The sequence below is a fragment of the Stenella coeruleoalba genome (assembly GCF_951394435.1).
Source record: "Stenella coeruleoalba genome assembly, chromosome: X".
NCBI lineage: Eukaryota > Metazoa > Chordata > Mammalia > Artiodactyla > Delphinidae > Stenella > Stenella coeruleoalba.
Window position 1 is genome coordinate 35,859,034 of NC_137152.1, and position 72,089 is coordinate 35,931,122.

The following is a 72,089-nucleotide window of genomic DNA, read 5'->3' on the forward strand; positions in this document are numbered from 1 at the left end:
GTTTTTGATATTTCTTGGTAAATATACTCCTATGCTTTTTCAATGTCATTGACACTATTGTAAAAGTGGTGCTTTCCTTCATTATAAATTCTAACTATTTGTTATTTAAGCAAAAAGAAATTTATATGATAAAATCTTAAAGCTTTCTTTAGAAGGAAATTTCAGAGATGTCACAGAAGCTTGCCCATGATTCCATGATACTTCAATTAGCAAATTCCCAATAATGAAGTTTCATTTTAATATTGTATACTATGCTAAAACAATGTTTCTGGCAATACGGTAGTGCTTAAATAAAGCCTTACAAATGCCTGTGCCTTTTGATTTATATATGCTTACAGGCTATAAGAATAGATAGGATGATGCCAAGAATGGCTGGCTCTATGTTAGAAGGGTTTGTGGAAGAGTTTACATTTCCTTGTTTTCTGTTTGTTTGCATGTTTCTGATTTTTAAATCTCAAACGTGCATTACTTTTATGAAATAAATGCTTTTTTCAATTAAAAAATCCATCTTCATAAATCATAGAAATTACACACGCATACACAGCCACATGTCAACAGCATCCCCTCCTCCACAGCGTGGGTGTGCTGATGAATAGTGCACACAAGCAGCTCTGCTGAACAGGAAAGAGAAGAGGGTGTGGGAGTGAGCTGGGCCTGAGATCTAACCCCAGCTCTGCCACGTGCTAGCTTTGTGTCCCTGGACAGGTTACTTAACTTTGGACATTGTCTCACCTACAATATAGGCTTGCTGTTAGGTTAGAGAAAATATAAGTAACAACAACATTTATCACACAGCAAGAATTTGAGAAAGGGTAGTTGCTTCAGTGATTCAACAGAATCAGGACAACCCTAGGTAACATTGAAAAGTCTAAGCAAGTTTTCTCCTCCCTTTCTTCCCTCTTGGTGACTCCCTTACCTCCTTCTCAATAACTCTGAATATTCAGTATATACATTTTTGTTCTTCATGTATTCTCCTTGTTAAAAACCCCTTCCTGCTGTCAAAACAGGAAATTATTTACAACTCTTAATTAGTTAGCTGATTGCAAACAGCATTCTCAAGTAAATATTTTATGCTTCATGTACAATAGAATGAAAAATAACTGTTCTCAGTTAAAGGAATTTCATGCCAGGGTGATTTTGTCCCTCCCACCACCCAGGACCAATCCAATATTTTATATTTTCCACAACACTTTACACAGTATTAATTGATATTGAGTTATCTATGCATCATTTATGATTTATTTTACTTCACTATGAATATAGTCCTTACTGATATTGTTAAATATCAGTTAAATAAAATCTTCGTGTCTCCCATATTACTTCTTCCAAGAGCAGTAAAGTTTCTGAATGCAGTATGTGCTGTCAGAACATATTTTTTTGTTAATATATACTAGGTTAGAATATGCTTATGTTTAAGATCTATAATGCAACAAAAGGAGCGCTTTAGTAGCACATTCTTATTATTTTTATTGAATAAATTTGACATGTTAACGTGTAAGTTTAAGGTGTACAGCTGTTATTTTGTTACATTTATATATTGTAATATGATTGCCAATGTAGCCATATTTATCACATTACATAATGTCCGTAATTCGGGCTCCTTTGGTTGTGTTACCCAAATGTGTTAGTGAGCCTAAACAGAAATACAGTGCAGCATCCCTAAATAGGAAGAAAAGTAATCAATAGATAGAGACAATTTAAGTGATGTTTCAGCACAGTTAGGAACTGGCTGCAGAGGCTGAATGTCAAGGTCTTCTAGGTCAGAAAAAGTGAGATTAAAGACATAAAAAAGACTTCCCCCTTATAAGTGGGAGGACCAGAAAGGGAAAAGGGAACCTACTGTGCTAAATGAAGTCAGTTCCAAAGATTTGCAGTTCTCTGGTTATGCGGGTCACCCGGAAACGGATGGAGAGAGGGTGACGGCAAAGCAGGTCTGTCAGGAGAGCTAAGGCAAGAGGTGCTGAGGGCAAAGATTGAGGTGCAGGCAGCTTTGAGCGCAAGAAGTATGTAGGTATGCGCAGATGGGAGGAAATGCCAGAGCGGCTGATACCAAAAAGTACCCCATCCGTCTTTACATGGAAAGGGAAAGGATTTCGGGAGACAGGCATACCAAGGTTTCTCAGGTCAGAAATGCCAGCTTTAGGAAAAGAAGCAGTGGAGAGTGAGGCAGACACCCATAAACAAACGAAATTACCTTCCTTAAGGACAAATCCAAGGCTTATGGGGGCTCGTGCGGCACAGGTGAGGCATCAACCAGTAAAAATCTCAAAACAGCCTTTGTGCTTCAGTTTCCTCATCTAAACAATGGGGAAAATAAAACTACATGTACCTTATCGAGTAATGGACTTGTTTACAATGAGGTAATCTATGAAAAAGGCTCAGAATAGAGCCTGGCACATAGTAAATGCTATGCATGTTTGCTATTATTATTCTGACACTAATCCCGACTTAATGTGCACCTTCTAAGGGCAGCCCCAGCGGCCTTTGTAGAGGAGAAGAGCATCATCCAGCAGTAGGGCAGTAAAAGAGCACTACTCCAGGACCACATAATACACAGTTACTTCATTACTTTGTGCCACCTTAAGGAAGCTTCCAACTTCCGTAAGTTTAGAACATTTGTGATGCTGATGGTAGATGTCAGGAAGGGAAAAGGTAGAGAAATGATCAAACTCACACATTGTTTTCTAAAAGTTGTGTACGATGGGTAAAATAAAGTCTTCACAATTTTCTTCTTTTACTCAAATTTCCCTTTCATTTCATTTACCCATCGTACGTAACTTTTAGAAAACAATGTGTGAGTTTGACCGCTTTCATGTTCTATTTAACATAGCTCACCCAAGATATCGCCATGCAGGTGCCAGGATGGATTCATGGGGCACTTACTGGCTCCTTCAAAACAATTGAAGAAGCAGGCAAGTGGCCTCTATAGACCAAGGAGTCAATACTCCTTTTCTTTTTGGGGGTGCTGAACTCCCAGCAGAAGCTATTAACAATGAATTGTTTTGCATTTCATTGAGCTGTAAATTGTAAACGCCTCCCCCAATCCCTACTGCTCTCTCACATTTCCTTCCTCTGAGCACTATGTCTAAAAGATCTAACTAGTTAATGAGCTCTGTGTTCCTTTTACTTCCTAAGAAAAAAACGCAAACTTTGTGAACCTTATTAGTAACACTGTTCTTGCTAGAAAAATAAAGCAGCGTAATTTTAATCCATAATCCACAGCTAAGTATGTCTAAGATGCTTAGCATTATAACAATTAGTACTTACTCAAGATAATGAAATCTTTCTCTAGGTCATCCATCCTTCTTTTCTTCCTTCCTTCTGAGAAATGGCTCTGAGGAATGGCCAGGACCCCTCAGCTCTGGGGGTTTATGAGTAATAAGATATATAAAAATTTCAGCCTCCTGCTATCAAAGAAAGAGGTCTTGGAAGACTAAGATACATCATGCACAAAGTCAAACATTTATGACTCAAACGCCGTTGCCAGCACCATCCTAACAATTGTCTTGATTTAGAGAAAATGACATTCCCCAATGGGATTCCTGTTTCTCTTTGCCTACCAATGGCAGGCAACAGGAGAAGAATTGTAGAAGGTTTGGATTGTTTTGATAATTCTCAAGGATAGTAACAAATGAAAAAAACCTGCTAGGGGAATAGATAGGATCAATATACTTTTTTTAAATAAACTTTTTATTTTTGAATAGGTTTAGATTTACAGAATTATCGTAAAAATAGTACAGAGTTCCCATACCCCTCAAACCCAGTTTCCCTTATGATTAGTATCTTACATTAGAACAGTGCATTTGTCACAATTAATGAATCAATATATTATATATTATTTTAACTAAAGTTCATACTTTATTCAGATTACCTTAGTTTTCCACTAGTGTCCTTTTCTTATTCTAAGATCTATCCAGGACACAATATTACATTTAGTTACTGGGTCTCCTTACACCCTCTTGGCTGTGACAATTTCTTAGACTTTCCTTATTTTTGATGCTCTTTGACAGTTTTGAGGAGTACTGGTCAAATATTTTGTAGAATGTCCATCGATTGGGATTTGTCTGATGTTTTTCTCATGATTAGACTGGGGTTATGGGGTTTGGTCAGGAAGATCACAAAGGTGAAGTGCCATTCTCATCACATCATATCAAGGGCCCATACCATCAACGTGACCTATCACTGTTGATGTTAACCTTGATCATCTGACTGAGATAATGTTTGTCAGGTTTCTCCACTGTACAGCTACTCCCTCTATACTATACTCTTTGAAAGCAAGTCACTAGGTACAGACCATACTCAAGGGTTGAAAAGTTAAGCTCCACCTCCTTGAAAGGCAATGTCTATATAAACTATTTGGAATTCTGTACAGGAAGTTTGTCTATTTTCCCCCATGTATTTATTCATTTATTTCTATCAGTATGGACTTATGAATATTTATTTTATTCTTTGGGTTATAATCCAATACTACTTTATTTTGTTTCTCAAATTGCCCCAGCTTTGGTTATCAATAATTCCTTCAGTCAGCTGGTTCCTGTATCCCTTTGACATATGCCAACCATTATTTATTCGTTTGTATTTCCTTACTTTCTGGTGCTATGAGATGCTCCAGACTCATCTTGTATATTTCTTGTCTCCCTCCTAAAATCTGTCATTTCTCCAAGGGGCCTTGGTTCCTTTTATTGGAGAACAATATTAGAAACCAAGATCTGGGTACTAGGTATTGGGTTTTCATTGCTTGTAGGCCCTCTCAGTTGATGGAGCAAAAAGACATATGTGTGTATACAAACCCATGTATATACATATACCTACAAACGTTCCTATATGTAGTTATGTATATCTATATTACGCTAATCATGAGTTCATATGGATATCAACAACTCATTCTAGCCTCTTCTTCTTGCCTATCTGTAATCTCCTGCTCCAACAGTGAGAAACCTGGCACCCACTATCCATCATCCATTTACTTAGCTGTTTATTACAGTATACATGTGTACATGTATGTATAGCTGTTTATTACCCCATATGCCCATGGGGGAAAACTTTATCAGCTAGAGCAGTGCTTATGTATAGTTCCTTTTGCCTTTATTCTTACAACTCCACTCATTTCCAAAATTACTTAGGTTAGCATCTTATTCCCCCATCCCCTTCAGTGAGGTTGTTTTATACATTTGTAATACAGTTAGACTATTTTGTCACATTCTGCATTCCACTCTGGAATCCTCCAACTTTCTAAATGATTTTTTAAAATTTGCATACATTAAGGTTCACTCTTTGTATTTTAAGTTCTATGGGATTTGACAAATACTTAAATGTCTTATATTCACCATTACAATATCACACAAAATAGATTTACTGAATTAAACAATCTCCTGTGTTTCACCTATACAACCCTCCCCTCACACCCCAAACTTCTAGCAACCACTGATCTGTTTACTGTCTTTATAGCTTCTCCTTTTCCAAAACATCATATAATCAGAATCACACAATGTGTAGCCTTTTCAGACAGGCTTCTTTCACTTAGTAATTTGCACTTAAGATTCACGCATGTCGTTTTGTGGCTTGATAATTTATTTCATTTTATCACTGAATAATATTTCATAATATAAATGTGCCATCATTTGTTTATTCATTCACCTATTGAAAGACATCTCAGTTGCTTCCAGGATTGGCAATTATGAATAAAGATGCTATAAGCATTTGAATGCAAGTTTTTGTGTAACATGTTTTCAAATTATTTGGGTAAGCACTTAGATTACTGATCATATGAGAATATTAGATTTAGTTTTGTAAGAAACTGCCAAACTATCTTCCAAAAAAACTGTATCATTTTGCATTCCCATCAGCAATGAGTGAAAATTTCTGTTGCTTTTGCATCCTGGCCACCAATTGGTATTGTCAGATTTTTGGATTTCAGCCTTTCTAATAGGTGTGTAGTTGTATCCAATTGTTGTTTTATTTTACAATTCCCTAATGGCAAATGATGTTGGACATCTTTTCATATGCTTATTTGCCACCTGTATGTCCTCTTTGATGAAGTGTCTGTTTAGGTCTTTTGCCCATTTTTAATTGAGTTGTCTCTTTTCTTGTCGCTGAGTTTTAAGAGTTCTGTACATTTTGACACTTTATGACATAATTCACAGCAAGATCCTTTTTGACCCACCTCCTAGAGAAATGGAAATTAAAACAAAAATAAACAAATGGGACCTAATGAAACTTCAAAGCTTTTGCACAGCAAAGGAAATCATAAACAAGATGAAAAGACAACCCTCAGAATGGGAGAAAATATTTGAAAATGAAGCAACTGACAAAGGATTAATCTCCACAATATACAAGCAGCTCATGCAGCTCAATATCAAAAAACAAACAACCCAATCCAAAAATGGGCAGAAGACCTAAATAGACATTTCTCCAAAGAAGATATACAGATTGCCAACAAACACATGAAAAGATGCTCAACATCACTAATCATTAGAGAAATGCAAATCAAAACTGCAATGAGGTATCACCTCACACCAGTCAGAATGGCCATCATCAAAAAATCTAGAAACAATAAATGCTGGAGAGGGTGTGGAGAAAAGGGAACCCTCTTGCACTGTTGGTGGGAATGTAAATTAATACAGCCACTATGGAGAACAGTACGGAGGTTCCTTAAAAAACTAAACATAGGGCTTCCCTGGTGGCGCAGTGGTTAAGAATCTGCCTGCCAATGCAGGGGACACAGGTTTGAGCCCTGGTCCGGGAAGATCCCACATGCCATGGAGCAACTAGTACGTGCGCCACAACTACTGAGCTTGCACTCTAGAGCCTGCGTGCCACAACTACTGAAGCCCACATGAGTAGAGCCCATGCTCCACAACAAGAGAAGCCACCACAATGAGGAGCCCGTGCACTGCAATGAAGAGTAGCCCCCACTCACTACAACTAGAGAAAGCCTGTGTGCAGCAACGAAGACCCAATGCAGCCAAAGCTAAATACATTAAATAAATAAATAAACTAAAAATAGAGCTACCATATGACCCAGCAATCTCACAACTGGGCATATACCCTGAGAAAACCATAATTTAAAAAGAGTCATGTACCCCAATGTTCATTGCAGCCCTATTTACAATAGCCAGGACATGGAAGCAACCTAAGTGTCCATCGACAGATGAATGGATAAAGAAGATGTGGCACATATATACAATGGAATATTACTCAGCCATAAAAAGAAACGAAATTGAGTTATTTGTAGTGAGGTGGATGGACCTAGAGACTGTCATACAGAGTGAAGTAAGTCAGAAAGAGAAAAACAAATACCATATGCTAACACATATATATGGAATCTAAAAAAAAAAATTGGTTCTGAAGAACCTAGGGACAGGACAGGAATAAAGACGTGGACATAGAGAATGGACTTGAGGACACGGGGAGGGGGAAGGGTAAGCTGGGACGAAGTGAGAGAGTGGCATGGACATATATACACTACCAGATGTAAAATAAATAGCTAGTGGGAAGTAACCGCATAGCACAGGGAGATCAGCTGGGTGCTTTGTGACCACCTAGAGGGGTGGGAGGGAGGGAGACGCAAGAGGGAGGGGATATGGGGATATATGTATACATATAGCTGATTCACTTTGTTATAAAGCAGAAACTAACACACCATTTTAAAGCAATTATACTCCAATAAAGAAGTTAAAAAAAAAGAGTTCTGTACATTTTGGATAATAGTCCTTTATCAGCTATGTACTTTGAAAATATTTTCCCCAGTCTGTGGCTTGTCTTTACATTCTTTTAACATTGTCATTTACAGAGCATAAAATTGCTGATAGCCAGTGCTTTCTCCCACAGTGGATGTGGTTTTGGTGCCCTTTGGGAGCTCATACTCACCAGAGGTAGGGCTGGCCTCCAAGCCAATTGTCAGTGTTCCCACAGTGGATACAGGTCTGGGGGTGGCACCAGCAGGAGCGGACTGGGGGCATGCACACCGGGTGGTGGTTGACATCACAGAATCGCATTTCCCCGTGGACAGCACCTGGGGAGGAATACCCAGTGGCTCCTTTCCCAGTGAGAGTGCTCTAGTCCCACCTACCTCACACTGGAGCTTAGAACCAGATCTGGGGGCTTCTACTCCAACAACTGGGGAGCAGACCCTGCCCCCAACAGGACTGTAACAGCCATAGAGCAAAGACGAGGCCCCGCCCAACATTTAGTGCAGGCTCTTGTCACCACAACACCAAACACACCCCCTATCAAGAGGACAACATACAGCACATTCTGAGGAAAGACGTGGCAGGCATCCATACCAAACACAGCACTCACACCAAAAATATTGGACTCTCACAATCTACACAGGGATGCTTCCACATAAAAACAGCCCTTCAGGACCACAGGTGATAACTGTTTCTCCTAAATTCATAGAGTCAGAGAAATTTAAGTAAAATGAAAAAGCAGAGGAAATACTCCCAATTAAAAGGACAAGAGAAATCTCCTGAAAGAACAGACAATGAAACAGATCTCTCCAGTATATCACACCCCGAGTTCAAGAAGGAGGTAATAAAAATGCTAAAGGAAATAAGAAAGGTTATTGTTAGAAATATAGACCACTGTAACAAGGAACTAGAAATTATAAAGAGGAACCAATCAAAATTAGCCAACTCGATTGCCTAGATAAAAACCCAGCTAAAGGCAATGCATAGCAGACTAAATAATAAAGAAGAATGAATAAGTGATCTGGAAGACAGAATAATGAAAATCACACAATCAGAACAGCAGACAGAAAGACAAGTGAAAAAAGTGAAAGCAACATATGAGATCTATGGAATAATATAAAACACGCCAACCCATGCATAATAGGGATCCCAGAAGGAGAAGAAAGAAAAGTGGATCGAGTCTTTCAGTCCATGAACATGAGCTATTTTTCCATTTATTTAGATCTTCCTTGATTTTTTAATCAGTGTTTTGTAGTTATCTACATACAGGTACTGTACATATTTTATTTATCCCTAAGTATTTGCTTTTTAAGTGCTATTATAAATGGTATTTTTTTAACATTTCAAATTCCATTGATTCATTGTTGGTATATAGGAAAGCAATTGACATTTGCATATTGCAACCTTGTTCTTTATTAGTCCCAGGAGATTTTTGTTGGTTTCTTGGGATTTTCTACAAAGACAATCATGTCATCTGTAAGTAGAGAGTTTTATTTCTTCCTTTCTAGTCTGTATATCTTTTATTTTCTCTTCTCACCTTATAGCATTAACTAGAACTATATTGAGTAGGAGAGGTGAGAGAGGACATCCTTGCCTTGCTCTTGATCTTAGGGGAAAGTGCTCAGTTTCTCACTATTAACTGTGGTCTTATCTGTAGGGTTTTTGTAGATTTTTTTTAATCCATTTGAGGAAGTTCCCTTCTATTCCAAGTTTGCTGAGAGTTTTTCTTTTTTTTAAATCATGAATTGGTATTGAATTTTGTCAAATGCTTTTTCTAAATCAATTGATATGTTTACGTGATTTTTTTCTCTTTAGACTGTTGATGTGGATTACATTGATTGTGTTTTGAATGTTGAGTCAGTCTTGCATACCTGTTATAAATCTCACTTGAGTGTGGTATATAATTCTTTATATGCATTATTGGATTTCATTTATTAATATTTTGTTGAGGATATTTATTTCTATGTTCATGAGAAATATTGGTGTAATTTTCCTTTCTTGTAATATCTTTATCTGGTTTTGTTATTAAGGTAATAATGGTCTCCTAGAATGTGTTAAGAAGTATTTCACTTTCTATTTTTTAGAAGAGATTATGGAGAACTGGTATCATTTCTTCCTTAACTATTTGGTGGAACTCACTGGTAAAACCATCTGGGCCCAGATATTTTTTTTTTTTTTTTTGTGGTACGCAGGCCTCTCAGTGTTGTGGCCTCTCCCATTGTGGAGCACAGGCTCCGGATGCACAGGCTCAGCGGCCATGGCTCACAGACCCAGCCGCTCCACAGCATGTGGGATCTTCCCTGACCGGGGCACGAACCTGTGTCCCCTGCATCGACAGGCAGACTCTCAACCACTGCACCACCAGGGAAGCCCACAGACATTTCTTTCTTGGAAGGCTATTAAATTAAAATTTTCTTGTAGTCACATTTTAAAAAGTAAAAAGAAACAAGTGAATTTAACTTGAACAATAAACTTATTTAACCTAATATATCCCAATTATTGTCATTTCAACATGTAGTTAATATAAAATATATTAATGAGATATTTTATATTCTTTTCTTGAACTAAGTCTTTGAAATACGGTGTATATTTTATACTTACTGCACATCTCAATTTGAAGTAGCCACATATCAAGTGCTCACATATCAATAGCCACATGTAGCTAATGGCTACCATATTAGACAGTACACCTAAGGTCTAAATCAAAGCTGTTGTTACTGTTGAGTTTCAATAATATATATTATATCTTGTCTCTCATTAGGATATTAATGATAGAGTACAGATTTATTATTTTTTAAAGGAAACACTCTGATACTTTCCCTTAAGAGAGAATCATATTGACCACTATCAGAAAATAAGCTTTGCCAATGAAAAGATACTATGTATGATATTATTTCTCATGTTGTAAATGCAAATTAATTTTAGGAAATGTCACAAAATCTTCAAGAGGCAAATAAACCAAGCTGCAATGTGATAACTGGAAACTACCCTTTTCTGTGATAAAGTGCCTCTAACAATTTCAAATTGAGTTACTATACTCAGAGAACTGTAAAACCAAAGCTATCCACTAGCAAAGTGACTTGACCTTGTTTGCACTAAGCCATTTATTGTTAGCATATATTTACAATGTGGACTACTCAACAAATACAACAGAGCAATTAGTTCTATTGAATATACATCCCTGTGTGATGTTGGCTTAATGAGGCTTTTCTCCTTCATTATATAAGCCACTTTCCCTTTCCAGACCTGTCCCTATTGGTCCTCAGAAAACCCAAACATCATGGGACCAACAAGTTGACCAGTGCTTTGGATTTGGCCAGGAATGCAAAAGATGCAAGCAAGAGTAGTAGGAACCTTATTTCTGGCTCAGAGGTCCAGTGGCTAACAGGTGTTTTAGCCTCCATGAAGTTCCCCAAATCTTGGCAGCATCCAGCCAAAATCAGGAATGGGCTCCTTATCTGTATTGTGCTCACCATTGTACCCCTGAGACCTAGAAGGGGTGAGCACATTATAAGTGGTTAATAAATAACAATTGGATGGATGGATGAGTCAATGAACAAATGCATGCATAAATGAATGAATAAAAATAAACTGCCTTCTCAGGGATCTGCAGTCCCCCTGCCTGCCAAAGTGTAGGCTCCAGGCCAAATTCTGAAGTCAGAAAGCTTTGTATTTGATTTCCTCTCATCTCCATTTTTTTTTAACATCTTTATTGGGGTATAATTGCTTTACAATGGTGTGTTAGTTTCTGCTTTATAACAAAGTGAATCAGTTATACATATACATATACATATGTTCCCATATGTCTTCCCTCTTGCGTCTCCCTCCCTCCCACCCTCCCTATCCCACCCCTCCAGGCTGTCACAAAACACCGAGCCAATATCCCTGTGCCATGCGGTTGCTTCCCACTAGCTATCTACCTTACTACGTTTGTTAGTGTGTATATGTCCATGACTCTCTCTCTGTCACAGCTCACCCTTCCCCCTCCCCATAACCTCAAGTCCGTTCTCTAGTAGGTCTGCATCTTTATTCCTGCCTTTTCTTGGTGCCCTTATGTTCTCATAAATTCTAGCCTATGTCTTATTCCCACATTTTCTCCTAATCCTTTGTGATGCGATTATTTTCCCTATTAGGTACCATTTCCACTAAGATCAGGAAAAAGACAAAGTTGCCCACTCTCACCACTATTATTCAACATAGTTTTGGAAGTTTTAGCCACAGCACTCAGAGAAGAAAAAGAAATAAAAGGAATCCAAATTGGAAAAGAAGAAGTAAAGCTGTCACTGTTGGCAGATGGCATAATACTACACAGAGAGAACCCTAAATATGCTACAAGAAAACTACTAGAGCTAATCAATGAATTTGGTAAAGTAGCAGGATACAAAATTAATGCACAGAAATCTCTTGCATTCCTATACACTAATGATGAAATATCTGAAAGTGAAATTCAGAAAACACTCCCATTTACCATTACAACAAAAAGAATAAAATATCTAGGAATAAAGCTACCTAAGGAGACAAAAGACCTGTATACAGAAAATTATAAGACACTGATAAAAGTAATTAAAGATGATACAAATAGATGGAGAGATATGCCATGTTATTGGATTGGAAGAATCAAAACTGTGAAAATGACTCTACTACCCAAAGCAATCTACAGATTCAATGCAATCCCTATCAAACTACCAATGGCATTTTTCACAGAAATAGAACAAAAAATCTCACAATTTGTATGGAAACACAAAAGACCCTGAATAGCCAAAGCAATCTTGAGAAAGAAAAACGGAGCTGGAGGAATCAGGCTCCCTGACTCGGACTATACTACAAAGCTACAGTAATCAAGACAGTATGGTACTGGCACAAAAACAGAAAGATAGATCAATGGAACAGGACAGAAAGCCCAGAGATAAACCCACGCACATATGGTCACCTTACCTTTGATAAAGGAGGCAAGAATATTCAGTGGAGAAAAGACAGCCTCTTCAATAAGTGGTGCTGAGAAAACTGGACAGCTACATGTAAAAGAATGAAATTAGAACACTCCCTAACACCATACACAAAAATAAACTCAAAATGGATTAAAGACCTAAATGTAAGGCCAGACACTATCAAACTCTTAGAGGAAAACATAGGTAGAACACTCTATGACATACATCACAGCAAGATCCTTTTTCACCCACCTCCTAGAGAAATGGAAATAAAAACAAAAATAAACAAACGGGACCTAATGAAACTTAAAAGCTTTTGCACAGCAAAGGAAACCATAAACAAGACGAAAAGACAACCCTCAGAATGGGAGAAAATATTTGCAAATGAAGCAACTGACAAAGGATTAATCTCCCAATTAGATAAATGGAAAAGCAGGCTCAGAAGCAAGCAGAAGCTCTGAATGCTAATCTTGACTCTGACTTTATCCATCAGGATGATCTTGAACATCTCCCTTCAAGCCTGGGACTCAGATTAATGCCTTCTATTCCTACACAGCTTGGATGGCTGCTACTCACCATCTGTGTGAATTTAGTCAGATTACTTTCCTTCTATTAGCCTCAGTTGCCTTATCTGTAATGTCTAAGTAAATATCTGATGGGTTCATTTACCTGATGGGTTCATTTACCTGATGGGCTGTTTAAAAAAAGTAAATAGATGAAATAAGGCTCATAAACCCCTTAGCACAATAACAAGCATATAACAAATACTCAATAAACATTAACTATTATCACTTCTATTATCTCCCATCTGTCAAATGGTTGTCCTATCTATGCTTAAAAATAATAATACTGAAATAATAAATAACTAACATTTATTGAGCAAGGAAATGTGCAAAGCTATTTACATATGTTATCTCACCTAATTCTTGCATAATAATACCCTCATAATTTTGCAGGAGAAGAAATTGAACCTCAAAATGTGTAAGTAACTTGCCTAAGGGCACAATTGCTTAGTGGTAGATTTGATATTTGAAAGTATATCTTTCTAATTTCAAAGCATGTGCTCTTTCCACTATATTAAAAGAACACTCCTAGCTCTAAAAGTCTATGACTTCCAACTATTGTTTGATTTATGAAAATTTAGTGAGTCAAAAAATAAATCTATTAAAGGCCAACTTTTACATGGCTGTAAGCTAGTTATTATGAAGGGTACAAGATGAATAGGACAATATCCTTAGCCCCTCATATTCTGGCAACATGAAGTAATTATTTCATTTTGGCCAGTTTTCCTTGGACTTCTCTTCTGATATAATCCTAAAATTGAGCAGTAATTTCTCTGACTCTCTCATTTTTATAAATTGTTAGTTTCAAAAATGTGTTTTTAAAGAACCACATTTGCTAAATTAACAGTGCTAACAAAGGCTGATTATCTCATCACAGTAGATTGTCAGCATCAATGTTTAGGCTTTTTAATTAGCTTGAAATTGTTATTACTAAGTGACCCTTTATGTAACACAATAACAAATCATTTCAAAAACCTTTTTTGACAACCTACAATAAATTAGGTGGTATCAAAAAAAACACCCCCAAAAGCCCACCCATGTTTAAAGATTTTTTTTGAAGAAAGATTAAAATTTATAGGGGATTCTCCCACTCACCCATCTGTAAAAAGATCTGTTCTATTGAACACCTGCTGTGATATATGGTGCTTGATGTATAAGCAGATATAAAGTATAAGGTATGAGGTATGAGCTTTTTAATTCTAAATCAATTGAAAGATCACCATAATTGGTTTATGGGTTGGAAAAAAACAGTATGAGATATCAAGCTAACTGATCAACAGGAATCCAGTACTTCTGTTTAGATGGAACAAAAATTTTAAAAATCACTTTTTATGCTAACATAAATGTATAAAATACTTCCTCTATACCCCTAAAATGAAGAGACATTAGCATAATAAAAATAACTGGGCAATTTCTATTGAATTTATTCTCATTTCTCATGCTTCTGGTTCTCATAGTTTCAGGAATCAGAAAATGAAAGGCTTAATCCTATTGTTTTCAAAAAACTTATGGTTACCAAATGAGGGAGAGAGGGGAAGGAGTACAAATTAGGACTATGGGATTAACAGACATAAACTACTATACATAAAATAGATAAGCAACAAGGGTTTACTGTATAGCACAGGGAATTTTACCCAATATCTTGTAATAACCTATAATTCAATATAATCAGAAAAGTCTTAAAAATAAATAATCACATTGTTTTCACATTGATCAGGAAAGGAGGATGTAGACAACAGGCTTTTATGGAGAACCTGCACATGTCTACTTTCCTGCTCCAAAATTTATATTTGAAGTCAGGGCAGAAGTTTTACTAACAAAAAAGTGTTTTTCCATCTCAGAGTCTTTCAAAAACTAGGTCTTTCTAACTTTACCAAGACCTCTGCTCTTCATTTAGTCTTTTCATTATTACTTACTGTTTCCCTCTCTACTAGGCAAACAGGTATTTACCTGTCACTCAGGTTATTTGGAGTCAGACATTCTCCTTAACAAAGGAGCACTAAATTGTTTGGAGATCAGTTAGGAGATAGATGACTGAAAGTTTGGGTCATGGATAAAATTCTGTTCAAATCACTTGTTGATAGAAAATAAACTACTTTCATTAAAAGATGAGGACTCATAAACAATAAAGGGGACTCATGGTCATCATCTCAGCTTTCATCAACATTTCCATGTCCAATTACTCTGAGATTCTAAAGTAACTTCAAAGTTATGGGGGTCTGGGAGAGAGGAATCCTACAGACCCAAATCCATGGGTTGTCCTCTGTGGAAAACCATGCCTACCTTTCCACGTCTTCTTTGCTCTCATAGTACAATAATATCTTTGCAGTACAATGAGTTACACTTCATAGACTAGATCAACCCATAGACTATCCTAACCCTCTCCCCGGCCCAAACTCTTTCCTTTTCCTGTCTTAACCAACATTTTTTTTTTGGCTGCACTGCATGGCTTCTGGGATCTCAGTTCCCTGACCAGGTATTGAACCCGGGCCACAGCAGTGAAAGCATCGAATCCTAACCACTAGACCACCAGGGAACTCTCTTAGCCAACGTTTTTTATCCATACTTACTAGATTTCTAGATGACCATCTGGGCAAGCAATATCCTGTGTAACAGAAAAAGAATTGCAGAAGATCTTGAGAAGTTGGGATGATTGAGATGAGTTACAGGGGATGAAATGCAACAAGAATAAATGCAAGGTTCTCTACTCTGGCATGAAGAACTCAACTGGGCAGGCTTGGGGTAGAGGAGTCATGATGTTTATGTGTAGCCAAAGATGTAGGGGTTAACAGAAGTAGAAAGTCTACTGTCTTTTTTAAAATTGAAGTACAGCTGATTTACAATATCGTGTTAGTTTCAGGTATACAGCACAGTGATTCAGATATATATATATATATATATATATATATATATATATATATATATATATATATATATATTCCTGTTCAGATTCTTTTCCCATATAGGTGTTTTATTTATTTAATTATTTATTTTTTGGCTGCATTGTATCTTACTTGCCTTATGTGGGATCTTAGTTGCGGCATGTGGGATCTTTCGTTGTCGTGTGCGAGCTCTTCATTGAAGCATGCAGGCATCTCTCTAGTTGTGGCATGCAGGGTTTTTTTTCTCTCTCTAGTTGAGGCATGTGGGCTCCGTAGTTGTGGCATGCGGGCTTAGTTGCCCTGCAGCATGTGGGATCTTAGTTTCCTGACCAGGGATCGAACCCGTGTCCCCTGCATTGCAAGGTGGATTCTTTACCACTGGACCACAAAGGAAGTCCTTCTGTTATAGGTTATTACAAAATATTGAGTAAAGTTCCATATGATATGCAGTAGGTCCTTGTTGGTTATCTATTTTGTATACAGTAGTGTCTTTTGCTTGGCCTCTGACTGCTGCATTGCATGGAATTTTGAGAAAGGAAAGAAGGAAGGAAGGAAGGGAGGGAGGGAGGAAGGATGGATTTGCAATTTATTCAGAAGGAGATTAAGAGGAGGTAAGGGAAAGAACAAGGAAAATAAAAGGAGAGCAAGACAGAAATGAGCAAAGGGGAGAACTGGGGAAAGGAAAAGGAGAACTATAGTGAAGGATTGGTCTGCCATCTGAAACGGAGGATCAGAGTTACAGCCTCAGAAATCACACTTAGAATTCAGGCTTCTCAGCCTCTCTCTTTATACCACTCCTTCCCTGTCAGGCCGCCTGCCATGTCAGGACCTGGAACAGTGCTCAATTGAGGCAGTTTAGATAGCTGAAATAAAAGGCAAGTAAAGGGGCTTCCCTGGTGGCGCAGTGGTCGAGAGTCCGCCTGCCGATACAGGGGACACGGGTTCGTGCCCCGGTCCGGGAGGATCCCACATGCCACAGAGCAGCTAGGCCCGAACATGTGCTCCGCAATGGGAGAGGCCACAGCAGTGAGAGGCCTGCGTACTGCAAAAAAAAAAAAAAAAAAAAAAAGCAAGTAAAGGATAATTATGACTCTCACTTGTAGTGTTTTCCTAAAGAAACAAAAAGACACAAATTTTCAACTTTCTTATCAAGTAGGCAAGTACAACTACTATATCAACACAATCTGACTTTTTGTTTTAGGGACCTTGTAACAAAGTATTTATACCAATAGGCAAAGAGATCTCAATCTAGGCCATAACCTATATCCCAGTGGTTCTTAAACATGTATTTACCTAATGTGCCAATAAAACTAAAGTCAAAATACAAGTGTTTAGTGGATTCTGTGATGACCCTGGCTGCCAACTTCTGGTTTCTAGGGATGCAAATCCGGGTCACACTAACGCTACCATTTCCTCCAGGCACTTGGTTCTCCTGTGTGTTTGGACCAGTCCCCATGTCCTACTGTGGGGCCTCTGTAGCCTTTGGCTTTATTGAGATATAATTCAGATACCATAAAATTTACCTATGTAAAGTATATAAATCGAGAGACCTTCAAGATGGCAGAGGAGAAAGACGTGGAGATCACCTTCCTCCCCACAAATACATCAGAAATACATCTATGTGTGGAACAACTCCTACAGAACACCTACTGAATGCTGGCAGAAGACCTCAGACTTTCAAAAAGGCAAGAAACTCCTCACGTACCTGGCCATGTGGCTGACAGGGTCTTCATAAGGCCTGTGCCTCTGAGGTGGGAGAGCCAATTTCAGGACACTGGTCCATCAGAGACCTCCCAGCTCCACATAATATCAAATGGTGAAAGTTCTCCCAGACATCTCCATCTCAATGCTAAGACCCAGCTCCATTCAACTACCAGCAAGCTACAGTGCTGGACACTCTATCCCAAACAACTAGCAAGACAGGAACACAACCGCACCCATTAGCAAAGAGGCTGCCTAAAATCATAATAAGGTCACAGATACCCCAAAATACACTACCGGAAGCAGTTCTGCCCACCAGAAAGACAAGATCCGGACTCATCCACCAGAACATGGGTCCCTGTCCCCTCCACCAGGAAGCCTACACAACCCACTGAACCAACCATAGCCACTGGGGGTAGACACCAAAAACAATGGGTACTACGAACGTGTAGCCTGTGAAAAGGAGACCCCAAACACAGTAAGTTAAGCAAAGTGAGAAGACACAGAAACACAGAGCAGATGAAGTAGCAAGGTAAAAACCCAAGAGACCAAACAAATGAAGAGGAAACAGGCAGTCTACCTGAGAAAGAATTCAGAGTAATGATGGTAAAGATGATCCAAAATCGTGGAAATAGAATGTAGAAAATACAAGAAACATTTAACAAGGACATAGAAGAACTGAAGAGCAAACAAACAATGATGAACAACACAATAAATGAAATTTAAAATTCTCTCTAAGGAATCAATAGTAGAATAACTGAGGCAGAAGAATGGATAAGTGACGTGGAAGATAAAATAGTGGAAATAATTACTGCAGAGCAGAATAAAGAAAAAATAATGAAAAGAATTAAGGAGAGTCTCAGAGACCTCTGGGACAACATTGAATGCACCAACATTCGAATTATAGGGGTCCCAGAAGAAGAAGAGAAAAAGAAAGGGACTGAGAAAATATTTGAAGACATTATAGTTGAAAACTTCCCTAACATGGGAAAGGAAATAGTTAATCAAGTCCAGGAAGCACAGAGAGTCCCATACAGGATAAATCCAAGGAGAAACACACCAAAACACATTAATCAAGCTATCAAAAATTAAATACAAACAAAAAATAATAAAAGCAGCAAGGGAAAAACAACAAATAACATACAAGGGAATCCCCATAAGGTTAACAGCTGATCTTTCAGCGGAAACTCTGCAAGCCAGAAGGGCGTGGCAGGACATATTTAAAGTGATCAAAGGGAAAAACCTACAATCAAGATTATTCTATCCAGCAGGGAACTCATTCAGATTTGACGGAGAAATTAAAACCTTTAGAGACAAGCAAAAGCTAAGAGAAGTCAGCACCACCAAACCAGCTCTACAACAATGCTTAAGGTACTTCTCTAGGTAGGACACACAAGAGAACGAAAAGACCGACAATAACAAACCCAAAACAATTAATAAAATGGTAATAGGAACATACATATTGATAATTACCTGAAATGTAAATGGATTAAATGCTCCAAACAAAAGACATAGACTGGCTGAATGGATACAAAACCAAGACATGTATATATGCTGTCTACAAGAGACACACTTCAGACCTAGGGACACATAGAGACTAAAAGTGAGGGGTTGGAAAAAGAAATTCCATGCAAATGGAAATCAAAAGAAAGGTGGAGTAGCAATTCTCATATCAGACAAAATAGACTTTAAAATAAAGACTAGTACAAGAGACAAAGAAGGACACTACATAATGATCAAGGGATCAATCCAAGAAGAAGATATAACAATTGTAAATATTTATGAACCCAATATAGGAGGTCCTCCCAATATAGGAGGACCTCAATACATAAGGCAAATGCTAACAGCTATAAAAGGGGAAATCGATAGCAACACAATTACACAACACAATTATTTAACTCCCCACTTTCACCAATGGACAGATCATCCAAAATGAAAATAAATAAGGAAACACAAGCTTTAAATGATACATTAAACAAGATGGTCTTAATTGATATTCATAGGCCATTCCATCCAAAATCAGCAGAATACACTTTCTTCTCAAGTGCTCATGGAACATTCTCCAGGAGAGATCACATCTTGGGTCACAAATCAAGCCTTGGTAAATTTAAGAAAATTGAAATCATATCAGGTATCTTTTCCAACCACAATGCTATGAGACTAGATATCAATTATAGGAAAAAAACAGTAAAAATTATAAACACATAGAGGCTAAGCAATACACTACTAAATTACCAAGAGATCACTGAAGAAATCAAAAGAAAATCAAAAAATACCTAGAAACAAATGTCAATGAAAACACAGTGACCCAAAACCTATGGGATGCGGCAAAAGCATTTCTAAGGGGAAAGTTTATAGCAATACAATCCTACCTCAAGAAACAGGAAACATCTCAAATAAACAACCTAACCTTACACTTAAAGCAATTAGCGAAAGAAGAACCAAAAAAAACCAAGGTAAGAAGAAGGAAAGAAATCATAAAGATCAGATCAGAAATAAATGAAAAAGAAATGAAGGAAACGATAGCAAAGATCAATAAAACTAAAAGCTGGTTCTTTGTGAAGATAAACAAAATTGATAAACCATTAGCCGGACTCATCAAGAAAAAGAGGGAGAAGAGTCAAATCAACAGAATTAGAAATGAGAAAGAAGAAGTAACAACTGACACTGCAGAAATACAAAGGATCATGAGAGATTACTACAAGCAATTATATGCTAATAAATTGGACTACCTGGAAGAAATGGACAAATTCTTAGAAAAGCACAATCTTCCAAGACTGAACCAGGAAGAAATAGAAAATATAAACAGACCAATCACAAGCACTGAAATTGAGACTGTGATTAAAAATCTTCCAACCAACAAAAGCCCAGGACCAGATGGCTTCACAGGCAAATTCTATCAAACATTTAGAGAAGAGCTAACACCTATCCTTCTCAAACTCTTCCAAAATATAGCAGAGGGAGGAACACTCCCAAACTCATTCTACGAGGCCACCATCACCCTGATACCAAAACCAGACAAAGGTGTCACAAAGAAAGAAAACTACAGGCCAATATCACCGATGAACATAGATGCAAAAATCATCAACAAAATACTAGCAAACAGAATCCAACAGCACATTAAAAGGATCATACACCATGATCAAGTGGGGTTATCCCGGGAATGCAAGGATTCTTCAATATACGCAAATCAATCAATGTGATACATCATATTAACAAACTGAAAGAGAAAAACCATATGATCTTCTCAATAGACGCAGAAAAAGCTTTCAGCAAAATTTAACACCCATTTATGATAAAAACCCTCTAGAAAGTAGGCATAGAGGGAACTTACCTCAACATAATAAAGGCCATATATGACAAACACACAACCAACATCGTTCTCAATGGTGAGAAACTAAAACCATTTCCACTAAGATCAGGAACAAGGCAAGGTTGCCCACTCTCACCACTATTATTCAACATAGTTTTGGAAATTTTAGCCACAACAATCAGAGAAGAAAAAGTAATAAAATGAATCCAATTTGGAAAAGAAGAAGTAAAGGAGACCAGACTTTGAAAAGGAAGAAATGAGGGTGATGAGAAAGTCAAGTGGCTTACCTTTGCAATCTCAGGTAGCTACTGGCAGACTTGGTGCCCAAGTCCCTTGTGATCATTCCACTATATTTCTTAAAGTGTAGTCCTCAGAATGTTATTTTGTTAGATTTTCTACACGAAAGGGGACCATGGTTAAAGAAATTTCAGGACATGCTGTACTATATAGTCATTTTAGAGATTCGCAATGAACATGATCACATTAAAGTTTCTAAGAAGTCCTGTATGTTTAACTCTGATCTGTGAAACACACTGGAAAAAATTACTCTAAATTTATGCTGCTTCTACAGTGGGCTAGGTCTAAATTCTATATCTTCTATCCAAAGTAGTACCAAGATAAGGCAGAACAAGTTGGAAACTAAAGAGTTTACTTCAATCTGGATATCAAAAAACTTAAGAATTTCATTTCTTATGCCTAAAGTGAAATTTAGTTTTGTGGATCTCATTAAATTACGTGGTTCAAATCACTCATGGCAAATGCTAAGAGACTGTTTTAGCACGTTTTAATATGTCAAACTGTACTCGGCACTGGGCCAAGGACAGGGCAATTTTTCTGTGTTTTCAGAGAGCTTGGTTGGTTGTAGATATTTGGGGATAATTGCTTTTATGCAATGTTAAACTGGGATGAAGCGATTGGAAATGTTTGTGGGAAAACACTGCCTTTCCCATAAGGCAAGTTTGGGGCCTCCTGAAGGACAGCCATGCCTTCTTAGTTTTATGCTTTGTTTTAGACTTCATTTTTCTACAAATATTGTTGGACATAAGAAAGAGAATTTCTGTTTTTCTTAGGCATATTATACACTTATGTATTAAGAGGGTTAAAAAAGAGCAAGATTGCTATCCATTACTCTTTGGATGGGACTAGGGCTCTCAGAAAGCTATCTTATTTAATAATATTACCAGAAGTCTTTTATTTCAAACCATTTTCCCATAAAGGTAGAAGACTCTTCTACCTAGGGAAAGGCATTGAGGCTTTTCAAAATCATCCTATTGTTGAGCCGGTGGCTTTTGTCTCTGGAGAGTAATTGATTCCTTATTTCTTCGAGTCTTCCAGGAAGAGCAGGGAATGGATATCCAGGGCAAGCTAAAGATGTAGGGTTTAGAACCCTGTGGACTCCAATTAGAATGCAAATTTCTTGTCCTGAGTTCTCTCAGTTCCAGAGAATGTTAGCTACCTTTCCAGAGAAGAGCTTTTCACCATCCCCTACTCTAGTAGCTGGGAACTCAGAGTTTAGGAGGAGCAATGTGCATTATCAGAGAGGAAAAGTACATTATCAGCTAGCCATGCTTCTATTATATGTAGAAACCTTGGACGTCTGATTTCCCCAGGGAATCAGCAAGACCTTTTTCTTACCCATGCTGAATAAACCAACCTACTAAATGTAGGGAAGTTATTTCTATTAGAAAACCTCAGCCCTTAATTTGGCTCTTTTATTTTCCTTCCACAGCAGAGAAATATTTCCAAAAACTGAAGTGGTTCTGATTAGTGGTAAAGTCAAAAAGCCTTCAGCTCCAATTAAAATGTGCTTTAAGTCATTTTGTGTGGTAATGGCAGCAGTATAAAAAAAAGTTAAATTTCTCTTGATTTTTGATCATGAGTTTGGCTTTTGAATTCTTGTATTCACTAGCAAATCCTGGCACCGTTTTCTGGGCTGCCTGTGGAGGAGGCGTTCACGGGCTTCCCAATTAACACCCTGTTAAGCTGTACACCTGTGGTGGAATTACCCTCAGATCACGATATTGAAGCTTTGAACCCCATGACACCTATATTATTGTCCTGAAAGTCAAACTTAAAATGTTATAAAATGATTCCTGTTGTCTTGGCAAAGGTAATTTGTTTCCTTGGTATTCTTGTCAAGTGTAGAGGCATATCTAGGGAGTCATTGTGAAACAATTTATTTATTAACAACTTTATTGTGGTATGATTTACATACCATAAAATTCACCTATTTTAAATGTACAATTCAGTGATTGTTAGTATAGTTTCAGAGTTGTGTAACCATCACCACAATCCAATTTTGGAACATTTCCATCACTGTATAAAGAAACTAGTACCCATTAGCCATCACTCCCCATTCTTATATCCCGCTTCAGGCAACCACCAATCTATTTTCTGTTCCTATAGATTTGCCTTTTCTGGACATTTCATATTAATGGAATCATGCCATATGTGGCACTTTGTGTCTAACTTCTTTCATTTAGCATGTTTTCAAGGTTAATCCATGTTGCAGCATGTATCAGTACTTCATTCCTTTTTATTGACAAATAGTGTCCATTGTATGGATACAACACGATTTTGTTTATCCATTCATCAGTTTGTAGACATTTGGGTTGTTTTCATATCTTGGCTATTCTGACTAATGCTGATTTGAACATTAGCATTCAGGACTTTGTGTGGACATAGCAATTTATATTAAACACAGCAAAAGCAGACTCAGTCTAAACCCTCATCTTCAGCCAGAACATTATTAGTAGAGCTATGGGGTGCTGTGATATTTGCAGAGTAAATGGCAGTTATACAAAATTGCTAATAATCAGAATGCTAGTTAATATAAAAATCTGTATAAATTCCCAAGGATTTTATGAAAATTTGGGGTTTTGTGAGACTTGCCATGTCCATTGGCAACAAGCTTAGTTTTCCCCAATGATGGTAAAGAATGTCAAGGGTTAGAATACTTGATGGCCTGAGTTTAGAGGACTGGTCTGGGACTTAAGAATTCTGTCTGCCTTTTCTATAACCCTCTATGCTGTCCTGGGAAAATCTTGTCACCAGACTCGTCAATTTCCTTGTCTTCAAAATGGGGATAAATGATTCCTATACAGATCCAAAGGCAGTTATGAGGTTAAACATTTTCCAGGCATTTAAAACACCTCAAAAGAAAGGTAATACACTATATAAGCATAAAGAATTTTTGTTGGCAAAATGAAAGGAAGGTTTAGTCAACCTTTTTTTTCTTTCTGGAAAACCTAAAAAATAGATAAAACCACAAGGTTTAATTTTGTATATTTGAGCTGGCAAGAATGTGATATTCATTTCCTCCAAGGCCAAAAATGTTCAAAGTTCCAGTAATGTTAAGCCCTTGATTGAAGGAACAGTTTTTCTGAGTTCCCAAAAGCTTTGCTAACTATATTCTAAAATTAAAGCCTTTTACCTTCTCATCACAAAACAACAACCATTTGGTTTAGAGCAGAATATGAAAAAAGTCTATAGAAGGAAATTAATACAATAAGCAGTTACCCAGCAAGTCCTCACTGAAAGAGACACAAGGTGTTTCTGGCCTTAAAGAATGTGTTATTCTGATGGGGTTCAAAGAGAATTAACAATAAAGAAACTATACCTATTTCATTTTAGTGCCCCATGTCTATTTCTATTCCAGAAAGGTATCTGGCCTGTTGAAGATAATTTTTTTTAAATGATGAAGTTTTGACTGTCATAGGAATATAAAAATGAACATACGTTGAAGATTTTATTTAACTCATAATGAGAGAACCAGGCAGATGTTATAACCAATTCAAAGGGAATACAAAGAACAGACATATATATAGATCAGGAATATTCAAATGAATGTGCAAATGGAGGCTAAATGTGGCGTCTTCCACAGTGGGAAAGTGAAGTCAATTAAATCTCTACCAGACTGGTCTCTAGAGTGTTCAGAGAATATCTTTAAAGTTACTGGATGAAATAACTAATCAGACAATAAAGGCAGCAGAACTCAGGAGGAAACTGATAAAGATCTGTAAGGTTTATGAAAAAGATGGGCAGGGATTAAGTTTTGAAGATATTTGGTTAAGGTCAGGGTTCAGAGGAGGAGAGGGATGGGCAGTCTAAGCAGGGCAGAGATGGTCTGTTGAAAGTCCAGGACAGTTGGAAGTGAAGACATGGATTAACTTCATGATAGGGATTAAGAGGTAGATCATCTATACACAAGTTCCCAGAGAAAGAGCTGACTGTATCCCCAGTTGCTTTGTAAGTGTAGAATCAGTCCCTGGGAGCACAGAGTTACATAATATCGCTTATACAATGTGTGGAATTGCAAGCAGAGAACAGTACAGAGAAAGTGAATGCTGGGTCATACTTCGTGAGCTATGAGTGCTTCACTATCCCTGGGGTGGGAAGCATTAGGAAGCAGCAGGAGCATTGGGGCTGACAAGTGGTCTTGCTAGACTAAGGAACTTTGGGCTTTCTGCTGAAATGGAGGTCCATTGAAATGCTTTATGCAGGAGACTAACAGTCATTTTTGTAACTTGAGTTCCTGGTAGCTGTATGGAGAAAGGGTTGGGATAAAGGGAGTGAGACTGAATGTTCAGAAACCTGTGGCCATTAAAGGGAGAAGTCCCATGATATTTAGGCAATAAACTCAAAGAAAGGAAAATATATCCTAAACTCCTTATAAAATTAGTCCAGCAAGATATTTTATTTTAAAAGGGTATTCTATGATCACACAAGTTTGGAAAACGCATTGTCACCCTCTTAGATACACACTAGAATATTAAGGGCTCTGGTAACTAATTCAACAGGGAAAATCTGTTTATTTTTTGTTTAACCCAACAGTTCAAAATTTTATCAAATAACTTTAAAGTTTGCATAACGCCTATTAATATTTTGTTCTGTTGGGTTTGCCTTTGGGAATATTGGCCTAGAATGGCTTCCAGGGAGTTCTGGCTTGCTTAATAAACAGTGGTTCTATTAACTGAGTTTGGGAGTACATGAATAAGAAGAGATTTGTGGGACAAGATATTGAGTTTAGTTTGCATATTTTGAGTTTTAGGAGGATACCTCCAATAAACAATTGAATAGATGAGCCTAGAACTTAAGGATGAGATCTGGGATGGAGGAACAGATTTGGGAATCACCTGTTGAATTTTAAATGGTAGGTGATGTTTCTAAGAAAAGTACATCTAGGGAGGAGACAAAAGGGCTGAGGGTGGCCTTGACAGCACTATTTACTGAATTCTTTTCCCACTGAGTTTCTTCTTACAGATTTCATATTTCACTTATGTAGGTCTATTAACTGAACTCTTTATTTGATTCCAGTGCTCTATCTATTTCTCTGCCAATATTATGGGACATTAGTAGTAATTAGCTTTATAATAAGATGATATCTGGTAAGGGAAATTCATTTTCACTGTTCTTCAAAACTTGCTTTACAGTGGCACTTTGATCTTCCACATAAACTTTAGGATAAGTTCATCAAGGTCTAAAAAACTACCACTATCCATATTTCTATTGAAATTGCATTGAAGTGATTAGTTTAAAATTGATATTTTTATTATAGTGAGTCTTCTCATCCATGAACAATAGTGTGTGTGTGTATCCATGTATTTGTCTTATTACATTTGGTTAGCTGTGTATACATTTTACTTCAATGTTCTTAAATGTCTTTTGAAGGGATTAATGCTATCTATGTACATTGTTGTTTTATTGTCATTGTCAAAAGACTTTCCCCCCATCCTTTCTATTGTCTAATTGTCTATAACAGGTGTCCAAGAATGCTATTGATTTCCATATGTTGAACTTGTGTTCAATAGCCTTGCTGAACATTTTTTACTATTTCAAAAAGTTTGCATCCTCTCTTGAATTTTTTATTGAAGACAACCTATCATCTTCAAAGAAGGACAATTTAATGCTTCTACTCCATTCCTTTATATCTTTTATTTTTCTTGTCTTTTTGCACTGACAAAGACCTCTGGTACAATTTTAAATTAAAAAAAAAGGATGGTAACCATCTTTGCCTTATTCATAAGATTTATAGGAATGCTTCTAATTTTTAAAATTATGCTTTCCATAATTTTTATTAAATAGACTTTCATTTTTAGAGCAGTTTTAGGTTCATAGCAAAACTGAGCAGAAGGTACAGAGAGTTCCCATTCACCTCCTACCCCCACACATGCATAGCCTCCCCCATTATCAATATACCCCAACAGAATGGTACAATTGTTACAGCTAATGAAAGTACATTGACACAATTTTATCATCCAAAGTGTGTTCTCTGAGCTTCCTGGATCTGTGGGGGCTTTTTTGTTTTTTGTTTTTAGGTCTAACATTAATCTGGGGAAATTCTTAGTCCTTGTTCTTTCAAATATTTCTTCCATTCCTTTTTCTCTTTCTTTTTCTGGTATTCCCATTACACATATGTCACACCGTTTTTAGTTGTCCCACAATCCTTGGTATTCTGTTCTGGTTCTTCCGTCTTTTTTGTTTGTTTGTTTGCTTTTCAATTTTGGAGGTTTCTATTGAGATAGCCCCAAGGTCAGAGATTCTTTCCTTAGCCATGGCTGGTCTACTAATAAGCCCATCAAAGGCAGTCTTCATTTCGGATACAGTTATTTTTATCTGTAGCATGTTTTTGGGGGGTTCATTCTTTGAATTTCCATCTCTCTGCTTACATTGCCCATCTATTCCTTTTTGGGGGGAGGTGGGTTTTAATACTTTATTTAGCATGCAAACAACTTCAGGTTGTTTCACTTTTATATTAATGGTAGGCTTTCAAGATGGACCAGTATTTCATTTTTTTAATTTTAAATTTTTTATTTTTTAAATTGAAGTATAGTTGATTTACAATGTTGTGCTAATTACTGCTGTACAGCAAAGTGATTCAGTTATACATATATATATTCTTTTTTGAAATATTCTTTTCCATTATGGTTTATCAGAGGATACTGATTATAGTTCTCTGTGCTGTACAGTAGGACCTTGTTGTTTATCCATTCTATCAATATATATAAAAGCTTACATCTGCTAACCCCAACCTCCCACTCCATCCCTCTCCAAACCCCCTCCCCCTTGGCAACCACCAGTCTGTTCTCTATGTCCATGATTCTGTTTCTGTTTCATAGATAGTTTCACTTGTGTCATATTTTAGATTCCACATATAAATGATATCATATAGTATTTGTCTTTCTCTTTCTGACTTACTCCACTTAGTATGATAATCTCTAGTTGCATCGATGTTGCTGCAAAAGGCATTATTTCATTCATTTTTATGTCTGAGTAGTATTCCATTGTATATATATTACCACATCTGCCCATCTGTTTTTTTTTTTTAACATCTTTATTGGAGTATAATTGCTTTACAATGGTGTGTTAGTTTCTGCTCTATAACAAAGTGAATCAGCTATACATATACATATATCCCCATATCCCCTCCCTCTTGATCCTCCCTCCCACCCTCCCTATCCCACCCTCTAGGTGGTCACAAAGCAACGAGCTATGCGGCTGCTTCCCACTAGCTATCTATTTTACATTTGGTAGTGTGTATTGCCCATCTATTCTTGAATGCTATCTATTTTATCCATTAGAACCTTTAGCATACTAAACATCATTGCTTTAAACTACTGGTCTGATAATTACAACATCCTTTTTTTTAAATTGGGGTATAGTTGTTTTACAATGTTGTGTTAGTTTCTACTGTACAGTGAAGTGGAGTTCCCTGTGCTGTACAGCAGGTTCTCATTAGTTATCTATTTTATACATATTAGTGTATATATGTCAATCCCATGTCTAAGTCTGGTTCTAATGCTTGCTCTGTCTCTTCAAACTGTGTTTTTTGCCTTTTAGTATGTCTTGTAATTTTTTCTTGATAACCAATTTTTTCTTGATATACTGGGTAAAAGGAATTACTGTAAATAGGCCTTCAGTAATGTGGTAGTGAGGTGTGGGGAAGGAGAAAGCATACTGCATGTAGTTCTATGAGAGATCACAGTCTTTTTTGAGCCTATGCCTCTGGGCTGTGAACTTCACATGTGCTCCTTTGTCCCCTGTCCCCTTGTGACGGGACAGGATGGCTAGAGTGGGCTGGAGTTGAGTATTTCCTTTTCCCCCAGGTCAGTTATGCTCTGATAAAACCCCAGCAGGTTAATCTCTGGTTGAATACTTTCTCCTAGGACAGACCTTGTTAAGAGGAACAGAATGTTCTGGAGTATTCGAAATGGCTTATTGCCACTCCCCCAGCTGGAAGCAGGAGGGGATTTTTCTCCAATATTCGCTGTGAGAACCTGGTAGAGTTTAGGAGGTAAAACTCACAAGAGTATCGTATTTCCCTGATAACTGTGTGTATGTGGAGTTTTTAATTCCTCAGACTTGTCTACACTCAGCCTTCAGCAACTTGTCAATTACAGTTCAGGTTAACCTACCCCAGGACTGGTTCCCTCAGAGATTTCTACTCATGAGTTAAGATTCTCTGTATCCACTTGTTTGTCTCTCCAATTTGTGGGGGTGGGGGGGTCAGTGAGTTGCCCTGTGACCCACTTCTTTTATGGATCTAAAGAGAGTTGTTGTTGTTTTAGTTTGTTCAGCTTTTTACATGTTGTTAGGATGGGGTGGTGACTTTCAAGCTTCTTACATGCTAGACCGGAAACATTTTCCATAAATTTTGAAACATGCTTTTATCAGGTTACAGAAGTTAACTGCTTTTCTGAATTCCCTGAACGATTTTTTTCCTCAATGAGTGTTGAATTTTATTGAATGTGTTTTCAATCTCTCTACATATAATCATGTATTGTTTTTGTATCTGTTCATATAGCAAATTTATTACATTGATAGATTTTTTTCTATATTAAATCATCTTTGCCTTCCTGGGATAAACTTTATTTGATTGTGGTAGGCAGAATTCTAAGATGTCCTCTGTGACTCCCACCCTGTGGTAACCCCCTTCGTGTAACCCCCTCCCCTGGTATGTGTGTGGAACCTGAAACTTGCCTCTAACCAATAGAACATGGCAAAGTGAAGTGAATTTTCAGATGCAAGTAAAGTCCCTAGACAGTTGACTTTAAGTTAATCAAAAGAGAGATTATCCTGAATGGACCTGACCTAATGAGGTTATTCCTTTAAAAGAGGGTCCAAGTACTTTGAGATATTCTCCAGGTGGCCTTGAAGAAACAAGCCCTCCTAAATTCCACAGCTGCAAGGAAATGAATTCTGCCAATAATCATGTGAGCTTGGAAGAGGACCCCAGGACTCAAATGATACCCCAGCCCAGGCTGACAACATGATTGTAGCCTTGTGAGCCCCTAAGCCAACGATTCATTTAAGCTGTGTCTGAACTTCTGACCTACAGAAACTGTGTGATAATAAATGGGTGTTGTTTCAAACCAATAAGTTTTGTGGTTATTTGTTACACAGCAATAGAAAACTAATACTTTGGTATAATATATTTTTTAATATGCACTGTCACTAAATTAATAACTTAGTTAATAAGTTTTTAGAACTTTATATCTATGTTTATATGTGAGAATGGTCTATAAGTTTAATTTTTTGTACTATCCTTATCCAATTTTAGTATCAAGCTTTTATTAGCCTCATAAAATGAATCCAATAGCTTTCCTTCTTATAATCTGTGAAACAGCTTGTATAAAATAGGGAGAATGTGTTCCTTGAGAGTTGATAAAACTTGCCTATAAAATCAACTAGGCATGATGTCTTTTGAATAACACATCCAATTGCCTGTTTAATTGTTTAAAATTTTGTTGGTTAATTCATATGTTCTCTTTATTGAATGAATTTTTATAATTTATATTTTCTTAGAAATTATTTATTTCATCTGTTTCCAAATATATTTCTATATATTTTTTCTCATATTATCCTTTAATCTTAGAAAATTCTGTTTATAATGTCATACTTCCTTATTGTTTCTAATATTGTTTATTCATGCTTCCCTTTTTTTCAATGTTACCAGAGATATGTCTAATTTATAGACTTTTAAAAAAGTTTTTAGTTTTGTTGATTCTATGGATTTCTCTGTTTTCCGCTTCACTCTTACTGCTCTTGTCCCCTTTATTCCAACCTATTTTACAGTGTTATTTCCTTTATTTTTAATTTAGTATTTATTTTTATAAAAGTTATATGCATATATTTGGAAAAGTCATACTTGTGCAAATATTGTTTCATAACAAATTGCATGTATCCTGTCACATCTCTCCCATTCCTCCTCTCCAGAAGCAACAATTTTCAACTCTTTTAGCTAATTCTTATGATTGACGTGTGTTAAAAACATGCTAACATTGCTATTTCTTGCTTGTGAAGTTTTAAACATTTTCCATTAATTTCCCAATACAGATTGATATCTGTATCTGTGTGTTTAGATATATTTCACCATTACTCTACCTCCACCACTCATGTCTATACTCCCTGTGACCTATCCTTCCAGGGCAGTTCTATGGTTACTTTGGTTAAATCACAATCATTTAATCATAATCATAAACCATTATTGGAACTATATAAATGCTATTTGTCCTGGAGTCTTCCTTCTTGAATAACTTTTTGTTTTCCTGGAGTTAATATCTTTTTATTTTGTTTTGTTTGCAAGTGTCTCACTCTCAAATTCTGCTCCATTGTGTAAATAGCTTCATAATATATTAACATATATTAGAATCTATCAATTTCATTTTCTTGAAGAAATCTCTTCTGGAAACTACTGGGTGTTCTCTCACTGCTCTGCAGTTGTCCTTCAGAGATTTCACTCCAAGAATCATATTGCGGATTTCTTTTGCTCTTCCTTGTGTCAGCTCCCATTGCTTGAACCCCGTGTCTTCCTCTTTCTGGGTTTACTCCCGCAAAATGGTTGAGATATTACACTTATGGGGGAAAAATGTCTTTATTCTACCGTCACACTTTTTTGATGATTTAGCCGCTTGCTAAATCTTAGATTAGAATTATTTTCTCAGAATGATGCTGCTCCACAGGTTTTTCGCTTTCATTAATGCTGGTAAGAAGATCAATGCTATTCTGATTTTTTTACATTCCTGTTAAACCTTTTCCTTTTCTCCTCTCTGAAAGCTGAAGAGTCTCCATTGTTCTAAACTTTTATGAAGAGTTGGAAAGATTTGAGTCCTTCAACTGCTGGATCCATTTAAAAGTGAAACTGGGGTCATTCAACTGTGGGAAACATTCATTTATTGTTTTTTAACATTTTTATTGGAGTATAATTGCTTTAAAATGATGTGTTAGATTCTGCTGAATAACAAACTGAATCAGCTATACATATACATATATCACCATATCTCCTCCCCTTGTGTCTCCCTCCCACCCTCCCTATCCCACCCTTCTAGGTGATCACAAAGCACTGAGCTGATCTCCCTGTGCTATGCGGCTGCTTCCCACTAGCTATCTATTTTACATTTGGTAGTGTATATATGTCCATGCCACTCTCTCACTTCGTCCCAGCTTACCCTTCCACCTCCCCGTGTCCTAAATTCCATCCTTTACGTCTGCGTCTTTATTCCTGTCCTGTCCCAAAGTTCTTCATAACGATTTTTTTTAAGATTCCATATATATGTGTTAACATATGGTATTTCTTTTTCTCTTTCTGACTTACTTCACTCTGTATGACAGACTATAGATCCATCCACCTCACTAAAAATAACTCAATTTCATTTCACTTTATGGCCGAGTAATATTCCTTTGTATATATGTGCCACATCTTCTTTATCCATTCATCTGTTGATGGACACTTAGGCTGCTTCCATGTCCTCACTAATGTAAATAGAGCTGCAGTGAACATTGTGGTCCATGATTCTTTCTGAAATATGCTTCTCTGAGAGTATATGCCCAGTAGTGGGATTGCTGGGTCGTACAGTAGTTGTATTTTTAGTTTATTAAGGAACCTCCATACTTTTCTCCATGGTGGCTATATCAATTTATATTCCCATTAACAGTGCAAGAGGGTTCCCTTTTCTCCACACCCTCTCCAGAATTTATTGGTTGTAGATTTTTTGATGATGGCCATTCTGACTGGTCTGAGATGATATCTCATTGTAGTTTTGATTTGCATTTCTCTAATGATTAATGATGTTGAGTATTCTTTCATCTGTTTGCTGGCACTCTGTATACCTTCTTTAGAGAAATGTCTATTTAGATCTTCTGCCCATTTTTGGATTGGATTGTTTGTTTTTTTGATATAGAGCTGTATGAGCTGCCTGTAAATTTTGGAGATGAATCCTTTCTCAGTTGCTTCATTTGCAAACATTTTCTCACATTCTGAGGGTTGTCTATTCGTTTTGTTTACGGTTTCCTTTGCTGTGCAAAAGCTTTTAAGTTTCATTAGGTCCCATTTGTTTATTTTTATTTTTATTTCCATTTCTCTAGGAAGTGGGTCAAAAAGGATCTTGCTGTGATTTATGTCATAGAGTGTTCTGCCTATGTTTTCCTTCAAGAGTTTTATAGTGTCTGGCCTTACATTTAGGTCTTTAATCCATTTTGAGTTTATTTTTGTGTATGGTATTAGGAAGTGTTCTAATTTCATTCTTTGACATGTAGCTGTCCAGTTTTCCCAGCACCACTTATTGAAGAGGCTGTCTTTTCTCCACTGTATATTCTTGCCTCCTTTATCCAAGATAAGGTGACCATATGTGCGTGGGTATATCTCTGGGCTTTCTATCCTGTTCCATTGATCTATATTTCTGTTTTTGTGCCAGTACCATACTGTCTTGATTAGCTTTGTAGTATAGTCTGAGTCAGGGAGCCTGAATCCTCCAGCTCCGTTTTTCTTTCTCAAGATTGCTTTGGCTATTCGGGGTCTTTTGTGTTTCCATACAAATTGTGAATTTTTTTGTTCTAGTTCTGTGAAAAATGCCATTGGTAGTTTGTTAGGAACTGCACTGAATCTGTCGATTGTTTTGAGTAGTACAGTCATTTTCACAATGTTGATTCTTCCAATCCAAGAACATGGTGTATCTCTCCATCTGCTTGTATTATCTTTAATTTCTTTCATCAGTGTCTTATAGTTTTCTACATACAGGTCTTTTGTCTCCTTAGGTAGGTTTATTCCTAGGTATTTAATTCTTTTTGTTGCAATAGTAAATGGGAGTGTTTCCTTAATTTCTCTTTCAGATTTTTCATCATTAATGTATAGGAATGCAAGAGATTTCTGTGCATTAATTTTGTATCCTGCTACTTTACCAAATTCATTGATTAGCTCTAGTAATTTTCTGGTAGCGTATTTAGGGTTCTCTCTGTATAGTATCATGTCATCTGCAAACAGTGACAGTTTTACATCTTCTTTTCTCATTTGGATTCCTTTTATTTCTTTTTCTCCTCTGATTGCCGTGGCTAAAACTTCCAAAACTATGTTGAATAATAGTGGTGAGATTGGGCAACTGTGTCTTGTTCCTGATCTTAGTGGAAATGGTTTTATCTTTTCACCATTGAGAATGATGTTGGCTGTGGGTTTGTCATATATGGCATTTATTACGTTGAGGTAACTTCACTCTCTGCTTACTTTCTGGGGAGTTTTTATCATAAATAGGTGTTGAATTTTGTCAAGTTTTTCTGTATCTGTTGAGATGATCATATGATTTTTCTCCTTCAGATTTTTAATATGATTTATCACATTGATTGATTTGCATATATTGAATAATCCTTGCATTCCTGGGATAAACCCCACTTGATAAGGGTGTATGATCCTTTTAATGTGCTGTTGGATTCTGTTTGCTAGTATTTTGTTGAGGATTTTTGCATCTATGTTCATCAATGATATTGACCTGTACCTTTCTTTTTTTGTGGCATCCATCTTTGTCTGGTTTTGGTATCAGGGTGATGGTGGCCTCACAGAATGAGTTTGGGAGTGTTCCTCCCTCTGCTATATTTTGGAAGAGTTTGAGAAGGATACGTGTTAGTTCTTCTCTAAATGTTTGAAAGAATTCACCTCTGAAGCCATCTGATCCTGGGCTTTTGTTGGTTGGAAGATTGTTAATCACAGTTTCAATTTCAGTGTTTGTGACTGGTCTGTTCATATTTTCTATTTCTTCCTGGTTCAGTCTCGGAAGGTTGTGCATTTCTAAGAAATTATCATTTCTTCCAGGTTGTCCATTTTATTGGCATAAAGTTCCTTGTAGTAATCTCCCATGATCCTTTATATTTCTGCAGTGGCAGTTGTTACTTCTCCTTTTTCATTTCTAATTCTGCTGATTTGAGTCTTTTCCCATTTTTCCTGGTGAATCTAGCTAATAGTTCATCAATTTTCTTTATCTTCTCAAAGAACCAGCTTTTAGTTGTATTGATCTTTGCTATTGTTTCCTTCACTTCTTTTTCATTTATTTTTGATCTGATTTTTATGATTTCTTTCCTTCTGCTAACTTTGGGGTTTCTTTGTTCTTCTCTCTTTAATTGCTTTAGGTGTAAGGTTAGGTTGTTTATTTGAGATGATTCTTGTTTCTTGAGGTAGGATTGTATTGCTATAAACTTCCCTCTTAGAACTGCTTTTGCTGCATCCCATAGGATTTGGGTTGTCATGTTTTCCTTGTCATTTGTTTCTGGGTATTTTTTGATGTCCCCTTTGATTTCTTCAGTGATCTCCTGGTTATTAAGTAGTGTATTGTTTAGCCTCCATGTTTTTATATTTTTTAAAGAATTTTTCCTGTAATTGATATCTAGTTTCATAGTGTTGTGGTTAGAAAAGATACCTGATATGATTTCAATTTTCTTTTTTTTTTTTAACATCTTTATTGGGGTATAATTGCTTTACAATGGTGTGTTAGTTTCTGCTTTATAACAAAGTGAATCAGTTATACATATACATATGTTCCCATATATCTTCCCTCTTGCGTCTCCCTCCCTCCCACCCTCCCTATCCCACCCCGATTTCAATTTTCTTAAATTTACCAAGGCTTGATTTGTGACCCAAGATATGATCTATCTTGGAGAATGTTCCATGAGCACTAGAGAAGAAAGTGTATTCTGCTGATTTTGGATGGAATGGCCTATGAATATCAATTAAGACCATCTTGTTTAATGTATCATTTAAAGTTTGTGTTTCCTTATTTATTTTCATTTTGGATGATCTGTCCATTGGTGAAAGTGGGGAGTTAAAGTCCCCTACTGTAATTGTGTTGCTATCGATTTCCCCTTTTATGGCTGTTAGCATTTGCCTTATGTATTGAGGTCCTCCTATATTGGGTTCATAAATATTTACAATTGTTATATCTTCTTCTTGGATTGATCCCTTGATCATTATGTAGTGTCCTTCTTTGTCTCTTGTACTAGTCTTTATTTTAAAGTCTATTTTGTCTGATATGAGAATTGCTACTCCACCTTTCTTTTGATTTCCATTTGCATGGAATTTCTTTTTCCAACCCCTCACTTTTAGTCTCTATGTGTCCCTAGGTCTGAAGTGTGTCTCTTGTAGACAGCATATATACATGTCTTGGTTTTGTATCCATTCAGCCAGTCTATGTCTTTTGTTTGGAGCATTTAATCCATTTACATTTCAGGTAATTATCAATATGTATGTTCCTATTACCATTTTATTAATTGTTTTGGGTTTGTTATTGTCGGTCTTTTCGTTCTCTTGTGTGTCCTACCTAGAGAAGTTCCTTAAGCATTGTTGTAGAGCTGGTTTGGTGGTGCTGACTTCTCTTAGCTTTTGCTTGTCTCTAAAGGTTTTAATTTCTCCGTCAAATCTGCATGAGATCCTTGCTGGGTAGAGTAATCTTGATTGTAGGTTTTTCCCTTTGATCACTTTAAATATGTCCTGCCAGTCCCTTCTGGCTTGCAGAGTTTCTGCTGAAAGATCAGCTGTTAACCTTATGGGGATTCCCTTGTATGTTACTTGTTGTTTTTCCCTTGTTGCTCTTAATATTTTTTCTTTGTATTTAATTTTTCATAGTTTGATTAGTATATGTTGTTGCATGTTTCTCCTTGGATTTATCCTGTATGGGACTCTCTGTGCTTCCTGGACTTGCTTAACTATTTCCTTTCCCATATTAGGGAAGTTTTCAACTATAATCTCTTCAAATATTTTCTCAGTCTCTTTCTTTTTCTCTTCTTCTTCTGGGACCCCTATAATTCGAATGTTAGTGCGTTTAATGTTGTCGCAGAGGTCTCTGAGACTTTCCTCAGTTCTTTTCATTCTTTTTCCTTTATTTTGTTCTGCAGTAGTTATTTCCACTATTTTATCTTCCAGGTCACTTATCCATTCTTCTGCCTCAGTTTTTCTGCTATTGATTCCTTGGAGAGAATTTTAAATTTCATTTATTGTGTTTTTCATCATTGTTTTTTTGCTCTTTACTTCTTCTAGGTCCTTGTTAAACGTTCCTTATATTTTCTCCATTCTATTTCCACGATTTTGGATCATCTTTACTATCATTACTCGGAATTTTTTTTCAGGTAGAATGCCTATTTCCTCTTCATTTGTTTGGTCTGGTCGGTTTTTACCTTGCTCCTTCATGTGCTGTGTGTTTCTCTGTCTTCTCATTTTGCTTAATTTACTGTGTTTGGGATCTCCTTTTTGCAGGCTGCAGGTTTTCAGTTCCCATTGTTTTTGGTGTCTGCCCCCAGTGGCTACAGTGGGTTGTATAGACTTCCTGGTGGAGGGGACTGGTACCTGTATATTGGTGGATGAGCCTGGATCTCGTCTTTCTGGTGGGAAAAACTGCGCCCTGTGGTGTGTTTTGGGGTGTCTGTAACCATACTATGATTTTAGGCAGCCTCTCTGCTAGTGGGTGTGTTTGTGTTCCTGTCTTGCTAATCGTTTTTCATCGGGTGTCCAGTACTGTAGCTTGCTGGTCTTTGAGTGTAGCTGGGTCTTAGCTTTGAGATGGAGGTCTCTGGCAGAGCTTTCGCCATTTGATATTATGTGGAGCCTGGAGGTCTCTGGTGGACCAAAGTCCTGAATTCTGCTCTGCCACCTCAAAGGCACAGGCCTGACACCCAGCCAGAATACCAAGACCCTGTCAGCCACACAGCTCAGAAAGAAAGAGAGAAAGAAAGAAAGAAAGAAAGAAAGAAAGAAAATCAAAATAAAGTTATTAAAATATGAAATAAAAAATTATTAAAAATTAAAAAGTAATTAAAAGAAAATAGAAGAGAGCAAACAAATCCACCAATGATAACAAGTGCTAAAAACTATACTAAGAAAAATAAAACCAAACAAAAAAAACCAGACAGACAGAACCTTAGGACAAATGGTAAAAGCCAAGTTATACAGACAAAATCATACAAATAAGTATACACATACACACTCACCAAAAGAGAAAAAGGGAAAAAAGAAATATATCTATATATATTAAATAAAGCAGGAAGAGATCAACCAAATCAATAAACAAATCTACCCATGATAATAAACTCAATACTAAACTAATATAAACATAAAACCAGAAACCAGTGAGTTGGATACAGCAAACCGAAAGTCTACAGTTGCTCCAAAAGTCCACCGCCTCAATTTTGGGATTATTCGTTGTGTATTCAGGTGTTCCACCGATGCAGGGTACATCAGGTTGATTGTGGAGATTTAATCCACTGCTCCTGAGGCTGCTGGGAGAAATTTCCCTTTTCTCTTCTCTGTTCGCACAGCTCTTGGTGTTCAGCTTTGGACTGGACCCTCTTCTGCGTGTAGTTTGCCTGAGGGCGTCTGTTACTGCTCAGACAGGACGGGGTTAAAGGAGCGGATGATTAGGGGGTTCTGGCTCACTCAGGCTGGGGGGAGGAAGGGTTATGGAATGCAGGGCGAACCTGCAGCAGCAGAGGCCAGCGTGATGTTGCAACAGCCTGAGGTATGCCATGTGTTCTCCTGGGAAAGTTGTCCTTGCATCACGGGACCCTGGCAGTAGCCGGCTGCAGAAGCTCCTTGGAGGGGAGGTGTGGATAGTGACCTATGCTCGCACACAGGCTTCTTGGTTGATGCAGCAGTAGCCTTAGCATCTCATGCCCATCTCTGGTGTTCACGATGATAGCCGCAGCTCGCACCCATCTCAAGCTCGTTTAGGTGGTGCTCTGAATCCCCTCTTCTCATGCACCCCAAAACAATTGTCTCTTGCCTCTTTGGCAGGTCAGACATTTTCCCGGACTCCCTCCCACTAGCTGTGGTGCACTAGCCCCCTTCAGGCTGTGTTCACGCAGCCAACCCCAGTCCTCTCCCTGGGATCTGACCTCTGAAGCCTGAGCCTCAGCTCCCAGACCCCACCCATCCTGGCAGGTGAGCAGACATGCCTCTTGGACTGGTGAGTGCTGATCGGCACCAATCCTCTGTGCGGGATCTCTTCTCTTTGTTCTCTGCATCCCTGTTGCTGTGCTCTCCTCCATGACTCCAAAGCTTCCCCCCTGCCACCCCTGATCTCCACCAGTGAAGGGGCTTCCTAGTGTGTGGAAACTTTTCCTCCTTCACAGCTCCCACCCAGTGGTGCAGGTCCCATCCCTATTCTTTTGTCTCTGGTTTTTCTTTTTTCTTTTGCCCTACCCAGGTACGTGGGGAGTTTCTTTCCTTTTGGGAAGTCTGAGGTCTTCTGCCAGCATTCAGTAGGTGTTTTGTAGGAGTCGTTCCACATGTAGATGTATTTGTGTTGTATTTGTGGGGAGGAAGTTGATCTCTACATCTTACTCTTCCGCCATCTTGAAGCTATCATCGTGAGGAATAGTCTTGAATCATTTCTTTCTTTTCCTCTATTTTCTTGTTTCTTTTGCCTCTGTATCTAATTCTGTTATCTTTTTATCTCTTACTTTCTTAAATTTGTCTTTTCACTGTTTTATGGGAGATTTTTCTCAACATCATACTCTAATAATTTTATTGAGATTTTTCCATGTTTTTATTTCTTTGTTCTTATTATTCCTGAATATGTTTTTTAAGCTTCCTGTTCTTGTCTCAAAGAAAGATTTTTTTAAAGTTTTCTGATCCCATAAATTGTTTGCTTCTTCCATATTAATTGGAAGTCTGTCACTTCTTTTCTAATTCTAATAATTTTCTAATTATCTAATAATTAACTTCTTTATTTTCAATTAACTTTTTTGTTTTTAATCTTTTCATCTTTAAATAAATACATTTTAGATGGTAAATTTCCTTCTAAATGCTGTTTTAGCTGCATGTTACAAATTTTTAAATGTAGTACTTTCATTGTCATTCAGTTCTAAATTTCTATTCTGTGATTTCCATTGTAGCTTTCTTGTTAATCATGAGTTTGTTCTGAGAGCATTTTTGAGTTTGCAAATATTGTGTTTTTAGCCAGCTTCTTTGGGGGAGGGGTTGCTTGATTTCTAATTCAATTTATTGTGATCAGAGAAGAATATGGTCAGTATGACTACAGATATTTTATATGTTTTAGACTTCCTTTAAATTCTAGTATGTCACTAAATTTTGCAAACATTATATTTGGAAATAATGTATTTTTATATTTATTGGCTTCTAGTTAATTTTCTTATTCAAAGATTCTATATGCTTAACAATTTTTGTCTGCTTGCTTTATAAGCTTATGATAGAGGTGTTTTAAAATCTCCCATTGTGATTATGGACTTTTGTTGTATATGTCTTGAGGCAATGTTGTCAGTTGCATACAAGTTGAGGACTATCTCTCTGGTAGAATTTGAATTATATTATTGCAAATTATCTCTCTTTATTCCAACTAGTGCTTGTTTCTTCAAATTCTGATTTGACTTAATACAGTTTTAGCATCTTTCTATGATTAGTACTTGCATGGTATATATTTCTCTCCATTCCTTTATTTTCAACATTTTTATGAGGTGTTTTTTGATGTATGTCTTATATAGATAAATGTTTAAATATTCCACTTTTTTTTTTTTTTGTGGCACGCGGGCCTCTCACTGTTGTGGCCTCTCCCGTTGTGGAGCACAGGCTCCGGACGCGCAGGCCCAGCAGTCATGGTGCACGGGCCCAGCCACTCGGCAGCATGTGGGATCTTCCCAGATCGGGGCACGAACCCGTGTCCCCTGCATCGGCAGGCGGACTCTCAACCACTGCGCCACCAGGGAAGCCCTAAATATTCCATTTTTTAAATAAAAGAATGTAGTTTGTTTCATTTATTTTGATTACTAATGTATTTTGACTTATTTTATATTTTCTAGTAGCCAGTTATTCTTTGTTCCTTTTTATCATGCCTTCTGTTCAACAGATAAAATTTTCCATTTGCTGATTTGGAGGCTATATATTTTTTTTAGTTCTTTATTAATATCTTCAAATTTAAAAATAAGTATTCTTCCTTAAGCTTCCTAATAAAGAAAAACGTTGTTCAATATCTGTTTCCTTATCCTAACCCTGACAAGGTCTTTAGTCTACTTTTACTACCCAAAGAACACATTTGCCTGATCATGATTTTGTTTAGGCTTTAATTTTATATACATTTTAAATACAAAAGTAGTTAAAAATATTTAAATTAATAGTTAATTAAATTTATTCACATATCATACATAGGTGGTGCAGTGTACTTCCATTAGGAAGCACATAGTGCCTGGTTGTCTCTCTTTTTATGCCATCAACAGCCACTGGTGATGACTACTTATATTCATTAATTAAATAGGGGTTACAAAATGGTGATTTTTTTTTTGTTATTCCTTCTTCATTTATTTGTTGGAACACTTCTATAGATTGAAACTTGTACTTATCAACTATTTGTTTACCCTGAGGTACAATTCATCTAAGAAAGGTATAATTAATGCTTTATTTACCCCCTTTATTTGTCAACTCAAAATACTATATTTGTTCTCTAATTATCACCTGAGAATGAACAAAGAGCATTTAAAAAATATCCTTATAAACACACAGATTAAAATCCATTGCATGTGTTTATCCTTCATGATGTTTAGACAGGCCCATCTTTGATCAATGAGAGCCTATTCACATTGGTTTTTGAGTCCTAAAGACACAACCCTAATATTCTTTGACAGCTTCTTGCTTTGTGATATCACATGATGTTCAGATTCATCTCATAAATTTCTTGCCCAGGAGCTCTATCCCTTTTAATGGAACGTTAGAGACCACAATCTGAGCTCTAGGGGGTACTTATTACTTCTGGTTTGTTGATTTTTGCCTCCAAGACTTTTTTTCTTGTTGAAAAGAAAATACATTGTGAGTTCATAATGATGCCTTCAATTCAAAATCAGAGTTATGGGTTTTACCTAACCTCATTGAACTTGCATCTGTATTTTCTTTCTCCCATGCACAAATTCCTGATTTCAAGAACCAAGTACTCATTTGTTTTATCTAACAATAAACATACAGCAGTCTCAGAGTAATGATACCAACACTACCATCAGCAATATACTTACTAACTAGTTTTAGATTTTATTTTTCAAGTTGTAGGTCATCATTGTATTTTGTTTTGGTTTGGTTTTTGTCCTTTGGTTTTGTCCTCACTAAGGATGTACGGTCAAATTTCTGTGTTTTGAAGTCAATTAGTATAATTCTTCTCTGTGTGGTTATGCCAACAACTGTATACACATGAAGGTTCATTTGCCATCTAAATTTCAGTTTTAGGAATTGCTTTTCTTCTCTCTCTCTCTCTCTTTTTTTTTTAACATTTTCATTAGAGTATACTTGCTTTACAATATTCTGTTAGATTCTGCTGTATAACAAAGTGAATCAGCTATATGTATACATATATCTCTGTATGCCTTCCCTCTTGCACCTCCCTCCCACCCTCCCTACCCCAACCCTCTAGCTGCTGCTAGATAGCTATCTATTTTACATTTGGTAGTGTATATATGTCAGTGCTACTCTTGCACTTCATCCCAGCTCACCCTTCCCCCTGCTCATGTCCTCAAGTCCATTCTCTATGTCTGTGTCTTTATTCCTGCCTTGCCCCCAAGGTTCATCAGAACCATTTTTTTTAAGATTGCATATATGTGTTAACATACGGTATTTGTTTTTCTCTTTCTGACTTACTTCACTCAGTATGACAGACTCTTGGTCCACCCACCTCACTACAAATAACTCAATTTCGTTTCTTTTTATGGCTGAGTAATATTCCATTGTATATATGTGCCACATCTTCTTTATCCATTCATCTGTCGGTGGACACTTTCGTTGCTTCTATGTCCTGGCGATTGTAAATAGTGCTGCAATGAACATTGTGGTACATGACTCTTTTTGAGTTATAGTTTTCTCAGGGCATATGCCCAGTAGTGATATTGCTGTATCATATGGTAGTTCTATTTTTAGTTTTTTAAGGAACCACCATACTGTTCTCCATTGTGGCTGTATCAATTTACATTCCCACCAACAGTGCAAGAGGGTTCCCTTTTCTGCACACCCTCTCCAGAATTTATTGTTTATACATGTTTTGATGATGGCCATTCTAACCGGTGTGAGGTGATACCTCATTGTGGTTTTGATTTGGATTTCTCTAATGATTAGTGATGTTGAGCATTCCTTCATGTGTTTGTTGGCAATCTGTATATCTTTGGAGAAATGTCTATTTAGGTCTTCTGCCCATTTTTGGATTGGGTTGTTTGTTTTTTTGATATTGAGCTGCATGGGCTTCTTGTAAATTTTGGAGATTAATCCTTTGTCAGTTGCTTCATTTGCAAATATTTTCTCCCATTCTGAGAGTTGTCTTTTCGTCTTGTTTATAGTTTCCTTTGCTGTGCAAAAGCTTTTAAGTTTCATTAGGTCCCATTTGTTTATTTTTATTTTTATTTCCATTTCTCTAGAAGGTGGGTCAAAAAGGATCTTGCTGTGATTTATGTCATAGAGTGTTCTGCCTATGTTTTCTTCTAAGAGTTTATTAGTGTCTAGCCTTGGATTTAGATCTTTAATCCATTTTGAGTTTATTTTTTTGTATGGTATTAGGAAGTGTTCTAATTTCATTCTTTGACATGTAGTTGTCCAGTTTTCCCAGCACCACTTACTGAAGAGGCTGTCTTTTCTCCACTGTATATTCTTGCCTCCTTTATCCAAGATAAGGTGACCATATGTGCGTGGGTATATCTCTGGGCTTTCTATCCTGTTCCATTGATCTATATTTCTGTTTTTGTGCCAGTACCATACTGTCTTGATTAGCTTTGTAGTATAGTCTGAGTCAGGGAACCTGAATCCTCCAGCTCCGTTTTTCTTTCTCAAGATTACTTTGGCTATTCGGGGTCTTTTGTGTTTCCATACAAATTGTGAAATTTTTTGTTCTAGTTCTGTGAAAAATGCCATTGGTAGTTTGTTAAGAATTGAACTGAACCTGTTGATTGTTTTGAGTAGTACAGTCATTTTCACAATGTTGATTCTTCCAATCCAAGAACATGGTGTATCTCTCCATCTGCTTGTATTATCTTTAATTTCTTTCATCAGTGTCTTATAGTTTTCTACATACAGGTCTTTTGTCTCCTTAGGTAGGTTTATTCCTAGGTATTTAATTCTTTTTGTTGCAATAGTAAATGGGAGTGTTTCCTTAATTTCTCTTTCAGATTTTTCATCATTAATGTATAGGAATGCAAGAGATTTCTGTGCATTAATTTTGTATCCTGCTACTTTACCAAATTCATTGATTAGCTCTAGTAGTTTTCTGGTAGCATATTTAGGGTTCTCTCTGTATAGTATCATGTCATCTGCAGTGACAGTTTTACATCTTCTTTTCTAATTTGGATTCCTTTTATTTCTTTTTCTCCTCTGATTGCCATAGCTAAAACTTCCAAACCTATGTTGAATAATAGTGGTGAGAGTGGGCAACCTTGTCTTGTTCCTGATCTTAGAGGAAATGGTTACAGTTTTTCACCATTGAGAAGCATATTGCTTTTCTTAAATCTACTTTTGCTTTGTTAATGTGTAAAATATTTATATAGTTGCAAAGTCAAATATGCAAAATGAGGTATATTCAATGAAATCTATCTCCTATTTCAATATCTCACCTTATTCTCCCCAGAAATAACCATTTTTAATGTTATATTTTATCATTTCAAGTGTACATATGAACATAATTATGCACATATTTATAGTTAACATTTCCCCTTTCCTAGTTAAAAAAAATGGCATCTGCCCTGTTTTCTCCTTCTTGCTTTTCTTCTCTAAACAGCATACCCTAAGATTACTCCATAGGGATATTTCTTATTCCTTTTTGCACCTGCATAACCCTTTACTTTTAAATACCACGTTTATTTAACTAGTTTCCTATTGATAGACATTTGGACCAGTTCCTGCTTTTCTTATCATTATAAATAATGTTTCAGCAGATGGCCTTTTACATATACATTTTGGGGGGTTTGGGCAATGTATATTTGACATGGATACTTAGAAGTGAGAGTGCTGGGTTACAGGATAAATGCCTATGTAATTTACAGGATAGTTTCAAATTTCCCTCTATAAGGATATTCCATTTTCTACTACCACCAGCAATGTTGCCTCAAGGCCTCAGCCAATCTGGTGTGAAATGGTCTTTCTGCACTCTTTGTATTTCTTTCATCTTGAGTTAACCATCTTGTGTTAAGGTCCATTTATTTTTATTTTTTCTGTGAATTCTGTGTTCATATCTCTACCCCAGTTTTCTCTGGGACTGATGGTCTTTTTCTTCTCTTCTTTTAGTAGTTCTTTATCTTTCCTAGTTTTCATTTCTCTTCTTACTTTATCATGGTGGGTTTTTTTCCCCAATGTTCTGTTTATTGTTTTGATTATCTCTCATAGCATTAGATTACTTCTTGCATTTTGGAATTTTGATTTGTAGCCTCATTTGCTTTCCCTTTCTCATACTCACCTCTGCATTCTTCTCTTTATTTTGGCAGTTTTGTAGTTGCTCATTCTTGTCCTTCTGGGCTCCCAGTCCAAAACTAGGTCTAATAATGACATTTGGGGGCTCCTGTCTCACAGTGATCTTGGGGGACCTGAGAGATCTGGTCAAGCAGGGGGCTTGGTTAAGCCCTAGGTTCCAAAGATGTGTGTCTGTCCTTTTGCTTTTGGGGACCTGCAGATTTATTCTAGCTCTACCATCAGGCAACATTTGGGGTCATTTTTCAGGCTCCTTTCAAGGGGATGAGTTGGCATCCACATCCTGGCTTCTGGCTGCACATTGTGAGCCTGCGCCCGTTTCCCTGACTTATCTGAATCCCTCCAGTCTCCTTGACCATGCAAGAGCTAAATCTCTGACTACCACTCTCTATTCTTGGGTACTGAATTCAGTAAGCACATAGTCTCAGCTCATTTCTTGTTCATGGATATATGTCTCTTATATTTGATCTTAACTACATCTTTTTTATTTTTACTTTTTATATCTTTTTTATTATTGCTATGTGTTTGCCTCAGAGAAGATTTTCAAAGCAAGGAGTCACTGAGGAATTTTCATTGGAAGTCTACCTGATTCTGATTCTTTTCAGCATTTACTCAGGACTTAACATTCACTGTGGCTGCATATTATTGTCTGAACCCAGGTCACATGTCTGAATCAAAGGTTTAAGGGAACATAAAAAGTATCTGGCACTTTCAGTTCCTATAAGGAGAGATAACTGCCTTCCCCCAAAACTCATAATTTGGTGATTTCCCAAACTCTCAAAGAGGATTCAGATTTAGGGTTGCCAAACAAAATAACTATCTACTATGACGTATACCTTGGAAATCTATGAAGAGATATCCTCTATCTGACCATTACGCACATTTCTTATTCTCTGTACAAAACCACATAACTACACAAATGTTAACAAGCTAAAGTTTAATTTCTATGCATTGCAGAGCTGCAGGCCCTACAGATCAGCATGACCATACAAAGCAGAGCTTTTGTTTTAAGTATGACTAAAATGCACAATGGCCTGATTTTATACTTTATAATAGCTTTTAATCTGCATTGGTTGGAACTCTAGAGGCCCATCTGTTCTAACAGAAGACTTTGTCAACTTTATATTTTTATGACACTACTGAAATTGCAAGTTTTTGTGATATTTGTAGTGTTCGAGCTGAAAATAATGAGAAAAATAATCTATAAAAAGGTTTGGGATGCCATCGACTTTCTAGCAGTTACCATGCAATCACAGATGCCAGGGACATTTAATGATTTAATCATATGGAACTTGAGACTCTCTTTCCAGTTTCCAAACTTGTGGACTTTTAGTATCAGAGATAATGGGGGAAAGAAAAAAAGAATGGAGTTTCCAGATTCCCTTTCCCCTCACATCCGAGAAAATAGTCCCTTTGCCTTATGCCCACTGGAAAAGATTAACACTCCTTTGGTCCTTTAAAAATCTCCTTTTACAACTTCTATATGGAAAATAAAGGTGTCTAGGAACCCTCTCTTGAACCTTTGTCAGTCACTCTGTGCCTTTTCTTCATATACCATGAGTGAATTAAAACATGGACTTCTCAGGCTTCTCTGGTGGCGCAGTGGTTGAGAGTCCACCTGCCGATGCAGGAGACACGAGTTCGTGCCCCGGTCCGGGAAGATCTCACATGCTGCAGAGCGGCTGGGCCCGTGAGCCATGGCCGCTGAGCCTGCGCGTCCGGAGCCTGTGCTCCGCAACGGGAGAGGCCACAACAGTGAGAGGCCCGTGTACCGCAAAATAAAACAAAACAAAACAAAACATGGGCTTCTCTTCTTCCCCAAGACATGAACCTATCTCTGCAATGTCAAAGCCTGCAGGTTTTCTTGCAAAATTTTAGAGTTAAATTCCAACATGATATTGGTTTTACTCCCCATACTGATCCTTATCAGTGATTAAGGCACATCTAACTCCATATATAGACACTGTGACCATTTGAAAGTATCTTCACCTTAGAAGATAACTCACTTGTAAAGATTGTGTATAGTCTCTGTAATATGTCTGAATTACTACCTCAGCACATTCTTGGGGTATCGTCTTTTTCTTCTTGACCCTCATTTTAAGGATAACCTAGAACATGATCAAAAATTCTCTGTGCATTCACCAGATGAGAGATTTATTGATTGACGGGAATTTGGTGATGATCTATCACCTTCTTCTCTGAATATTCATCCCCTTTTACCATCCAATGTCTCTGTTTAGATATATTTTTAATACCTCAAGCTGGATATTGGTTAAGACTAAGTTCTCCTTATCCTGAACACAACTGGTAACACTTTGACTGGAAGAGGTAAAGGTGTAGTAAGGAGGCAAACAGGTCTGGGAGCCAAGCTTGGGAGTGAATTAAGAAACATGTGTTTTTATTTATTTTTATAATTATTTTTTGATGTGGACAATTTTTAAAGTCTTTATTGAATTTGTTACAATATTGCTTCTGTTTTATGTTTTGGGTGTTTGGGGGTTTTTTTGGCCCCAAGGCACAGGGGATCTTAGTTCCCCAACCAGGGATAAAACCCACACCCCCTGCATTGGAAGGTGAAGTCTTAACCACTGGACTTCCAGAGAAGTCCTGAAATGTGCATTTTTAGAATGGGAGAAAATATTTGCAAATTATGTGACTGACAAGGGATTAATCTCTAAAATATACAAAGAGCTCATGCAACTCTATGTCAACAAAACCAAACAACCCAATCAAAGAATAGGCAGAAGACCTAAATAGACATTTCCCCAAAGAGGACAAAAAACACATGAAAGGATGCTCAACATCACTAATTATTAGAGAATTGTAAATCAAAGCTATAATGAGGTATCACCTCACACTAGTCAGAATGGCCATCATTAAAAGTCTACAAACAATAAATGCTGGAGAGGGTGTGGAGAAAAGGGAACCCTCCTATACTGTTGCTAGGAATGTAAATTGGTACAACCACTATGGAGATCAGTATGGAGTTTCCTTAAAAAACTTAAAATAGAACTAACCATTTGGTCCAGCAATCCCACTCCTGGGCATATATCTGGAGAAAACCATAATTTGAAGATACATGCACCCCAATGTTCATTGAAGCACTATTTACAGTAGTCAAGACATGGAAGCAACCTAAATGTCCACTGACAGGTGAATGGATAAAAATGATGTGATACATATATACAGTGGAATATTACTCAGCCATAAAAAAGAGCAAAATAATGCCATTTGCAGCAACATGGGTGGACCAAAGATTATCATACTAAGTGAAGTAAGGCAGACAGAGAAAGGTAAATATCATATATCACTCACATGTGAAATCTAATTTTTTTAAAAAAAGATACAAATGAACTTCTTTACAAAACTGAAGCAGACTTATAGATATCAGAAAAAACCTTATGGTTACCAAAGGGGAAGTGTGGGGGGTAGGGATAAATCAGGAGCTTGGGATGAACACACACACACTGCTGTATATAAGATAGACCTATATATAAGATATGTCAACAAGGACCTACTGTATAGCACAGGGGACTCTACCCAGTATTCTGTGATAACCTATATGAGAAAAGAATCTGAAAAGGAATGAATATATGTATATGTATAACTGATTCACTTTGCTGTACACCTGAAACCAACACAACATTGTAAATCAACTATACTCCATTAAAATTAAAATATTAAAAAAAGAAAAGAAATGTGTGGTTTCCATCCAGAAAAAAACAGTTAAACACACACCATTTGCTAGTCTTGTCTCCTCAAAGAAAAGGTCCTTGAATTAGCTATTAGTGCACTTGTGATCTTCTCCATGGTACATGGCATACTGTGAATGTTTAGAAAAGGTTGCACTCGGCTTCTCTTTCATATTCTGTGTGTTAAATTCAAGGTTAAAATGAAAATATAACAAATATAACAAAACACAGTGAGCTTATATTAGACTATTCATTGTGATTGGTCAAATGATAAAAATTGTATTGAAAGTAAATAATTGAAGAAAAACACATTCAGATTCTTAAGACAGTGAAACAAATATTTTAGAATTTTCTAAATAGTCATTCATTTAAAATGGAATAAATATTTTAAATAAATATTTAGTTAAACTCCCATATCTTTATGGACATATTCCTTTTGAAATTATTAGGAGCAGAAATGAGTGCTCTTTAAGAAAGATACATTGTATTCTGGCATCAACAAAGTCAAAAAGAACACTATTTCACCACTAAAATCTTATTTCTTGGCTTCTAGTCTTTGAAGCAGTGATTACTTCAAATTTACATCAGACTTAAACAAAAGAAAATAATCTAAACACTACACTTGTTATTTTACCTAGTTTCCTCAAAACTAAAATTAAGCTATTTGGAGGGCATGCAGTGAGAAAAGAAATAGGTTGCATTGTGAGATTTACCCTTTCTCTTGCGTTCAAGAGAAAGCCCTGGTCACACTACAGTAAAAACAAGATCTAAAAACAAATGAAAATAGGCTAGACTCAAAATCAAATTAGGAGTTTAGGATTAACATACACACACTACTGTATATAAAATAGATAACCAACAAGGACCTACTGTATAGCACAGGGAACTATACACAATATCTTGTAATAATCTATAAGGGAAAAGAAACTGAAAAAGAATATATATATATATATATATGAAACTGAATCACTTTGCTGTACACCTGAAACTAACACAAGATTGTAAATTAACTATACTTCAATTTTTTAAATAAATAACAACAACAACAAAAGTTAATATTAACACAAAAGTAAGGACAAGAAAAGGTAGAACTCTAAAGTAATTTTCAACGCAACATAGAATGAAAACAAATTGTCCCCTTTTACATCTCACACTCATGTCATACTGCTGCTACCTGCCACACACCAGAGATAAACTTGGGGAAAAAGTGATATTTTTCTGAACAAAACCAGGGATAAAGGTCTAGAGAAGGCTGGATGAAAAGCTTTTCTTTAAGGAATAAATAAGAAGGGTGAAGGAGGAGGTGGTGGCTGAGGAGGAGTTTAACTAGGAATAAAATGTGACAGTTTGACAACCCCCTCCTGTAATTTCTTTATAGTCACAACTCCTCTCCCTCCCATCTCCAACTCCTGGCAAACACTGATGTGCTCTCCATCCCTATAGTTTTCTCTATTTCAGAATGACATAAATGGAATCATACAGTATGTAGCCTTTGTGCCTGGCTTCATTCACACAGCATAGTTCCCTGGAGACTCATTCAATTTTTTGCATATATCGATAGTTTATTCCTTTCTATTGATGAGTAGTAGTACAGTGTATGGATGTACTACCCTTTGGTTTAACCATGAACCTCTTTGAAAGACATCTGGGTTCCTTCCAGTTTTGGTCTGTTATAAATAAAGTTGCTATTCATGTACAAGTTTTGTATGATCATATGTTTTTATTTTTCTATGATAAATGACCATGAGTGTAATTGCAGAGTTGTATGGCAAATACATGTTTGCTTTTGTTGTTTCTTTGTTTGTTTGTTTTTTCACATCTTTATTGGAGTATAATTGCTTTACAGTGGTGTGTTACTTTCTGCTTTAGAACAAAGTGAATCAGTTATACATATATATATATGTCCCCATATCTCTTCCCTCTTGCGTCTACCTCCCTCTCACCCTCCCTATCCCACCCCACTAGGTGGTCACAAAGCACCGAGCTGATCTCCCTGTGCTATGCGGCTGCTTCCCACTAGCTATCTATTTTACATTTGGTAGTGTATATATGTCCATGACACTCTCTCGCTTTGTCCCAGCTTACCCTTCCCCCTCCCCGTATCCTCAAATCCATTCTCTAGTAGATCTGCATTTTTATTCCCGTCTTGCTCCTAGGTACTTCATGAGCATTTTTTTTATAGATTCCATATATATATATATATATATATATATATGTTAGCATACGGTATTTGCATTTCTCTTTCTGACTTGCCTCACGCTGTATGACAGACTCTATGTCCATCCACCTCACTACGAATAACTCAGTTTCATTTCTTTTTATGGCTGAGTAATATTCCATCGTATATAAGTGCCACATCTTCTTTATCCATTCATCTGTTGATGGACACTTAGGTTGCTTCCATGTCCTGGCTATTGTAAATAGAACTGCAATGAACATTGTGGTACATGACTCTTTTTGAATTATGGTTTTCTCAGGGTACATGCCCAGTAGTGGGATTGCTGAGTCGTATGGTAGTTCTATTTTTAGTTTGTTAAGGAACATCCATACTGTTCTCCATAGTGGCTGTACCAATTTACATTCCCACCAACAGTGCAAGAGAGTTCCCTTTTCTGCACACCCTCTCCAGCATTTATTGTTTGTAGAATTTTCGATGATGGCCATTCTGACTGGTGTGAGATGATATCTCATTGTAGTTTTGATTTGCATTTCTCTAATGATTAATGATGTCGAATATTCTTTTGTGTATTTGTTGGCACTCTGTATATCTTCTTTGGAGAAATGTCTATTTAGGTCTTCAGCCCACTTTTGGACTGCTTGGTTGTTTTTTTGATATTGAGCTGCATGACCTGCCTGTAAATTTTGGAGATGAATCCTTTGTCAGTTGCTTCATTTGCAAATATTTTCTCCCATTCTGAGGGTTGCCTTTTTGTCTTGTTTATGGTTTCCTTTGCTGTGCAAAAGCTTTTAAGTTTCATTAGGTCCCATTTGTTTATTTTTGCTTTTATTTTCTTTTCTCTAGGAGGGTCAAAAAGGATCTTGCTGAGATTTATGTCATGGATTGTTCTGTCTATGTTTTCCTCTAAGAGTTTTATAGTGTCTGGCCTTACATTTAGATCTTTAATCCATTTTGAGTTTATTTTTGTGTATTGTGTTAGGGAGTGTTCTAATTTCATTCTTTTACATGTAGCTGTCCAGGTTTCACAGCACCACTTACTGAAGAGACTGTCTTTTGTCCACTGTGTATTCTTGCTTTCTTTATCAAAGATAAGGGGACCATATGTGCGTGGGTTTATCTCTGGGCTTTCTATCTTATTCCATTGATCTATATTTCTGTTTTTGTGCCAGTACCATACTTCTTGATAACTCTAGCTTTGTAGTATAGTCTGAAGTCAGGGAGACTGATTTCTCCAGCTCCATTTTTCTTTCTCAAGATTGCTTTGGCTATTCGGGGTCCTTTGTGTTTCCATACAAATTGTGAAATTTTTTGTTCTAGTTCTTTGAAAAATGCCAGTGGTAATTTGATAGGGATTGCATTGAATCTGTAGATTGCTTTGGGTAGTATAGTCATTTTCCCAATGTTGATTCTTCCAATCCAGGAACATGGTATATCTCTCCATCTATTTGTATCATCTTTAATTTCTTTCATCAGTGTCTCGTAGTTTTCTGCATACAGGTCTTTTGTCTCCTTATGTAGGTTTATTCCTAAATATTTTATTCTTTTTGTTGCAATGGTAAATGGGAGTGTTTTGTTAATTTCCTTTTCAGGTTTTTCATCATTAGTGTATAGGAATACAAGAGATTTTTGTGCATGAATTTTGTATCCTGCTACTTTACCAAATTCACTGATTAGCTCTAGTAGTTTTCTGGTGCCATCTGTAGGATTCTCTATATATAATGTCATGTCATCTGCAAGCAGTGACAGCTTTACTGCTTCTTTTCAGATTTGGATAAATTTTATTTCTTTTTCTTTTCTGATTGCTATGGCTAAATCGTCCAAAACTATGTTGAATAATAGTGGTGAGAGTGGGCAACTTTGTCTTGCTCCTGATCTTAGTGGAAGTGGTTTCAGTTTTTCACCATTGAGGATGATGTTGGCTGTGGGTCTGTCATATATGGACTTTATTATGTTGAGGAAGGAGAGTTCCATCTATGCCTACTTTCTGGAGGGTTTTTATCATAAATAGGTGTTGAATTTTGTCAAAAGTTTTCTCTGCATCTATTGAGATGATCATATGGTTTTACTCCTTCAATATGTTAATATGGTGTATCACATTGATTGATTTGCATATACTGAAGAATCCTTGCATTCCTTGGATAAGCCCCACTTGAACATGGTGTATGATTCTTTTAAAGTGCTGTTGGATTCTGTTTGCTGATATTTTGTTGAGGATTTTTGCATCTATGTTCATCAGTGATATTGGCCTGTAGTTTTCTTTCCTTGTGACATCTTTGTCTGGTTTTGGTATCAGAGTGATGGTGGCCTTGTAGAATGAGTTTGGGAGTGCTCCTCTCTCTGTTTTATTTTTTGAGAAAGATAGGTCTTAGCTCTTCTCTAAATGTTTGATAGAATTCGCCTGTGAAGCCATCTGGTCCTGAGCTTTTGTTTGTTGGAAGAATTTTAATCACAGTTTCAATTTCCGTGCTTGTGATTGGTCTGTTCATATTTTCCATTTCTTCCTGGTTCAGTCTCGGAGGGCTGTGCATTTCTAAGAACTTGTCCATTTCTTCCAGGTTGTCCATTTTATTGGCATACAGTTGCTTGTAGTAATCTCTCATGAACCTTTGTATTTCTGCAGTGACAGTTGTTACTTCTCCTTTTTCATTTCTAATTCTATTGATTTGGGTCTTCTCCCTTTTTTCTGGTGAGTGTGGCTAATTGGTTATCAATGTTGCTTATCTTCTCAAAGAACCAGCTTTTAGTTTTATTTATCTTTGCTATCATTTCCTTCATTTCTTTTTCATTTATTTCTGATCTGATGTTTATGATTTCCTTTCTTCTGCTAATTTTGGGGTTTTTTTTTTCCTCTTTCTCTAATTGCTTTAGGTGTAAGGTTAGGTTGTTTATTTGAGATGTTTCTTGTTTCTTAAGGTAGGATTGTATTGCTATAAAATTCCCTCTTAGAACTGCTTTGGCTGCATCCCATCGGTTTTGGGTCATCGTGTTTTCATTGTCATTTCTTTCTAGGTATTTTTTGATTTCCACTTTGATTTCTTCAGTGATCTCTTGGTTAGTGACTTGTGTATTGTTTAGCCTCCATGTGTTTGTATTTTTTACAGATTTTTTCCTGTAGTTGATATCTAGTTCATAGCATTGTGGTCAGAAATGATACTTGATACGATTTCAATTTTCTTAAATTTACCAAGGCTTGATTTGTGATCCAAGATATGATCTATCCTGGAGAATGTTCCATGAGCACTTGACAAGAATGTGTATTCTGTTGTTTTTGGATGGAATGTCCTATAAATATCAATTAAGTCCCTCTTGTTTAATGTATCATTTAAAGCTTGTGTTTCCTTTTTTATTTTCATTTTGGATGATCTGTCCATTGGTTAAAGTGGGGTGTTAAAGTCCCCTACTCTGATTGTGTTACTGTTGATTTCCCCTTTTATGGCTGTTAATATTTGCCTTATGTATTGAGGTGCTACTATGTTGGGTTCATAAATATTTACAATTGTTATATCTTCTTCTTGGATTGATCCCTTGATCATTATGTAGTGTCCTTCTTTGTCTCTTGTACTAGTCTTTGTTTTAAAGTCTATTTTGTCTGATATGAGAATTGCTACTCCAGCTTTCTTTTGATTTCCATTTGCATGGAATATCTTTTGCCATCCCTTCACTTTCCGTCTGTATGTGTCCCTAGGTCTGTGGTTGGTCTCTTGTAGACAGCATAGATATGGGTCTTGTTTTTGTATCCGTTCAGCCAGTCTATGTCTTTTGGTTGCAGCATTTAATCCATTTACATTTAAGCTAATTATCAATTTAAGCTAATTATCAATATGTATGTTCCTATTACCATTTTCTTAATTGTTTTGGGTTTGTTATTGTAGGTCTTTTCCTTCTCTTGTGTTTCTTGCCTAGGGAAGTTCCTTTAGCATTTGTTGTAAAGCTGGTTTGTGGTGCTGAATTCTCTCAGCCTTTGCTTGTCTGTAAATGTTTTAATTTATCCGTCAAATCTGAATGAGATCCTTGCTGGGTAGAGTAATCTTGGTTGTAGTTTTTCTCCTTCATCACTTTAAATATGTCCTGCCAGTCCCTTCTGGCTTGCAGAGTTTCTGCTGAAAGATAGGCTGTTAACCTTACGGGGATTCCCTTGTGTGTTGTTTGTTGCTTTTCCCTTGCTGCTTTTAATTTTTTTTGTTTGTATTTAATTTTTGAAGTTTGATTAATATGTGTCTTGGTGTGTTTCTCCTTGGATTTATCCTGTATGAGACTCTCTGGGCTTCCTGGACTTGATTAACTATTTCCTTTCCCATATTAGGGAACTTTTCAACTATAATCTCTTCAAATATTTTCTCAGTCCCTTTCTTTTTCTCTTCTTCTTCTGTGACCCCTATAATTCGAATGTTGGTGTGTTTAATGTTGTCCCAGAGGTCTCTGAGACTGTCCTCCATTCTTTTCATTCTTTGTTCTTTATTCTTCTCTGTAGCACTTATTTCCACTGTTTTATCTTCCAGGTCACTTATCCGTTCTTCTGCCTCAGTTATTCTGCTGTTGATCCCTTCTAGAGAATTTTTAATTTTATTTATTGTTTTGTTCATCACTGTTTGTTTGCTATTTAGTTCTTCTAGGTCTTTGTTAAACATTTCTTGTATTTTCTCCATTCTATTTCCAAGATCTTGGATCATCTTTACTATCATTATTCTGAATTCTTTTTCAGGTAGACTGCCTATTTCCTCTTCATTTGTTAGGTCTGGTGGGTTTTTGCCTTGCTCCTTCATCTGCTGTGTGTTTCTCTGTCTTCTCGTTTTGCTTAACTTACTGTGTTTGGGGTCTCCTTTTCACAGGCTGCAGGTTCGTAGTTCCCGTTGTTTTTGGTGTCTCTCCCCAGTGACTAAGGTTGTTTCCATGGGTTGTGTAGGTTTCCTGGTGGAGGGGACTAGTGCCTGTGTTCTGGTGGATGAGGTTGGATCTTGTCTTTCTGGTGGGCAGGTCCATGTCTGTTGGTGTGTTTTGGGGTGTCTGTGGCCTTTTTATGATTTTAGGCAGCCTCTCTGCTAATGGATGGGTTTGTGTTCCTGTCTTGCTAGTCGTTTTGCATCGGGTATCCAGCACTGTAGCTTGATGGTTGTTGAGCGGAGCGGGTCTTGGCATTGAGATGGAGATTTCTGGGAAATTTTCGCTCTTTGATATTACGTGGAGCTGGCAGGTATCTTGTGGACCAGTTTCCTGAACTTGGCTCTCCCACCTCAGAGGCACAGACCTGAAGACTGGCTGGGTCATCAAGAGCCTGTCATCCACACAGCTCTGGCACAAGGTAGCCATCCATGGTTTCACATCAATGTGATCTCAGTCACAAATCTTCTTTTTCCATTTTGTCTTTAAGTTACTTGTTGAAACAACCGGCCTGCAGTCCCAAGGACTGTCACGGCTTTGGCTGCTGGGGCCCCTCCAGAGCTGGCAGCCTCAGTGAAGGCCACCCTCCCCTCGGGCTCTGGTGCAGTTCAGTGACGGCAGAGGGAAGAGACCCCCAAGCCAGGAGTTCCAGCTCTGCAGAAACGTGGGCCCCGTTCCATGTTTGGTTTTATAAGAAACTGTCAGAATTACTGTACCATTTTACATTCCCACCACCAGCAATGTACAAAAGATGCAGTTGCTCTCTGTCATCAACAGCATTTGCTATTATCAGTGTTTTTTACTTTAATCATTCTAATTGGCATGCAATTGTACCTTATTGTGATTTTAATTTATAAATAATTTTTATGCTTCAGTTGAAAACATTATGTGATTTTTCCTTCCTTATTATGTTAATATAGTGGATAACATTGATGGATTTTTTTTGAGGAGGCAACTTTTTAAAAAATAATGAATATATGTATATGTATAACTGAATCACTTTGGAACTGAATCACTTTGCTGTACACCTGAAACTAACACAACATTGTAAACCAACTATGCTCCAATAAATGTTTTTAAAAAGTTATTACAAAATAATGGCTATAATCCCCTGTCTTGTACAACATATCCTTGTTGCTTATTTTTTTATACATTGTAGTTTATATCTGTTAATCCCATACCTCTGTCTTGCCCCTCCCACTTCCCTCTCCCCACTGATTACACTAGTTTGTTTTCTATATATGTGAGTCCATTTCTGTTTTGTTATATATATTGATTTGCATCATTTTTTAGATTCCACATTTAAGTGATATCATACACTATTTGTCTTTCTCAAAAGGGAAAAATTCTCAAATCTGACTTATTTCACTAAGCATAATATTATCTGAGTCCAACCACATTGTTGCAATTTGCAAAATTTCATTATTTTTAATGGCTGAGTAATATTCCATTATATATATATATATATATATAGATAGATATATATAGATATATATATACCACATCTTCCTGATTCATTGGTCAGTTGATGGACACTTAAGTAGGTTGCTTCCATATCTTTGCTATTGTAAATAGTGCTGCTATGAACATTGAAGTGCACATATCTTTTTGAATTAGTGTTTTTATTTTTTTCTGGATATATACCCAGGAGTGGAATTGCTGGATTATATGGTAGTTCTATTTTTAGATTTTTGAGGACCCGCCATACTGTTTTGTATAATGGCTGCACCAATTTGCATTCCTACTAACAATGTACACGGGCTCCTTTTTCTTGCCATCCTTGCCAACATTTGTTATTGGTAGACTTTTGATGGTCATCTTCCTGACAGGTGTGAGGTGATATCTCATTGCTGTTTTGATTTATATTTCTCAAGTAATTAATAATGTTGAGCATGTTTTCACATGCCCCTTAGCCATCTGTACGTATCCATTAGAAAATTGTCTATTCAGGTCCCTTTTTGATTGGGTTTTTTTAATATTGAGTTGTATGAGCTGTTTATATATTTTGGATACTAACCCCTTGTAGGTCATATCATTTTAAAAAATTTCCTCTCATTTCATAGGTTTTCTTTTCATTTTGTCAATGGTTTCCTTTGCTGTGCAAAAGCTTTTATGTTTAATTAGGTCCTATTTGTTTATTTTTCTTTTATTTCTTTTGCTTTAGGAGACAGACAAAAAAATATTGCTACAATTTATTTCAAAGAGTGTTCTGCTTATGTTTTCTTCTGGGAGTTTTATGGTTTTAGGACTTACATTTAGGTCTTTAATTCTTCAATTCATTTTTACTTTATTTTTGTATATGGTGTGAGGAAATGTTCTAATCTCATTCATGGCCAGTTTTCCCAGCACCACGTATGGAAATGAATGTCTTTTCCGCTTTGTATAGTCTTGCTCTCTTTGTCATAGACTAATTGACCATAAGTGTGTGGGTTTATTTCTGGACTTTGAATTCTTTGTCTGGTAAATTGTTTATTTTTGTTTCATTATTTATTTTTCCACGGTTTTCTCTTGCTCTTTCAACTGAGAGTACTTCCTCTGCCTTTTCATTTTGCTTAACTTTATCTGCCTCTATGACTTTATGTGAAACAGTTACCTATTGCAGTCTTGAAAGTGTGTTCTTATGTGGGAGTATCCCTATATAGACTGTGTGTGCTCAAAGCCTTTGGGGGAGAGCTGGATTTGATGTGGATGCAAGTCTCATCTTTTCTCAGGGTATGCTGGAAACTGTGGCCTTGGTAGCAGGTGGGGCTGGAGATGGAGGGATTACAACTGGAGTCAGGTGTAAGGTAGAACTTCCCCTCTGCTCAGTAGCAATCACCACCCTACTGGGGGTGAGGTCTGATCCCAAGTTGCTGGAACAGAAACTCTGAGGGTCTGGTCCAAGCTGGCTTTGTTCCATTTAAGTGTGTGTTTTCCCCCTCCCAACACTGGGACTCCTGCCTCAGACGGGGGAATTTCTGTGACAAGGGGAGCCCATCTGGGGTCTTGGCTCTTGTTGGCCACAGACAGAGACCCAAGCTGTCTCTAATGCACTGCCTCACTCTGCTCAGACACAGCCTTGAGTGCAAGTCCCCATCGTTCCTCACAGCCCATCTCTGCCATCAGCTGCCCTTGTCCTGTTGTGGAGCCACTCCACTAAGCAGGTAAGGCCCATGTAGGCTCTTAGCATATATCAAGGTATGAGCTGTGGTCAAGTGGCTGCCACCAGAGATCTAGACTTCCTCTGAAGTGCTGCTTGAATAAGTGCCAACATGGCTGCTGCCACCCCACCCAGGCTCTGCCCTGGGACCAGGTAGCTTCTGTGTCCCACCGTCATGTCTTCTCCCCAGTCATGACCACGCCAGACCCAGTGCTGCAGTGTGACATGGCATGAGCACCACCAGAGTGTTCACTTGATTCAAGCTGGGGTGCAAGACGAAGCAGTCATGGGAAACCTGGCAGCCATTAGAGCAGTTCTTTAACCACATTCTATGCTCTGCCTCAGGGGATAGCCAGAGCATGCACGCTCCTCATAAGCAGAGTCTAGGCTTCCCACAGTCCTCCTGTAAGTCCCAGTGGTTCTCCAACCAGCCAATGTGGCTCCTCCCCACTGTGTAGGATCCCAGGACTGGGGCACCCAATCTGTGGCTCTCACTGCTTACTCCCAAGGGTGGGTGTCAGACTGTATATTCTCCCTTTTCCTCTGAGTCCCCTTCCAGGGGCATAGATCCTGACCCAATCACTTTCTTTTCCTTCCTATCTGATTACATGTGGATCTTTCTTACAGTCTTTATTCTGCCAGTTTTCAGTTCGTTTTCCATGAGAATTTTTCCACTGAAGACATATTTTTGATGTGCTCATGGGGGAAGGGGGAGGTGAGCTCCACATCCTCTCACTCCACCATCTTGATCAATCCCACTCAGGTTCAATATTTTTTCTTGAGTAAAAAGCTTCTCAATTTTATGTCTGACTTTAGTCAGTTTCCAGAGTCCTGACATGGTTGTTTTTGTTCATTTATCCAGTTTTATCATTGAGAGAATTTACCTAGCTCCTTACTTCACCATTCTGCAAGTTCTGTCCCTTGATCAATGCAATTTTATTTCTAATTAGGAAATTAATGTGTTGAGCATCCAATGTAGCACAAGTTTCTGATTCTATCATTCTTTCCCCTTTCATATATTTGGTAATATAAAAATGAATGGATTACAGTGATCTAAATGGGATCATGGAGCCAGAAACTCAGCTAAGCCAGTACCACAAGACCCAACAGTATATGAACAAGCAGAGAAAGCACATTTATGTTCATGTCCAGCTAAAAGTACCTAAAATGTTTTGCAGGTATTCTTCAGTACTGTGGATCCAATTTCTTCAGTTACAAAATCTGTACTAGTGAGTTCCTAGATAACTAGGTGTACTCGCAATCATTTTGAATACAGTTCGTTAATACTCAGATATGTGTGGACACTATTCTTCATAAAGAACCAAACAAATCTCAAAGCAGTTTTCAGTACTATAGTTTGTCCTTCCTCTAGTAGTTTCTGAAAATTAGTTCTTAAGTCTGGATTTTTACCTTAGGCTTAGAGTATATTTAGCAGAATTACATAATGTTGTCAGTGTGAAATTCATTGTCTTGTAAATTAATCATTCCTCACTCTTTCTGGTAATTAACCCTGAATTATTGTGGCATTATTTTAAGGAAAGGAGGGATTCCAGGGACTGGTCCATTTTATCTAAACCTTAGTTGCCATTGGCCCAGTCACTTAGTTGGTTAGTGCACCTGTCTGGTAAACCTTAGTTGATATGAATTATGATTTAGGATTTGACAATTAGCTGACTCTGATATGGACCAGGTGCAGAAGGAGTTATTGACCCTTTGTATCTGATATTCTTCTGCTTAGAAAGTTCTCCTAACAGCCTTTAAGCTCAGCCAAAGTGAAAATGCCATTTTCACAAAGATACCCTGGATCTTCACTGTTTATTCCCCCAAATTACCAAAAGAGTTTGCTGATGAACTATTAGAAGGGAATGTTTTTTTCCCTTCTCTCTGGACTTTCTCCTCCCCAGATTTATTACTTTCCATGGAAGAGAAATTTGCTTAATATGATTGGTAAATTTGGAGAAAATAAACTGGGCATCCTCAGCTCAGTTCTGATTTTTTTTCTCCTTGAAACAATCCTGCTCTCAGGGAGTAGAAGTTATCCTCTGAAACTCAGTGGTAGAGTCTCATCAACCCATTTTACCCATGATAGAGTGGTTTAGTTTACCTAATTAGTCTGCTATATCCTCCAATTTAGCCTTTATTAGTGATAAAGTTAGTAATTTGGCCTCTAAACCATTCTTTTATATTTTTATTTGACTCTGCTTCTTTCTTTTCTTTTTTCTTTCAGTTTTACTGAGATATAATTGACATACAGCACTGTATAAGTTTAAGGAGTATAGCATAATGATTTGACTTATATACATCATAAAATGATTACCACAGTAAGTTAATGAGCATCCATCATCTCATACAGATACAAAATAAAAGAAAAAAAGAAGGTTTTTCCTTTGTGATGAGAACTCTTAGGATTTTACTCTCTTAACAACTTTCATATATAAGATACAACAGTGTTAATTATATTTATCATGTTGTACATTACACCCCTAGTACTTATTTATCTTATAACTGGAAGTTTGTACCTTTTGACTGCCTTCATACAATTCCACCTCCCCTCACACCTTCCCTCTGGTAACCACAAATCTGATCTCTTTTCCTATTAGTTTGTCTGTTTGTTTGTTTTGGAAGTATAATTGACCTACTACACTATGTAAGTTCCTGGTGCACAACATAGTGATTTTTATGTATTACAAAATGATCACTACAGTAAGTCTAGTTACCATCTGTCATCATACAAAGATATTACATTATTATTGGCTATATTCCCCACACCATATATTTAATACCCATGACTCATTTATTTTGTAACTGAAAGTTTGTACCTTTTAATCTCCCTCACCTATTTATCTCATTCCCCCACTGCTCTGCACTCATGCAACCAGCTTTTTGCCTCTATATCTATTTCCCTGTTTCTGTTTCGTTATGTTTGTTCATTTGTTTTGCTTTTTACATGCCACATATAAGTGAAATCATACAATATTTGTCTTTCTGATTTACTTCACTTAGCATAATGCCATCCAGTTTCCTCCATGTTGTCACAAATGGCAGGATTTCCTTCTTTTTATGTTTGAATAATATTCCATTGTATATATATCCTGCATTTTCTTACCCATTCATCAATTGAAGGACATTTAGGTTGTTTCTATACGTTAGCTATTTTGAATAATGCTCCAATGAACATGGGTGTGCAGATATCTCTTGGGATACTGATTTCATTTCTTTTGGATATATACTGAGGAGTGGGATAGCTGGATCATATGGTAGCACTATTTTAATTTTTTTGAGGCGCCACCATATAGTTTTCTATAATGGCTGCACTAATTTACCTTCCCACCAACAGTGTATAATCATTCCTTTTTCTCCACGTCTTCACTAACATTTGTTATCTCTTGTCTTTTTGATAATAGCCATCCTAGTAACTGTGAGATGATAACTCATTGTGGTTTTAATTTGCATTTCCCTGATAATTAATAATGTTGAGCACTTTTTCATATACCTATGGGCCATTTGTATGTCTTCTTTGGAAAATGTCTATTCAGGTCCTTTGCCTTTTTTTTTTTTTTTCGGTACGCGGGTCTCTCATTGTTGTGGCCTCTCCCGTTGCGGAGCACAGGCTCTGGACACGCAGGCTCAGCGGCCATGGCTCACGGGCCCAGGTGCTCTGTGGCATGTGGGATCCTCCCGGACCGGGGCACGAACCCATGTCCCCTGCATCGGCAGGTGGATTCCCAACCACTGTGCCACCAGGGAAGCCCCCTTTGCCTATTTTTAAATTGAATTATTTGATTTTTTCCTATTGAATTTCATGAGTCCTTCACATATTCTGGGTATTAATCCCTTATCAGATATATGGTTTTCAAATATTTTATCCCATTCTGTATGTTACCTTTTCAACTTATTGACTGTTTCCTTTACTGTGCAGAAGCTATTTAGTTTGACGTGGTCCCACTTGTTTATTTCAGCTTTTGTTGCCTGTGCTTTTAGTGTCTTATCCAAGAAATCATTGCCAACACCAATGTCAAGGATATTTTCCCCTATTTTTCTCCTAAGAATTTTATGGTTCAGGTCTTAGATTTAATTGTTTGATCCATTTCAAGTTAATTTTTGTGAGTGTTGTAAGATAGTGGTCCAATTGCATTCCTTTGCATGTGGATATCTAGTTTTTCAACACCATTTATTGAAGAGACTCTCATTTCCCCATTTTGTGTTCTTGGCTTCCTTGTCAAAAATTAATTGATGGGATTGACATATATACACTAATATGTATAAAATAGATAACTAATGAGAACCTGCTGTATAGCACAGGGAACTTCACTTCGCTGTACAGTAGAAACTAACACAATGTTGTAAAGCAACTATACCCCAATTAAAAAAAATTGATTGTTTATGTGTGGGTGTATATCTGGTCTTGCTATTTTGTTCCACCAGTATATGTGCCTGTTTTTATGCCAGTACCATACTGTTTTGATTACTGTTAACTTTGCAATAAAGCTTGAAATCAGAAAGTATGATACCTCCACCCTTGTTCTTCTTTCTCAAAATTTCTTTATCAGGGGTCTTTTATGTTTCCGTATGAATTTTAGGATAGTTTTTTTCTATTTCAGTGAAAGAAATGCCATTGGAATTTTGATACTAAAGAGCTTCTGCACAGCAAAGGAAACAGTCAATAAGTTGAAAAGGCAATGTTGAATCTATAGATTACTTTGTGTAGTATAGATATTTTCACAACTTTAATTCTTTTAATCCAAGAACACAGGATATCTTTTCATTTATTTGTGTTTTCTTCAACTTCTTTGATCAGTGCCTTATAGTGTTCACATACAGGTCTTTCACCTCCTTGGTTGAATTTATTCCTGAGGTTGTTGCTGTTGTTGTTTTGGTGCTATTGAAATGGGATTGGTTTCTAAATTTCTCTTTCAGATAGTTCATTTTACTGTATAGAAATGCAACCGATTTTTATATGTCAATTTTGTATCTTGCAACTTTACTGAATTTGTTGATCAGTTCTAACAGTTTTTAGTGGAGTCTTTAGGGTTTTCCACATAAAAGATCATGTCATCTGCAAACAAAGATAATTTTACTTCTTTATATCTGATTTGAATGTGTTTTATTTCTTTTTCTTGCCCAATTGCTCTGGCTAGGTCTTCCAGTACTATGTTGAATAGAAATGGTAAGAGTTGGCATTGTTGCCTTGTTCCTGATCTTAGAGGAAAGGTTTTTAATTTTTCACTGTTGAGAGTGATGTTAGCTGTGGACTTTTCATATATGGCCCATAGTATGTTAAGGTACATTCCTTCTGTATCTAATTCATTGAGAATTTTTATATGAAAGGAGGTTTAATTTTGTCAAGGATTTTTCTGCACCTATTGAGCTGATCATATCATTTTTACCCTTCATTTTGTTAATGTGGTGTGTCACATTGATTTGCAAATGCTGAAACACCTTCATCTCAGAGATGAATCCCACTTGATCATGGTGCACAATCCTTTTATTATGCACTTGAATTCAATTTCCTAGTATTTTGTTGAGTGTTCATCAGCTATATTGGCCTGTAATTTTCTTTTCTTGTACTGTCCTTGTCTGATTCCAGTAGCATGGTAACATTGCCCTTATAAAATGAGTTTGGAAGTATTTCTTCCTCTTCAAAGTTAAGGAAGAGTTAGACAAGGACTGATATTAATTCTTCTTTAAATATTTTGTAAAATTCAGTTGTAAAGTCATCTGGTCCTGGGATTTACTGTGCTGGGAAGTTTTGATTATTGATTCAATATCCTTGCTTATATTGGTCTGTTCATATTTTCTATTTCTTCATGCTTCAGTCTTGGTAAGTTGTATGTTTCTTGAAATTTATCCATTTCTTTGTATTTCTGTGGTATCTGTTGTATTGTCTCCTCTTTCTTTTACAATTTTATTTAAGTCCTCTCTCTTTTTTTCTTAGTCTAGCAAAAGGTTTGTCAGTTTTGTTTGTCTCTGTTTCATTTATTTCTGCTCTAATTTTTTTTTTACAGTAGGTCCTTGTTGGTTATCTATTTTAAACATAACAGTGTGTACATGTCAATCGCAAATTCCCAATCTATCCCTCCCCCCTCAACCTTCCCCACTGACAACATAAGTTCATTCTCTAAGTCTGTGAGTCTGTTTCTGTTTTGTAAATATGCTCATTTGTATCATTTTTTAGATTCCACATATAAACAATATCATATGATATTTTTCTTTGCCTGATATTTCTGCTCTAATCTTTATTGTTTCTTTCCTTCTGCTAAATTTGGACTTACTTTCTTCTTTATTTTCCAGTTCCTTGAGTTGTAAGGTTAGGTTTTTTTATTTGAGATCTTTCTTTTTTCTTAACATAAGAATTTCTCACTATAATCTTCCCTCTTAGAACTGCTGTTGCTGCATTCCATAAGTTTTGGCATGCTATGTTTTCATTTTAATTTTTTCAAGACTTTAAAATTTTCTCTTTTGATTTCTTCTTTGACCCATTTGTTGTTCACAAGTATGTTGTTTAATTTTCAAATTTTTGGAGTTTTCCAGTTTCTTTCTGTTATTAATTTCTAGTTTCATACCATTCTGGTCAGAAACTATACTTGATATGATTTCAATCTTCTTAAGTTTGTTAATACTTGTTTTGTAACCTAGCATATAATCTGTCCTGGAGAATGTTCTGTATGTGCTTGAGAAGAATATGTACTCTACTGTTGTTCGATGGAATGTTCTGAATGTCTGTTAGTTCTCTTTGGTCCTAAGTATAGTTCAAGTCCATTATTTCCTTATTGATTTTCTGTCTGGATGACCTATCAATTGTTGAGACTGGAGGATTGAAGTCTCCTACCATTACTGCATTGTTGTCTATTTTTGCCTTCAGATCTGTTAACAATTTTTAATATAGTTAGGTGCGCCAATATTAAGTGCAAATATATTGGGTTGGCCAAAAATTTTGTTCCAAAAGACATTACAGAAAAACCCGAACAAACGTTCTGGCTAACAAAATATTTAAAATTATTATATCTTCTTGATGAATTGACCCCTTTATCATTATGTACTGACCATCTTTGTCTCTTGTTCCTGTTTTGGCCTAAAGTCTGTGGGTTAAGAGACCTTCAAGATGGCAGAGGAGTAAGACGTGGAGATCACCTTCCTCCCAACAAATATGTCAGAAATATATCTACATGTGGAACAACTCTTACAGAACACCTACTGAACGCTGGCAGAAAACCTCAAACTTCCCAAAAGGCAAGAAACTCCCCCATGTACCTGGATAGGGCAAAAGATGAAAGAAAGAACAGAGAGAAAAGAATAGGGACGGGACCTGCACCTCTGGGAAAGAGCTGTGAAGGAGGAAAAGTTTCCACACACTGGGAAGCCCCTTCACTGGCGGAGACGGGGGCTGGCAGGAGGGAAGCTTCGGAGCCACAGAGGAGAGTGCAGCAATAGGGGTGCAGAGGACAAAGCAGAGAGATTCCTGCACAGAGAATCGGTGCTGACCAGCACTCACCAGCCCAAGAGGTTTGTCTGCTCACCCGCCGGGACGGGTGGGGGCTGGGAGCTGAGGCTTGGCTTCGGAGGTCAGATCCCAGGGAGAGGACTGGGGTTGGCTGTGAGAACACAGCCTGAAGGGGCCTAGTGTGCCACAGCTAACTGGGAGGGAGTCTGGGGAAAAGTCTGCACCTGCCTAAGAGTCAAGAAACCATTATTTGGGGTGTGGGAGGACTGGGGATTTAGAGCACCACCTAAATGAGCTCCAGAGATGGGCGTGAGCCGCGGCTATCAGTGAGGACACCAGAGACTGGCATGAACTGCTAAGTCTGCTGCTACAAGCACCAAGAAGCCTGTGTGAAAGCACAGGTCACTATCCACACTTCCCCTCCTGGCAGCCTGTGCAGCTTGCACTGTCAAGGTCCCGTGATCCAGGGACAATTTCCCCAGGAGAACACATGGCACGCCTCAGGCTGTTGTAACATCATGTTGGCCTCTGCCACTGCAGGCTCGCCCCGCATTCCGTACCCCTCCCTCCCCCCAGCCTGAGTGAGCTAGAGTCCCTTAATCAGCTGGTATTTTAACCCCATCCTGTCTGGGCTGGGAACAGACGCTGTCAGGCAACCTTCCTGCAGAGGTAGGGCCAAATCCAAAGATGAACACCAGGAACTGTGCGAACAAAGGAGAGAAAAGGAAATTTCTCCCAGCAGCCTCAGGAGCAGCAGATTAACTCTCCACAATCAACTTGATGTACCCTGCATCTGTGGAACACCTGAATAGACAAGGAATCATTCAAAATTGAGGACGTGGACTTTGGGAGCAACTGTAGACTTTGGGTTTGCTTTCTGCATCTAATTTGTTTTTGGTTTTAGGTTTATTTTAGCTTAGTATATAAAGTTTATTATCATTGGTAGACTTATTTATGGATTTGGTTGCTCTCTTCCTCCTATTTTTTTTATATATAGATATATATTTTTTTCCTTTCTCTCTTTTTGTGAGTGTGTATATGTACGCTTCTTTGTGTGATTTTGTCTGTATAGCTTTGCTTTTCCCATTTGTCCAAGGGTCCTGTCTGTCCGTTTTTTTTTTTTTTTAGTATAGTTTTGTTGTTGTTGTTGTTGTTTTTTGCAGTCTGCGGGCCTCTCACTGTTGTGGCCTCTCGCGTTGCGGAGCACAGGCTCCGGACGCGCAGGCTCAGCGGCCACGGCTCACGGGCCCAGCCGCTCCGTGGCATGTGGGATCTTCCCGGAGCGGGGCACGAACCCATGTCCCCTGCATCGGCAGGCGGACTCTCAACAACTGCGCCACCAGGGAAGCCCCTTTAGTATAGATTTAAGTGCTTGTTATCATTGGTGGATTTGTTTTCTGGTTTGGTCATTCTCATCTTTGTTTCTTTTCTTTTTTTAATTACTTTTTAATTTTTTAATTTTTAATAATTTAAAAAATTTTTATTTTAATAACTTTATTTTATTTTATTTTATTTTATATCTTTTCTATTTTCTCCCTTTTCTTCTGAGCCGTGTGGCTGACATTGTTTTGGTGCTCCGGCCAGGTATAAGACCTGTGCCTCTGAGGTGGGAGAGCCACATCAGGACATTGGGCCACCAGAGACCTCCAGGCTCCACATAATATCAAATGGCAAAAGCTCCCCCAGAGATCACCATCTCAACGCTAAGACCCAGCTCCACTCAATGACCAGCAAGCTACAGTGTTGGAAACCCTATGCCAAACAACTAACAAGACAGGAACACAACCACACCCAGCAGCAGAGAATCTGACTAAAATAATAATAAGGTCACAAACACACCAAAACACACCATCAGACGGGGTCAAGCCCACCAGAAAGACAAGATCCAGCCTCATCCACCAGAACACAGGCACTAGTCCCCTCCACCAAGAAGCTTACACAACCCACTGAACCAACCTTAGCCACTGGGGGCAGACACCAAAAACAACGAGAACTATGAACCTGCAGCCTGCGAAAAGGAGACCCCAAACAAAGTAAGTTAAGCAAAATGAGAAGACAGAGAAACATGCAGCAGATGAAGGAGCAAGGTAAAAACACACCAGAACAAAAATATGAAGAGGAAATAGGCAGCCTACCTTAAAAAGAATTAAGAGTAATGATAGTAAATATGGTCCGAAATCTTGGAAAAAGAATGGAGAATATAAAAGAAATGTTTAACAAGGACCTATAAGAACTACAGAGTGAATAAACACTGATGAACAATACAATAAATGAAATTTAAAATTCTCTAGAAGGAATCAATAGAAGAATAACTGAGGCAGAAGAACGGATAAGTGACCTGGAAGATAAAATACTAGATATCACTACTTCAGAGCACAATACAGAAAAAAGAATGAAAAGAATGGAGGACAGTCTTGGAGACCTCTGGGAAAACATTAAATGCACTAACATTCGAATTATAGGGGTCCCAGAAGAAGAGGAAAAGAAAGGGACTGAGAAAATATTTGAAGACATTGTATTTGAAAACTTTCTTAATATGGGAAAGAAAATAGTCAATCAAGCCCAGGAAGCACAGAGAGTCCCATACAGGATAAATCCAAGGAAAAACACACCAAAACACATTTTAATCAAACTATCAAAAATTAGACACAAAGAAAAAATATTAAAAGTAGCAAGGGAAAAACAACCAAAAACATAGAAGGGAATTGCCATTAGGATAACAGCTGCTCTTTCAGCAGAAACTCTGCCAGCCAGAAGGGCGTGGAAGGACATATTTAAACAGATCAATGGGCAAAACATACAATCAAGATTACTCTACCCAGCAAGGATCTCATTCAGATTCAATGGAGAAATTAAAACCTTTACAGACAAAAAAAAGCTAAGAGAATTCAGCACCACCAAACCAGTATTACAACAAATGCAAAAGGAACTTCTCTAGGCAGGAAACACAAGAGTAGGAAAAGACTTACAATAACAAACCTAAAATAATTAATGAACTGGTAATAGGAACATACATATCGATATTACCTTAAATGTAAATGGATTAAACGCTGCAAACAAAAGACATAGACTGGGGCTTCTCTGGTGGCGCAGAGGTTGAGAGTCTGCCTGCTGATGCAGGGGACGCGGGTTCGTGCCCTGGTCCGGAAGGACCCCACATGCCGTGGAGCAGCTGGGCCCATGAGCCATGGCCGCTGAGCCTGCACGTCCAGAGGCTGTGCTCCACAACGGGAGAGGCCACAGCAGTGAGAGGCCCGTGTACTGCAAAAAAAAAAAAAAAAAAAAAACCACATAGACAGGCTGAATGGATACAAAAATAAGACATGCATATATTCTGTCTACAAGAGACCCACTTCAGACCTAGGGACACATACAGACTGAAAGTGAGGGGATGGAAAAAGATATTCTATGCAAATGGAAATCAAAAAAAAGCTGGAGCAGCAATTCTCATATCAGACAAAATAGACTTTAAAATAAAGACTAGTACAAGAGACAAAGAAGGACACTACATAATGATCAAGGGATCAATCCAAGAAGAAGATAAAACAATTGTAAATATTTATGAACCCAATATAGGAGCACCACAATACCTAAGGCAAATGCTAACAGCCATAAAAGGGGAAATCGACAGGAACACAATCATAGTAGGGGACTTTAACACTCCACTTTCACCAATGGACAGATCATCCAAATTGAAAATAAATAAGGAAACACAAGCTTTAAATGATACATTAAACAAGATGGTCTTAATTGATATTTATAGGACATTCCATCCAAAAACAACAGAATACACTTCCTTCTCAAGTGCTAATGGAACTTTCTCCAGGATAGATCATATCTTGGGTCACAAATCAAGCCTTGGTACATTTAAGAAAATTGAAATCATATCAAATACCTTTTCTAACCACAACGCTATGAGACTAGATATCAATTACAGGAAAAAATCTGTAAAAAAAACCAAACACATGGAAGCTAAACAACACACTACTAAATAACCAAGAGATCACTGAAGAAATCAAAGAGGAAATCAAAAAATACCTAGAAACAAATGACAACAAAGACCCAAAATCTATGAGATGCAGCCAAATCAGTTCTACAAGGGAAGTTTAGAGCAATACAATCCTACCTCAAGAAACAAGAAACATCTCAATTAAACAAACTAACCTTACACCTAAAGCAATTTAAGAAAGAAGAACCAAAAAACCCCAAAGTTAGCAGAAGGAAAGAAATCATAAAGACCAGATCATAAATAAATGAAAAAGAAATGAAGGAAACAATAGCTAAGATAAATAAAACTAAAGTCTGGTCCTTTGAGAAGATAAACAAAATTGGTAAACCATTAGCCGGACTCATCAAGAAAAAAGGGAGAAGACTCAAATCAGTAGAATTAGAAATGAAAAAGGAGAAGTAACAACTGACACTACACAAATACAAAAGACCATGAGATATTACTACAAGTAACTATATGTCAATAAAATGAACAACCTGGAAGAAATGGACACATTCTTAGAAAAGCACAACTTTCTGAGACTGAACCAGGAAGAAATAGAAAATATAAACAGACCAATCACAAGCACTGAAATTGAGATTGTGATTAAAAATCTTCCAACCAACAAAAGCCCCGGAACAGATGGCTTCACAGGAGAATTCTATCAAACATTTAGAGAAGAGCTAAACCCTATCCTTCGCAAACTCTTCTAAAATATAGCAGAGGGAGGAACACTCCCCCATTCATTCTATGAGGCCACCATCACCCTGATACCAAAACCACACAAAGATGTCACAAAGAAAGAAAACTGCAGGCCAATATCACTGATGAACATAGATGCAAAAATCCTCAAGAAAAGACTAGCAAACAGAATCCAACAGCACATTAAAAAGATCATACACCATGATCAAGTGGGGTTTAACCCAAGAATGCAAGGATTCTTCAATATACGCAAATCAAACAATGTGGTAAACCATATTAACAAACTGAAGGTGAAAACTCACATGATCAT